The 70,674-nt window shown below is 45.3% G+C and overlaps 5 protein-coding genes across 7 annotated transcripts; 1 reads left to right on the forward strand and 4 right to left on the reverse strand.

The window, feature by feature from the left end:
- Positions 7,568-9,758, reverse strand: LOC8064871 (crocetin glucosyltransferase 2). The gene is made up of 2 exons (XM_002467139.2): positions 8,982-9,758; positions 7,568-8,549 (listed from the first exon to the last, which is right to left on the reverse strand). The coding sequence occupies exons 1-2, from the start codon at positions 9,648-9,650 to the stop codon at positions 7,818-7,820; spliced, it is 1,401 nt and encodes a 466-aa protein (XP_002467184.1). The 5' UTR covers positions 9,651-9,758; the 3' UTR covers positions 7,568-7,817.
- LOC110432020 (E3 ubiquitin-protein ligase RHA2A-like) lies at positions 16,192-17,199 on the reverse strand. The gene has a single exon (XM_021451952.1). The coding sequence runs from the start codon at positions 17,053-17,055 to the stop codon at positions 16,699-16,701; it is 357 nt and encodes a 118-aa protein (XP_021307627.1). The 5' UTR covers positions 17,056-17,199; the 3' UTR covers positions 16,192-16,698.
- LOC8059328 (UPF0434 protein ABO_2103) lies at positions 19,295-22,300 on the reverse strand. 3 transcript variants are annotated; one of them, XM_021458035.1, is made up of 4 exons: positions 22,140-22,300; positions 21,972-22,026; positions 21,122-21,267; positions 19,295-19,708 (listed from the first exon to the last, which is right to left on the reverse strand). In XM_021458035.1, the coding sequence occupies exons 1-3, from the start codon at positions 22,238-22,240 to the stop codon at positions 21,163-21,165; spliced, it is 261 nt and encodes an 86-aa protein (XP_021313710.1). In that variant the 5' UTR covers positions 22,241-22,300; the 3' UTR covers positions 19,295-19,708; positions 21,122-21,162. The 3 variants fall into 3 exon arrangements, with proteins under 3 accessions (XP_021313710.1, XP_021313705.1, XP_002467185.1); XM_021458030.1 differs by lacking the exon at positions 19,295-19,708 and adding an exon at positions 20,072-20,412 and having other exon boundaries at positions 22,140-22,299; XM_002467140.2 differs by lacking the exon at positions 19,295-19,708 and having other exon boundaries at positions 20,914-21,267; positions 22,140-22,299.
- Positions 23,889-25,969, forward strand: LOC8059329 (GDSL esterase/lipase EXL3). Its single transcript, XM_002464532.2, has 5 exons — positions 23,889-24,426; positions 24,544-24,674; positions 24,819-25,049; positions 25,130-25,391; positions 25,507-25,969. Exons 1-5 carry the CDS (start codon positions 23,955-23,957, stop codon positions 25,689-25,691), a joined length of 1,281 nt encoding a protein of 426 aa, XP_002464577.2. The 5' UTR covers positions 23,889-23,954; the 3' UTR covers positions 25,692-25,969.
- LOC8064872 (F-box protein At4g35930) lies at positions 26,254-30,033 on the reverse strand. The gene is made up of 5 exons (XM_002467141.2): positions 29,764-30,033; positions 27,634-28,050; positions 27,475-27,549; positions 26,864-26,973; positions 26,254-26,780 (listed from the first exon to the last, which is right to left on the reverse strand). Exons 2-5 carry the CDS (start codon positions 27,973-27,975, stop codon positions 26,510-26,512), a joined length of 798 nt encoding a protein of 265 aa, XP_002467186.1. The 5' UTR covers positions 27,976-28,050; positions 29,764-30,033; the 3' UTR covers positions 26,254-26,509.

Below are 70,674 nucleotides of genomic sequence, written 5' to 3' on the forward strand. Positions count from 1 at the left end.
ACCTCTTAGTTGATCAAACAAGTCATCAATCCTAGGCAATGGGTATTTGTTCTTGATAGTGACCTCATTAAGTGACCGATAATCGACACACATCCTCTGACTACCATCCTTCTTATCAACAAAGATAACTGGTGCACCCCATGGTGAGGAACTAGGACGAATGAACCCTTTATCTTGCAATTCCTTAATTTGTTTCTTAAGTTCTTCTAGTTCCTTAACCCCCATCCTATATGGTCTTTTAGCTATGGGTGCAGTACCAGGTAGTAATTCAATAATAAATTCAATGTCTCGGTCAGGTGGCATACCTGGCAATTCGTCTGGAAAGACATCCGGAAACTCATCCACTACCAAATTCTGAGGATCAACATCATCAGTCAGTTGGTTCACTTTAGCTGTGAGTGGTGCTTGCATTGTTACATCAACACTGATTCTTTCTCCCTTTGGTGTTGTCAGAACCACTACTCTCTCTTTGCAGTTAATATTTGTCGCATGTTGCTTCATCCAATCCAAACCCAAGATCACATCTATGCCTGAAGTCCTCATAACCATGGGACTGATAGGAAAATCTACCCCCCTTAAGGAAAGACTTGCTGAGGGGCAACGTAAAGAAACTGGTATAGTCCCACCCGGTGAATTAACTAACATAGGGATGTTCATTGCAACAAGAGGAAGGCTATGAACTCTAACAAATGCTTGCGATATGAAAGTATGTGAAGCTCCAGAATCAAATAAAACTGTAGCAGGGATAGAGTTGATGCTGAACGTACCCATCATGATTTCGGGTCCCTCCTGAACAGTTTCTGCTGCCACGTTGTTCACCTTTGCTGAATTAGGAGTGGATCTCCGGTCGTTGTACTGCGGATTAAACTTCTCTGGGCAATCATAGGACATATGTCCTTCCTTCCCACAACGGAAACACCTGGTTGGATTGTTAGAAGCACTCCTTTTTGTAGAGTTGGCATTTGAGTTCCCTGAGCGAGGTGTCTGCTGACCATGCTGCTGTTGATTATGGTTACGTTGTTGGAATGGAGGACGTGGGTTCCCACTCGGTGACTGATTCTGGAAACGCTGGGGTTGCTGGTTACGGTTCCACTGACTAACTGGTCCCTGGAACCTCTGCTGATGGCCTTGATGAGAGCTGAAACGCTGACGGTTGTTGCTCCCAGATCCTTGTGCTAGCATCCTTCTCTTCTTATCCTGACTCTTCCGCATATTATCAAGCACAATGGCACGATTCACAAGAGCTTGGAAGGTAGGATAAGTGTTTCCTGCCAACTGCAACCTGAGTTCATAGTACAAGCCCTTCATGAATAGACGCTGCTTATCAGCATCTTCCCTGACATCATTCGGAGCATAGCGAGCCAACTGTTCAAATGTGTCATGATATTCTGCCACAGTCATGGAGCCCATCCTGAGTGATCTGAATTCTTCTTGTTTGAGCTCCATCACTCCTTCATTTATATGTCGGGCTCTGAAGTCCCTACAGAATTCCAGCCATGTGACAGGAGGAGCAGTGTTGGGACGAGCAGCTTGATACGACTCCCACCATGTCTGAGCTGCACCTTGAAGCTGTCCAGAAGCGTACAACACCTTCTCCAAGTCATTGCACTGTGCTATGTTTAGCTGCCTCTCCACAGCACGTAACCAATCATCTGCCTCCATGGGATCAGCTGAGTGTGTAAATACCGGAGGTCTTCCCTTCATAAACTCCCCACGCTTGTCCCTCACATGAACAGGTGGTGGTGTTGGTGGAGGTTGTTGCTGCAGGTGCTGCATGAAAACGTGCATCATCTGATTTTGGGTTTGCATGAGTTCCTCCACGGTGATTGGAGCATTGCCACCATTGCCATTGTCATTGCCATTGCCACGGCCTCTGCCTCTGCCTCTTCCCCTTGCTGCCATCTGCATTCCAAGGTATATAAACACATCTTAGTAATGCCCAACATGACAATTACAAGAGTTAACCGAATCTGAAATTTTCTGGGTAACATCCATCATCAGCAGATCAGAAAATCAGTAATATCTCGAGTTCCAGAATTCAAAAGGATACATGCTGTACACCGTTGGAAAGATAAAGAAATTGTCTACAACTTTCATTTAGATCATATTACCAGATTCCAACGTGAGGTTAACCAAAAACTGGGTACAACCGAAACTGTTCCAGAATTCCAGACTGCGCAGAGATCTCAACTTTAAACAGTCATAACTCACAGCTCATAATAGATAATATGGTCATTCTTGCGGCATTGGAAAAATATGAAAGTCTACTTTTTCCCAGAAAAATTTGATGAACATTGCACGAGCAGAATTTGATTTATTCCAGAATCATTGCAGACTGCTCCAGAAAACAGCAAAAGACAAAACAGGATATGACCCCAAACTACTATTTATTCATGTTCTTACTTAAGGTTCTTAATTAGAGAACTTGTGGACATGCCCACAAATTCCCAGCACTCATTACAAAAATCCAAATCACACATATTCATAATAACAAATCAGCAAGCACACCAAGTTCACACCACACTAGCAAAAGACTCTAAATAACTCGCAACTACTAACGTTACTATTACATATGGGTTCTTTTCTATTCTTCGGGTGCAGCATCCTTCAAGATGGGTTCAACATGCAGCCTCTTATGAAGTTTGGGGCGGCCTAACTCCGCTCGAAGGTCATCTGCTTCCCGTCGCTCTTTCTCCATCAGTTTCCTCTCACGGTGCAGTTCATTCTCCAACTCTATCACCTTGAGTGTCAGCTCATAAGTCAACTCCACTTGTGCTTGAAGCTTTGGTTGTGAAGCATCTGCAACTTCTATGGTCCAAGTCATCTTCTCTGGTACAAAGCGAGGATAGTGGTATGTTGCATTGTACTGGACATCCTCAAAGCGTCTACCCCGGTAAAAGATCAAGGCCTGGTAAGCTGCATCTGCCATGCTCTCTCTCATCGTGTCCCGGCTGATTCGAGCGATGTGTTTTGATTCCACCTTTCGAATCCCCTTAGTGGCATCCAGTGTCTTGACTATCAGCTCTGCAATCCAAAGTGATCTCCTCAGAGGGTGTTTGTGCTCAGTGCAGTTATACTCCAGTGTGGCTTGCAAATCTGGGTAATGGTGTTTCAATGTCAGCACCAAGTTCTCATGGAAGAAATCCTTGGGATCTGCCTCTGGAATCCACAGCTCAGTAGTCCATCCCATCCTTGCATTAGCAGACTGTGGTGGAGGTGGATCTTGCATCTCCTCATCTTCAGGCACTTCCTCCTGAGCTTCCACCCTTGATTCCTCATCTTCCAGCTCAGGGACTCCATCCACATGCTGTCCTCCTAGGTTGAACATGGCACGGTACTCCTCAGCAGCCATGCGTGCAGCACTACGGGTGCGGGGCGGCATCTACAAAAAGTTTTTAGACATAGATCAGATGGATGCAATAATTTCACAATAGAGCAAGATAGAGAAGCATAAACTTTTGACAAATACAAGACCACAGTGGGAAGCATGAAGTAGTAAAATAAGGACCTAAATTCTCGACCATTTGCTAACTAGGTTTGCGTCCTACAGTCAACAAAGCTTTGATACCAATTTGTCACACCCATATTTTAAGAACAAAATAGGATGCATAAAAGACTCATATGTGCCCCAGAAATAGTCGCACACATAAGTAGACAAATCTCAAATGTACCATTGCAGTGTTTATTACATAGCGGAATATATATTGAATCACATAGTCTCATACAAAAATGATAGCATAAAGTAAACAACGCTCTCGACGGAAGCTCCACACAGGGACACTGTTGACTGGTTGACTCCAAGCCTAGTACTCATAACGGTAATCCTCATTCCAGTCATCTTCATTATCATATCCTGAGGTGTTGGGAAATTGCAAGAGTGAGCACATATCGTACTCAACAAGTATAACCAGGGGTTCATGAGGCTCAAATAGCTGACACTGGTTTGACTGCAATTAGCTTTTAATAGTGGATAGCATGTTCATAATTAATGAGCAATTGTCAAGGAAGCATAAATAATCCATTAATCCCATGATCAAATGTAAGCATAATTAACTCATAGCCTAAACAATAATCAAATGAACATAATAACATAACAAGCTCATCATCTTAATGTAGATGTCCCCAAGGCCGCTCCTGACCGTGAGCTCGGCTAGTATACCAGTTTTACACTCTGCAGAGGTTGTACATCTTTACCCATGAGTCATGATTTACCCTTTCGCCCGAGGTAGCTAATCTCTTAACCCCCTTCCCAGGGAGGTCGGCAGGGATCACTATGAAGCCTTTCAAAAGTTCGTCTAACAAGTTAGGGCCGCAAGGTTTCCTTTGCGAGCAGATATAGATACCCCCCTTCCGAATGGCACAATGACGCGCAGCCTATACACATAGGGACAGGGGCTCGCACTATACCCGTGTCGGTTCAGCCCCTCCGCCCTTTCGGGTAACCTCTAACAAGCTAGAAAAGGTCTCCATACTGAGCTAAAGCCAGAGCCATTATAGCCCTCATGGTTGCACTGTTATCCCGGGTGATCACGTACAGACAAGATCTCATACAGTTATTTGTCATTCTTTTATGTTCATTGCATAGCTATTAATCATCTTACAAGATCATGGATTATATCAAGCACTAGCACATCTACACCAAATGCATATCAAGTAGGTAGCAAGGAATACAGATAACAATCATCTATGATTTTGCTAAGGTCGACAAGGTGATAGCATGCATATGACATATATGTGTAGTTATAGTGAATAGGTAGCAAGGTTGATCCCAAGTTATACTTGCCTTGCTCAAAGCTCTCCTGAGCTTGCTGGTCCTCAAAAGCTTGGGCTTGGTCACCAACGTACGGCTCACCGTCTAATCCCAATCATCAATCAACAACACGCATCCCAATGTAGACAATCATACACGAAGCAACAAGATATAATTAGAACAATACACCAAACAGGGGTAAAACAAATATAAAAGTTTATGATAATATTCTACGCAGCGCTACGATCACACAAACGTAAAGTTCACGAAAATCGGAATTAAAACGAGTAAGATATGAATTTTCTAAGATTTCCTATAAAGAAATAATTAATTAAATGCTACTGCAGAATTAAAAAGTTTCAAAACAGTAAACTAATATTTCTAACATGTAGAGATCGTAAATACGAATCTAACGCAATTTGAATGGATAAAAACGGAGTTAAAACGAATATTTTATGAGCATTATAAAATCAGTGGCAATTCTGTAATTCCTGCAAAACGTATTTGAACACGGCCGACAGAAAAATACGCTTTCCAGTGGAGAAAACGTATTCAGTGGAATACGCCAGGGATCGCGGGTTGATAAGGGAAAACCCCAGGGGCTCTTAAACAAAAGTGACCCCGAAGGGGTATCTTCTAATCCAGGCGCTTGATTCCTCGATCTACGGCCGAGAACGCCCCCAGGGACACCGCGGCGGCGGCCGGCCGGTGCCCTGCTCTCCGATGCGGTGGTGCGCCATTTGCGCCGCCGCAGAGCTCTCCGGCCTCGCCCACTTCTCGTTTCCGAGCACCAAAAACCAAACCGAAAGCACCGAAACGTGGAGAAACCCCTTGCGAGCTCACCTAGGCGTTCGGTTAGCGTTGGGAAGGAGGATGGAGCGCTCGCCGCGGAGGAGGATGGATGCGGCCTCGGCAAGATTGAGTTCGTGGCGTCTAGGGTTTGATTCTTGCGTCTTAGATGCAAACGGAACTGTGGCTTTGGAGGGGGGGACTTTATAGGACTCGATTTCACAAAAAGGGCAAGAAATCCGCGGCTCGGGTTCGACATCGGGGAGGGAAACTTCCCTGCGCGCGTCCCGGCGGGGGGAAGAAGAAGGAAAGGTGAGAGAGGAGGCTGACGCGTGGGGCCAAGCTGTCGGCGGAAGGAAGAAAGGAGGGAGTGCGCGCGGGCCGGCCTGGCCGCCTGATGGGCCGCGCTAGCGGGCCAGGGTGGGGGAGTAAGCAGGCCAAGGAGACTGGGCCGAGGGGTGAGAGGGGGGGAAGTTCGGCTGGGGTTTCTTTTTTTTTTTTTTTTTTTCTCTTCTGTTTTCTTTTTCCAAGACAAATTCCAAAAAGGCTTTTTGAATAGAATTTGAGAGCAAATAAATTTCAACAAATATCAGCAGCACAAAATAAATGCTATTCTCAGCATGAATGCAAAAGCATGTTGTTGGTCTTATGATGAATTTTATTCTCCACAAAATATTTGATTTGCTAAATTCAATGCCCATAAAAAAAATATTTAAATAAATCCAATTAAATCCTATTAATTGAAATTCAAATTTCGGGTGTTACATCCTAGGAGCAAGCCTCGGGTTAGAAGACTTGATCCCGCAGGTACAGCCTCGGAGTAGACACCGACAGGCCGGGCTTCCTCCGATCTACACCTCCACTCTATCTCTCTCAATCTAGTAGAAACTAGAAGATCTATTTCTACTCACATTGGATGCTACGCCAAAAGAAATTTTATTTAGAGGAGAGGGATTTCTCTCAACTCTATGATGAACTTGTCTCCTCCAGGGGCCAGGGGGTCTGGTTTTATAGTCCCTCAAGTGAACGTGAGCCATCAGATCAAACCGACATTGATTGGACGGTTATCCTTGATCCTTTAGGTCGGTGGAGCGTCGTCCGCGAAAAGAGTTCTGATTCGAATCCAGGAGGGGGCGGGCGCCCTGGTCCTCAGGGCGGGCGCCCTGGGCCAGGCCCCTTTCGGCCTCCTCTTTGTTCCCGTGGCTTCTGGAGTCTTCGAGATGGTAGAAAATTGCGCGGTGCGTTGATATCTCTATGTAATCCCGACATGTGGGCCTTTCTTCCTTATTTCCTGATAAACCCCTGCAAAAACAGATAAACAACAAAACTCGTAGAATTCTGTCAGATCAAACCCTAATTCTGGTGTTGTTTGTATATTGGTCATTTCTCTTGTTTATTTGATAACTAAAATTGATACTTAAGAACCGTCAACAGTGGCTATATCTAGAGTTGCCTCTAAAGATAGAGACAATTATAAAGGTGGCTGAAAATACAAACCATTCCAACAAATGTATTTTTAGAGGCGGTTTCTTTCGGAAACTATTTTGAGAGGCAAGTCTAGATTGAGCCACCTTTATTCAAAAAAAGGAGATTTGTTTACAAATCAATTCTGTAGTGCTATATTAAATGCATTATCATGATATATTCATGGAAAATTTCATGAAAAACATCTGTTGTCATAGGTGTTTAAATATTTTTACAAACTTTGAGCAAATCTAGAGTAGTTGACGAGAGAGTATATATCACACTCGAGCAACCAACTATGACCTAAGCCTATTAAAAGGCAACCATACATGTTTCGCGAAGATCGATCTCCAGCATCATATCGTAGAGATATATAATGAACACACAATAACCAATGTATGTTTTATGAGATTGTTTGGTCTAATCGGTTCATTTGGTTTGTACGTTGCCAGGGAGCCATTTTCATAAATTTTGTACAAGAACGAGATGGACATATAAGAGAAAAAATAAATAATATGGATGCAAAAGAAAAACGAATAAGATGCAACAAATAAGTCGAAGAGCTGGAGGGTACATATCAGTCGTTCCTTAATCTTAAAAGAGAATATAACATACATCAAGGATCCTTTATTCCAAATTATACGCTTGTATATATTACTACTGAATTACTAACCTGCATGGACAGGAAAGACCAAAAAGAAATAGAATAACGAGGGAATGGACTAACGCCTTAAGCATGGTACGGTAGATATAAGTTAACACACAGCCAATGTGCGGTTTATTTCCTCGGGATGATAAGAGACCACCATATATATCAATTCCACCCAAATTTTCCAAGGAACTCTATAATGTTCCTGTCCGAACTGCCACCTTCACTCATGGCCCTTTTAGCTTTTTCCCTCCAGTTCATCGCATTTTCCATGTATTCCTTGCTCTTTTCTCCATCCATCACTTGTCTCACACACCTCTCCACCTCATCCTTCCTGATAACTCCCTCCATATCAGGTCGTGCTCTAACGCCAACTCTCCATACATCCTCAATGTATTTGGCATTCATTGGCTGGTCGGACCACTGTGGCATGGCCACCATTGGCACTCCAATGCCTAATCCTTCCATTGTTGAGTTCCAACCACAGTGCGTCACGAAGCAGCCAACCGCGGGGTGCGCTAGCACCTCCAGCTGTGGGCACCATGCCACAATGAGCCCCCTCTCCTCATTCTCCTTCACCTTACTGACGAAACTTTTCGGAAGCTTGGACGTTTCGGGGCCCCTGACGACCCACAGAAAGGCCTTGCCACTATTGTACAGGCCTTGAGCCATCTCGGCCAACTGGTCTGGACCCGGCGCCGCGATGCTGCCAAAGGAGACATAGACAACGGAGCGCGCTGGCCTTTTGGCGAGCCAGGCCTTGCACTCCGTCGCCATCGGAGCGTGCAGGCTGAAACTGTAGGATGAATCGTCCGGCATGCGGTTGTCAAGGTAGGCTGACGGCAAGGTTGGACCAATCGTCTTGGCAGCCCACCTTGAAGCCATGTACTCCGCTTCCTGTAAAGTTTCAGTATCATTTTTATTTATAACAATTCCGGCCGCCCGGCCAATGATCCATGTTTTGGGTCTCAACTCTCAACATACATATAGACCCATAATAAACCTCCATTTTACTCAAGTAGCTAGCTATAATGCTATATATATAGCTTGTATACTACATTACTGCTCTGATCGTACTCAATCCATCCCAAATTTTAAGTCGTTTGATCTTTTTTAATATCAAGTTTGATCACTCGTCTTATTTAAAGTTTTGTACAAAATATCACTTTTTTTGTTGTGTATTGGTTTATTAATAAAAGTTTTTCAAGAATGACTTAAATTTGACTATATTTGTACAAATTTTTTGAATAAGACGAGTGGTCAAACTTGGGGTAAAAAAAGTCAAACGACTTACCATTTGGAATGGAGGGAGTATATATGGAAACAAACCTCAGTCTGCAGTTCGTAAAAGGAGTTGATGAGGACATGATCTGCAACCTCGAGCCCCTGGCACTGCTGCAACAAGAGGTCAAGATAGGTGGAGGTGGAGGAGCTGTCGTCCTGCTGCGTGAGGAACGAGGAGCAATCGCGCGGTTCCAGCTGCAGTCCCTTGGGCAGGCCAGGCAGCTCCGCCAGGACCTTGTCCACCGGCAGCTTCACGTCGCCTCTCCACGCGTGGTCGTACACCACGTTCACCGAGCAGGCCTGCGTGAAGAAGGCCGCGCACGACGCGCCGTGCTGCCGCGCCACGCGGGGCACCCACAGCAGGAACGCGTCGTACACCACCACGCGCACGGGCCGGCCGTGGGACGACTCGGAGCCGAGGAGCTCGTCCAGCGTGCGCGACCCGGCGGACTGGAGCCGTGCCAGGTACTCATGCACGTCGCCGACCTCGTCGTAGCCGCCAAGGTCGCAGCCATCGGAGATGGCGACGACGGGGACCGCTCCGGGTCCCGGCGGCACGCTGGAACCAAGGGCGGAGCGGGCCACCGCTAGGGTGCACCGGACGCCGTGGTGGATGGCGAGCCGCTTGCCCAACTGGAAGAGCGGGTTGATGTGGCCTTGGGCTGGGTACGAGACCAGGAGCACGCGAACGCTCACGTTGTTGGATCCAGCCATGGCGCAGTCCGCTCTGTGTCTGCCTCTGTTAGCGGCAGCGCGCGGCTCAGTGTTAGTAGTGTGCGTGCCTACTTGAAGACTGAAACGCAAGATCCCAGAGGGCTTCGGGGGGATAGCAGCTGATGTGCACAAGGACAGAAAAGATCAGCTTCTCCTACGGGAAAATATATATATAGTCAAAAGGTGCGGCTACAGGTGGACAAGTTGATCACCAAAGTGGTCAGAGAACAAGTAGGGCCTTGTTTAGTTCCGAAAAGTGAAAAGTTTTCGGTACTGTAGCACTTTCGTTTGTTTGTGTTAAATATTATCCAATCATGGACTAACTAGGATCAAAAGATTCGTCTCGTGATTTATAGCTAAACTGTGTAATTAGTTTTTATTTTCGTCTATATTTAATGTTTCATGCATGTGCTACAAGATTCGATGTGACAGGGAATCTTGAATTTTTTTTTGTTTTCAGGGTGAAGTAAACAAGGCCTAAATAAAACTGAAGTGTCGATGGAGATATACTAGGAAAAGGTTAGGTGTCAAGAACGTGGAATGAAAACAAAATCAAAGATATATTATTATAGTAATATATGGTCTGACTTATGCGCATTATTTAAGGTAGCAGATGAAAAGTACTATATTGTTTCAAAATTGTTTACTGAGCCCTCAATCATGAAAATTGTCCGTTCAGTTTTGGCCCATCTGGAATGGCAGCCCAAGCGGAACTCAGGGTTGTGTTTTGGGGTGTGTCTGGTTGCTGCTGCATTGGGATTGCAAGACAAAGCCTGAGTGAAACCATATTTCTTTAAAGATATAGTGTTTGATAGAGCTGCTTGTTGAGAGGATGTAGAAAAAGAAAAACAAAGATGATGTTTGGTTGATAGTTGTATGCATGCATGCGCCGATGCAATCTGCATGACCTATGAGACTAACGCGTGTGCACGCACCTCATCCCTGCATCTACACCGATGTGGCTTATGTGTGAAGCTCAAATTAGACGTCTCCCGTTAGCCTACATCCACCCTAGCTAAATTGTACTCAATCCATCCCAAATTATAAGACGTTTGATGTTTTATATCAAATTTAACTACTTTTCTTATTCAAAATTTTACGTAAAATATTATTTTTTTGTCGTGACTTGGTTTATTAATAAAAGTTCTTCAAAAATAATTTAAATTTGACTATATTTACATAAATTTTTTGAATAAGATAAGTGATCAAACTTAAGGTCAAAAAATCAAACGTCTTATAATTTAGGATAGTGGGAGTATCTCCTCATGTAGACATGCAGCAAATTAAGTATGTTGCTCCATCAATTTTATATGGCACGTGTAGGACGAGGGGAGCACATCAACCGAACACATCCTTGATGGATGAGAGGAGACTTTGCACACCATAGTTAATGAATTTATTATCATATATCATGTGTAACGGACGGTGGCGAAGCCGGGAATTATGCATAAGAGGCTGGTGAAAGAATTTCAATATATGATAACTTAGTGTAGTTTAATTGATTAGATTTTTGTTTCAAGGTTAAGCTATATTTTTCTAAATTTATTCTGGTATTTGATGATCTTAATATGTTCGCTATTTTTCCTTTGATAGATGACTATGTCTATCAACATTGGGGCGCATATGATGATTAATGAATATTAAAATCTATCGGCTCAATATCTTGAAAATATTCATATCCGTGGTAGGTGACGGTTCTGTCGACAACGTGGTGCATGTGATAACTCGTGAATCCTAGAATCTATCATCTTAGTATTTCAAAAGTGCTCATAGTGGAATAGAATGTTTGTTTATTTATAGAAGTGAGTGTGCGTGCATATTGTGAGCATCTATATCTATAATGTGATTCACAATAAAATAAGATGATCACCGAATTGTTACTGCTAGTCAAATATGCATAAGTAAACTATAAGTATAATGAAACATAAGTGTTTTAGTAGAACCAAAAAATTCAATAGATGTATATCTCCTAATATGGTAGACGAACAAATTAAGATAAAATCTCAATATTTTATTATAATTGTATTGTATTCAATTGTGTTGTCTAGAAGATATTAGAAGACATATATAACAATAATTTATTTATTATACCTTTTAATATAAACATAGACTATTAAATCTATATATATTATAAAAATAAGTTTATATTGTTAGGGGGGCCATGGCCCCTGCCCGGCACCCCCTAGCTCTGCCAATGGCAGCGGACGCATCTCCTAAGATTGGATATTTCAATAGTAGGGCAGTGGATAAAACACACGTTCAAATAGTTTGCATCAATAATAATACAACTTAAAGTGGCCTTGATGTAATCATGTTTACTCCATAATGAACTATACTTATATAAAAAACACAATCAACACTTGAAGAACAATTAACCGCTAGGGATGCTAATTGTTCAAATAGAGTCCACCACCACCTCATTCTTCAGCACCTGGATGATTTCTAACCCTATCTTTGTATGTAAACAATGTGCTTAATCTCAATTCTAGTGATTGATGAAGATACTCCATGAGAGAGAACCTCCCATCGCCTATTTCACAGAGCTCTAGAAAGACCTATTTGGACCAGAATAGAATAAGTTCACTTGAAATGAGTCGACGAAAGACGACATATCTCGCTTGCAAACATATAATATCATTAAGACATGTGATTTATATTTTCTAAATTTTTCTCAGTTTAGTATGTAACAAAACAATTTGGTGAGAAAAATGATTTTCTAAAATTTATTTTAATTTGACATAGGCTTATGTTGAAGTCTTTCATTGATGGCAGCATATATAATGTGTTTGAATCATGAAAAAACATTCAAAGCATGTTTAGGTGTGGATTGGTGGTTTTCTAGAGATTTTCCAAATCTTTTTCTATATTTTTCCCTTTTCATCTTAGCAAAATCCTTTCATTATAAGTTAACATAATTTTTGTGAAGAGCTTCGAATATTATAGCTAGATTCCTTAGGGCCTAATCCAAATCTAGGGTTTGTCCACACTTTGGGGAATTTTTATAGTTTGAATATGATTTTTTATTTACCTAGAATTGTTTTGAACTAAGAATATATAAATCCTGAGAATAAAAAAATTACCTTAGTCAAAACCCATGTATAAATATATTTTCCAGTGCTCTCCTTAGCCTTCTTGTTGTAAATACGCAAATCTTTTCTGGAGAAGCCACCCATATATCCATATAGATGTATCTGCGTGAATGAAACGTGATCTAGTCAAATCCTCCTCCTCCGCCACCACCACCACCACTACCATGGTGTATGTCTTGTGATCTTGAGAAGTAGCCCACAAGTTAATAACCAGCATGGTTATTAGAAGAAAACAAGTAAATAAAATTAAAGTAAAATGAAAATATACTAACAAAGTTATGCATGATGAACGATGTAGAAATGATCTGGCTTATGCACACTATTTGAGATAGTAGATGAAATTGCATTATACATTGCTTCAAATTTATTTACTGGTCTCAACCATGAAATGATTTGGCCTTCTCGATTAACTTGATTGTATCATCATCAATGCCCGAGGTGAAGGTGGAGGTTTGATCATCATCATCATCATCATTAGATCATTGCCTTTCCTTGATGAAGAGGCTCTTCTTGATCCATCTTGCATGACATCTCAAATGCCACCAATTTGCCAATGACAATGACCAGGGACATGTTGCCCAAGTCTTCCATGTTGTGGAGAATGGTGATAATGTTTGCATGCATATTTGTGATGTGGTAGCATAGAGATGATCTTTCTCACAATGTTCGCATCACCTAGATTTTTCAATCCTATAGAACTTAGCTCATTGATAGTTAGATTCAAATGAGAATACATATCATGAATCAGCTCATTTTCATTCATTTTTAAGGAATCACAGCTTTGTTTTGCTAGGCAATGTTTTTGCTCACTGACATTGCTTGGTTCATCTTGGAGCTCATGCAATTTTAACCAAATTTCATTTGCACTTTTTAAGGTGAACACTTGATTACAAATTTCCATGCTTAAAGATTCAAACAAGCAATTTCTAGCTCTAGCATTTAGATGAATTTCCTTTTCATCACTCATGATTGGTTTCTCAAGATTCTTTAGGGATCTCATCCCGTTGCGAATGACTCTCCAAACACCCAAATCTACCGTCTTAAGGTAGCAGGCCATTCTAGCAATATAGTAGGGGAATTTAGTGCCACCAAAATGCAAAGGCCTAGAGGTATCCATCCTTCTCATTCTAAATGGCATCAACTCAACGACTTTGAAGCCACAGGTCCAAATATGAGCCGACCAGCTTTGATACCAATTGAAGGAACCATGACGCCTAAGAGGAGGGTGAATTAGGCAACCTAAAACTCTATTTCTAACCATGGCCTCTAATTCCAACCTTAGAAAAAACTATGCAATTAAGTAAACAATCAAAATATGCAACTATGGTTTTGCTAGGTCTGCTGATATCTCTACCACAAAAGAGTTATGTAACATAGGTTCCAATCCTATCAATTAGCCTATCAACTAAGCTAGAAAAGGTAAAGCACATGACCAAAGTAGTAATGTAAATATGGAAGCTTAATTGAGATATAGATGCAAACTCTCGTCGATGACTTTGATATTTTTACCAAGGTATCAAGAAGTGTGCAAACTCCCCCCTAGTTCTCATTAGAGCCCCTTGCAAGGGCCAAGCTCCTGGTTAGGTACTCCGTGGACAGCCTCAGGCCTTCCCCACGTGCAAGTGGATCTCCAATGGGCCTTCTAGCAAGCCTCTCCTAAACCGCTTCTTGTCGTCTTCATTATCAAGCTTCTAGCCAAAACGTCATGGGCCTTGTCCTCTGGTAAACAGTGTTGGCCATACCACAAATGCGGTTGGTGTGGTCTCGCAAGACTACAAGCCCCGTGGAGTACAAACACGGTACATGCAAGCACCTTCTTCTTCTTCTGAGGTATGCAAACCTCACTAAACACTAGGCCCAAACCTAGAGCAAGCGCATAAGTAGTAGCCTAACTAACCTAAGCACTTCACCCATCGAGTAAATCACTAAGCAATTTGGTGGCTAGAGCAAGTAAAGATGAGTCTCAACTCATGCAGCACTTCCTTGGGCTCTAACACCCTCCTCTTGACTGACCATGGGGTTATTTATAGCCCCAACAACAAATAGAGTTGTTGGCACCCTTGGCACACAAAACTGCACACTGTCAGTTCCCTACAGGCCAGACCATCAGAACATCTATGTCAGGGTCTGATGCCCTTCAACGATTGAGGCCTTGTTTAGTTCCAAAAAATTTTATAAAATAGACATTGTGGCATTTATATTTGTATTTGATAAATATTGTCCAATCATAGACTAACTAGGCTCAAAAGATTCATCTCGCAAATTATAGGCAAACCGTGCAATTAGTTATTATTTTTATCTATATTTAATACTCTATGCATACGCCGTAAGATTCGATACGACGGAGAATCTAGAATTTTTTGCAAAATGTTTTGGGAACTAAACAAGGCCTGAATTCTTAGTGACCGTTAGCCGATCATTGGCACCTCTCTATGGCTGACAGGTGGGCCTGTCGTCAGACTGGTCCGACACTACACCGGACTGAGTCTAACATTGTTTGCTCCACTCGAGAGCTCTGTGAACCCATTGGACCATGATTTGAATTGGTCCAATGCCCTCTATTCCTCAAGTTTTGATGCTTTTCTGTTGAAGCTGCTCTTGGTGAATAGTGTCTATATTATGTTAGATGCCTTGTCCTCCTCTAGTTCAACCCGCCTACCTGTGTGTTGCGCTAGGGCTTCACTAAGTGAGATTGGTTTGGCCCTATGGGTCTGACGCCTCTCCTTAGGGTCTGACGCCCTGTTGAACCTTCTCCTTCCTTTTTTTCTTCGTGAACTTTGCATCTAGCTTGGTTTCATTCTTCGTGTCTTAGACTATGCTTGTCTTTTAGGTCTTCAACAAATTTTCTAATGTCTTGCACTCCTGCTTGAGGTGTTGATCCTCTAGATCACCATGTCACCTTCGTCCAAGTCAAGTTTGCATCCTATTGAACTACAAAACAAACACTTGCAAACAGCATTAGTCCAACTTGGTCATGTTGATCATTAAACACCAAAATCCAAATTAAATGGGCCATGTGTCCATTTTCCTTACACACAAGATATCTCTGGATAGGACATGGATATCAATAGATGAGTAGCATTAGGTTTGCCAGCAACATGGACAGGGGTAACCATGAATAAAGTATATTCCCTAAAAATGTTGAATGAGTATGCCCCTAAAACCTACGGATGGGTTCACCCAATTTTCTAATCTTGGTCATTAATAAATAAATTAAGACCTATTAATATGTTATATTTATTTTTTAAAAATAATTATGAAGGTAAGCTTAGTTTTGATAAAAGTGCTAATATGTTGATTAGTGCATGATTTGTGTGCCAATTTGGGTATTAGTATCGCTAATTAATATATTTTATCTATAGTTAGTCATTGTCATGAAAAAAATATTATTAGTATATATTTATTAGTTGTTATTTTTAAAATAAAATATATAATTATCAACTATTCTCATTCCTTCCGCTCTTATCCATTCAGTCAAAACTAATAGTTCTTCTCATTCATCTAACCAAAGAGACAACATGGATCATCTTATCGTGAAATATATAGGTTATCATATCATATACTCCATATAACTTTGTCCTCCGCACATCCTTATTTTCTAGTATTTTCTTATTAAAATGAAAACTTGTTAAAGCCCCAGCCAAAACACTGTGCTCTCTACAGTACATGAACACCTTTTTTGTCCTACGGCCTAGAAAAAAAATAGTATACAAATATAAATATTGTACTAATGTGTTTGTAGGATGCTCCTGGGAGTGGTTGGTATAAGCATGACCGAAGAAGCTTTTGTCCTCCAAACTTGTTTTTTATCACAAGAAAAGCTAAGAACCGAAGAAGCAAGGGAAATCAAAGACGCAAATAACGAAGTCTCGGCTCATCCTACTCCGTGCACGTATCTTTATGCGCGTGCAGGCAGAGGCACATTGCTAGCTTATCCTACGGCGGCGAGCGGACTGTAGCTACAAGCCGGCGACAAAGAGCGACGAGAACCAGATGACGAGATCCTCGCTGAGCTGCTGCTGGTGGTGGTCGACCAAAGCGACGGCAGGTCCTCCGGCGATGTGCAGGCGGCAGAGCGGGCACGTCCGGCGGCAGCGCGCCAGCCAGCGGTCGACGCAGTCCCGGTGAAAGGCGTGTCCGCAGGGCAGCCTCCGGACGTCGTCCCCGTCGTCGCGGCACGCCGATATGCACACGCAGCAGTACCCCGCCGCCTTTGTCGTCGTCGTCCCAACCGCCACGCCGCCGCCGCCGTCCTCGGCGCCGGAGAGAGCCGAGGAGAGCAGCGCCACAACCTGGCTCACCGTCACGGCCAGCATCGCTTAATTAACTAGCTACACAGTACAGCAGCAGCGCAGGATTAGGCTATTTGCTTGCTTTCGCTCGCAGTGGCAGTGAGACGAGTGAGTGACTAGTGGGGGAATGAGTGAGATCGAGGAGAGTGGACCAGGATTTGAGACTCGAGATCGCGATGGCTTATATATAAAGATGATAAATGATAGCAGCGTAGTTAGTATATCATCTGGAATGATGATTTGGGCGAGTGGAAATGAAAAGGGGACCAGAAGGTGCACCTAATGCTCCAGTGCCTAACCTCCCTATATTATTATTATTATATGTATGTCACGTAAAAATAATGGGTCTTCCTTGGACACAAAGCGTCGTCTGCGATGTAAGGTCGCGCTGTCGTGGTCAGTTTTCAGGAGGTACAGAGACTGAAAGACCCATTCGTATCTGACTGAGATCCCACACACGGCCACACGAGTTGTCATTTTTCAAGAGGTAAAAGACCCAGGCCTTGTTTACTTCCACCTAAAATCCAAAAATTTTTCAAGATTCCCCGTCACATCAAATCTTTAGACACATGCATGAAGTATTAAATATAAACGAAATTAAAAACTAATTGCACAGTTTGATCGAAATTTACAAGACGAATCTTTTAAGTCTAGTTAGTCTATAATTGGACAATAATTACCACAAACAAACGAAAGTGCTACAGTGTCCCGAAAAAAATTCGACAAGGAAGTAAACAAGGCCCCACTGTTTGTCATGGCTTCTCAAAGACACATTAGGGTCTTGTTTAGTTCACCCAAAAATCAAAAACTTTTTAAAATTACTTGTCACATCGAATCTTGTGGTACATGCATGGAGTATTAAATATAAATGAAAACAAAAACTAATTACACAGTTTGTCTGTAAATCACAAGACGAATTGGATAATTTTTATCAAATAAAAATAAAAGTGCTGTAGTATTAAAATTCAAAAAAAATTTGGATCTAAATAAGGCCTAGTTGTTAACCATGGCTAAAATTTTTAGACTGAAAGACCCACTGTTTGTCCGTTGCCTAAAATTCTGAACGTCCCAGCTTTAACTCCACTAAAGAAGTGAAGGGTTTGAGGATCGGCGTATACAAAACATTGCTTCAAATTGCGTTGCCAATCGGACTGGGCGACGAAATCCGTTGACGCTTTGTACTGCACTGGGAAAGGCGCATTGTTTTTTGCGCTTGGAAGCATCGTTAACGACCACCAATACACAAACTGGGCTCTCAAGTGAATCTGCAAATTAATAAAGCCGGCCATGCCGGCTGCAAGTGAAGCGGGTGCCCGCGGATGTGTCGGCTGAGCTGACCTATCGGATCCAGGTTGCCTGTGACTCTGTGAGCAGTGAGTGAGGCTGTAGGTGGTTGTTGCTTCATCAGCACATAAGCCAGCAGGATGGGCCTTTCCCATGGCTACGCAACTTCAGTCACCTGCAAGCAAGGAATGAGTGAGAGCGCCACTGCGTGATTAGGTTAGGTACACTGACCGGCCGGCCGGACACCGGAGCTATAGCCATCCTCACTACTGTACAGTGTACAACACTCTGTTGTTGGACGACTTGTGGAGGAGGTGGAGCCGTCGCCGATCATAGCCTCATAGAGAGACCTGCCCGTGGCGTGTCAACGTCGCGGATCCATGTACCATGTCTCCATGAATGGAGGCTGCATGTCGTACAATGACTCGGATAAGATACTCCTATATATATACACTAGTTCTCCAGTCCTAATATAAATAAGTGTATCATATTATGTCACCAAAAATCAACTTTTAACTAGATTTATAGAAAACAATATCGATGTTTATATCTTTGTAAATAGATTTACTATCGAAATATATGGCATGTCTAATCTAATGATGTGTTTACTTAGTATTATATAAACATTAGTATGTTATATACACTTTAGATTGATTCACTTGTCGAAATACGAGATTTGTATGGACTCTATCAAAAAATAAGTGCATAATCTCACTTCTTAAGGAACCAAACGCTTAAAAGTTTGGTCAAGTATATACTCTCTTTGTCCTTGAATAAATAGATTTTTGACATAAGAATTTGTCCACAAATAAGTCAAAGAGGAGTGACGGCCCACCGACCCGTCTTAGGGTATTCACAATGCAGACTCTATCATAGAATCTAAAATTATTTATTACCTCGAACAATGTGAACTTAGAGTCTAAATAAGACTTGGAGTCTTATTTTTTCTATCTCTTTCTTCAATAAATATGTTGCCACATGAACAGAATACCATAAATAATATGTAATTAATTGTGTTAGACTTTGTGATAGAGACTTACAGTGTGAGTGACCTTAGACTAGTCTCAATGTATGTTTCATGAGAATGTCATGCACATTAAATATGGTGCAACATAAGCAAAATTGCTGACTTGACAGGGTCACTAAATGAAGGTGTTTCATCATATAAGAGAGGAGTTTCATCCCCGTAAAACTCATATGGCTCGATTATCTAGTTTATAGTCTTGATAACTATACAATAAAACTATACGTTAAGACTAGCCTTACAGCCCTTGTGGTCCCCATATTTACCACATCCCCCTCCAGTCTCACATTGACGGCACCTCCGTCCCGTCTTCCTTTTTCCCACCACCGCCGTCACCAATTCCCCAATCCACGAGTATAAAAAAATACCCTGCGTAATAAATATCTTTAAGTTTATACAAATACTGGTATTTTATATACTCGGTCAAACTTTTAAGAAAAATATTTACTCCTCAAGCAATGAAATTTAATACTTATTTTGGGATGAATAGAGCATTTTAATAGTAGCAGCGGCATGCTGCCACAGATATTCCTATATACTGCTCCCTCCTGTCTGATTTATAAAACAATTCGCTTATGTCAACAGTGAAACTTTCTAATCTTTTGTCAATAATTTAGCTAACAACTTTTAACTATTAAAATTTAAACTTAATACTATTAGATTTATAATTAAATGTATTATCCAATAATTATAAGTTTGTAATCATACATAATATAACATAAAATAAACAAATGGTCAAAGTGTAAGACACTTTATATTATTACAAATTGACCCGGAGAGAGAGTAATAGCAGCATCAGGCTGCCACATCAGTCATCCACATGACCTCCCATCTTCTTTTCTTTTTTTTTTTTGACAAATTGCATATGGGGTGGGGATATGGCATCAGCATGCAACGATGATTGGACAGGTTACAGGGCATGACATCCACGGCACCGTGCACATCAGCACATACTCCTATCCTACTACAATTCATGCTATACTCGCGGCCGCCACCATTCAGTCCATGGTTCCATTCTGGAAAGATCCGGACAGAGTATAGTATTTCTTTTGCGTTTTCTGGTTCCAGCAACTCTGCAAAATATAGATAGATGGTAATCCTATCTTTATCTCGTCTCTTTGCCTGACAAGGCACCTTTCTTGTCCACTTTATTTTTTACTTTTACCAATATAATATCATTGGCTGGTTTCCGGAAATCCTCCCAAATCAGGGCTAACAAAAACATATTTTGGCAGGTTCAGCTAATTGCTACTCTCTAAAAAAGCAAGCCAAGTGGTTGTTTTTTCCTAAAAAGAAAACACATAGAGCATGACAACTTTGAATCCTGAGTCCAACTTTTTTTATATATCAGATACAGTATATGAATAGTTATTCCAGTAAAAGAAAATGAAGCAGAAACTATGTTTGCCAAGTTCATTATTCTCATTCACGACAACCATATTAGCGTTTTCAACAGAAACGTTGTAATCATCTCATTATCTAGGACAATATGGTGAGTACACATCAACCCTGAGTCCAACTATTATTTTGTATATCAGGTTCAGTATATGAATAGTTATTCCAATAAAAGAAAATGAAGCAGAAATTATGTTTGCCAATTTCATTATTCTCATTGTTGTCATTCAAGACAAAACCATATAAGCGTTTTCAACAGAAACGGTATAAGCATCTCATTCTCTAGGGGAATATGGTGAGTACACATCAACGGGGTAGTGACGATTTGCAGCAAGAAGCAATAATTTGGAGAGAACTATAGCTCTGGTTTTATTACTGTCGACTTACTACAACATATTGCTTCAATTGGCTGTTGCATAGACAAGGATTCAACCAGACGAATCCCTAGTGCTGGACTCTTGTTCTGACTTCACTTCTTGGTCGTCGAGTAACTTTCCATCTTTTGGTACAAGTGAAGGGATCCCATCAAGTACCTGCAATCACATCACCACACAATAAGAGTTGGCGAAAAATGATAAATGAAATCGCCAGGTACAGGAGCAAATGCTCACAAAGAGGGTGTTGAGCTGAATAGCTAGTCGTCATTGCAACGACAAACAAATAAAATGTCCGAACAAGACGACATATTCTATTCCCTGCAGTTGCATAGGTTCAAGATTTTCCTTATGCAAATCATTAATTTATCAGTTCCCCCTTTTCCCAATCAAATCAGTTGGTTTGGTCGTAATAAGCCATTAGGTGTGCACTTTGCCACTTTGATCATTTCCTTCTCCCAGACTCCCACCCACCCTATCTAGTACCTAGTCAGTTCCAACCACAACACTCACATGTGGTTATGGCAGCGGTAACCGGTAAAATCTGGTTACAAAATGATTATCCATATAAGCGCTAAACTCCAATCTAAATTTGTTCTGAAACTGCCTTCAAACTAGGCAAGACCTGATCCTGTTGAGGCCTACATAAACATGCACGGCAGCACAAGCTACAGCTTACACTCATTTGTTCCAACGTTTGCGCTGCAGGAAATCTAAGTCAGCACTTGAAGATTTTGGCTCTATTACAGATTCCAAAACGCAGTTGAATGCCTTGTTACCCCCCAAATCAATCAATACAGCAAACAGGTGGCCGGCACACATGGGTATCACACGAGATGAGCAGGGGAGCGATCGGGACTCACCGGAAAGGACACCCCGGCGGCGTCGCTGACCAGAGACCCGGTGGCCTCGCAGTACCTGCGCGGCAAGATGCGGCACACGGCTTTGTAAGCGAGCAGGATCGGAACGAGAGCAATAGCTGGGGCGAAAGAGGAGGAGACGGAAGCTAGTTAGTCTCTCGGGTTCCCCACCTGAGAGGCTGCTTGGAGAGCGGGCAGACGAGCACGTCGGCGAGCGCCCGCGGGATGCTGCGGCCGCCGTGGGTCCATAGCAACGCCGCCGTCCGCCTCATGGTTGGACCAATGTGCTCGGTTTGGGCCAATGCTCAGAGTCAGAGCACGCATGCTCGTTGTTGGCTCGCTAGCTAAGAAAGACGGGCCTCGATCCGGCCCACTGGCGCTATGGGAGTTGAAATGGCCTGACGTCCAGGAAACCAACATCAGCACTTCGTTCAAAATCGATCTGAATCCACGAAGGGCGAAATGGATTCTGCTTGAAAAATGCATCCACAACCACAGTCTTAGGGAGCTGTTACTCTCTCCATTCTAAATTATAAAAATCTTGGAGAATCAAAACTTCTTAAATTTAATTAAAATTATAGAAAGAATTATAAAGATTTATAATATCAAATAGGTATACTACGAAAATATAATTAATAAAGAATCTAATGATACTTAGTTGGTAAAATAAATATTATTATCTTATCATATAATTTTAGTCAATCTTGAGATGTTTTGACTTTCTAAGATTCTTGGAATATCTTATAATTTGGAATGGAGAGAGTATTTTTCTACCTTGCCTAATACGTAAAAAAAAAACAATAATCTTAGGTGACACATTGCAACATCGAATGTCAATGTGCGAGGCATTTTTTTTTCTTTAGAAAAAGTGATGTGCTTTATATTCTAGCCTTAGCAGGAGTTATACACTCAGCCATTCATTCATTATTACAGGTTTCAAACATGTTTGGAGTCGCGGGAATGTTTTCTATTTCTTATGTTTATTTCTTGTGAAAATGATTTGATACATATGAAATTCCTATGTTACGAAAGGTGAACCTTTGCTGGGCTGAGGTGGCCGGAAATTTGGCATCCTAAGTATAGCATGTGTGATCTTGTAGATATATTTCTGATTGAAAATAGTGATCAAAATTATTGTACATAATGAGCCATAATAAAATAGAAACTTGTGGAATTGAACCTATGGTTAGACGGTTAGACCTGGTTTGGAGGCATGAATTGCTCCAGTAGAAAATCCTAAAGCAAAAGTCCAAGTCCGCACTAAATGGAAGCATATGGTGCACCCTGCTCCCTCTGACGAGAGTGGATTTTCTTGAAAATTTGGTGGTTGGTTTCGAATTTCGATTGAGGTTGAGGCGGAGTCCTCAGGATTTGACCGCGCTGCTTACAAACCACAAGCCGGTTGGCGGATGGGGTTGGCACGAAGACGTGGGTGCAGCGGGTCACCGGCACTCGGGCACGGCTCCGTACGTTGCTCACTCTGACAACTCTGTTCCACCGACAATTTTCATTACCTGAAGAAATTTGATTGGACATTGTTTATTCTAGGGTTCATGGCCACAATAAACCAAGGCCTTGTTTATAGTTCCGAAAACTTTTTAGTTTTCTAGATTGTAGCACTTTCATTTTTATTTGACAAACATTGTCCAATCATGGAGTAACTATGCTTAAAAGATTAATCTTACAATGTACAGTTAAACTGTGCAATTAGTTTTTATTTTCGTCTATATTTAGTACTCCATGCATATACCGGAAGATTCGACATGACAGAGAATCTTGAAAAGTTTTTGGTTTTTTGGGTGAACTAAACAAGGCCCAAGCTGTAGTGAGCAAGACAGTGCACGGCTGAGTCAGCTGCCACATGTGCCACCCCAACCATATAATACCATGGACGGTTATAACGGCCAGGGCAGACAGCTAGCCTCACTCTGTCCTCCAGGGTGAAAAAGGAGAGTGCAAATCGATCGTCAAAACTTGTGAACTGTTATGATCAAAATCATGTTGTGCAAGAAACGGAGAGGAGATCACACAAGCCACGACCACAAAAGTCTCTCCAACTTTGGTTTCCCCTTTTCATGCAATCTTATATTTGCAGCACCTCCTGCAACTGCAACGACAATGCAAGAACATCATCGGGCAGATCGAGCTCGAGCGCCGAAGATGGCGATGAGCAAGCGCACGGCATCACGCGCTCTCCTTGTCATGACGGCGACGGTACTCATTCTGCATCGGATCCTCTGCGCTGCTGCCTCGGCGGTCGTCGCAGCGCCGCCGGCGACGAAGCAGACGACGCGGACACCCGCGCTGTTCGTGTTCGGGGACTCCATCGTGGACCCGGGCAACAACAACGCCATCATGACGACGGTGCGCTGCAACTTCGCGCCCTACGGTCAGGACTTCCCCGGCCACAACGCCACCGGCAGGTTCAGCAACGGCAAGGTCCCCGGCGACATCCTCGGTACGTTCGTCCTTTTCCCTTTTTTTTTAAGATTAAGGATTAGAATTAGAAAAGGACAGAACTGAAGGAAAAAAAACTTTAAAAACTGTTATTACTGTCGTCGTTGAGTTGCTGCAGCCAGCCAGCTGGGCATCAAGGAGTACGTGCCGGCGTACCTCGGCACGGAGCTCAGCGATTTCGACCTCCTCACCGGCGTCAGCTTCGCGTCCGGCGGCTGCGGCTTCGACCCCCTCACCGCCGAGCTCGTGGTAACTAACCGATCGTCCTCCGTTCCAACGTCTCGATCCGAACGAACCTGCAGCAGCTCTGCATTCTGCAATGGCATCATTTTCTGATTTCCTGCTCACTCACACTCACACTCACACTGGCTGGCTGCCGTGTCATGTCATCAGTCGGTGCTCACCATGGACAACCAGCTGGACCTGTTCAAGGAGTACAAGGAGAAGCTGAAGCGCGTCGCCGGCGCCCACCGTGCCGCCGACATCGTGTCTAGTAGCCTGTACATGGTGGTCACCGGCACCGACGACCTCGCCAACACCTACTTCACCACGCCGTTCCGGCGAGACTACGACCTCGAGTCCTACATCGAGTTCGTCGTGCAGTGCGCCTCCGACTTCATCAAGGTGCGCTGACGGCGACCGATCGAACACGACGCACGCCACCAATCATATCGACCGCTCACTTCGATCGATCCATCTGGCAGAAGCTGTACGGTCAGGGCGCGCGGCGCATCAACATCGCCGGCGCGCCGCCCATCGGGTGCGTGCCGTCGCAGCGGACCAACGCCGGCGGGCTGGAGCGGGAGTGCGTGCCGCTCTACAACCAGGCTGCCGTCGTGTTCAACACGGCGCTGGAGAAGGAGATCAAGCGGCTCAACGGCAGCGAGGCGCTCCCGGGCTCCGTGCTCAAGTACATCGACCTCTACACGCCGCTGCTCGACATGATCCAGCGCCCTGACGCCTACGGTGACCTCCGATCCTCACGCACATACACACAAATCCCAGACCCAAATCGCGTGTTTTCGCCCGAAAACAACGCCTCTCTTAACCTCTCTGTCTGTCTGTCTCCATGGTGTTGTAGGATTCAACGTGACGAACCGGGGTTGCTGCGGCACGGGGGTGTTCGAGGTGACGCTGACGTGCAACCGGTACACGGCGGAACCCTGCAGGGACCCCAGCAAGTTCCTCTTCTGGGACACCTACCACCTCACGGAGAGAGGCTACAACCTCCTCATGGCGCAGATCATTAACCGATACGGGCTCTGAAATGGATGTCATGACAGCACAGCGCTGGACTATGGCAGCGCCGTCCATACTTCAGAGTCTTCTGCTGAATCTCTTGTGTCCTGACAACACTGAGTCATTGGGTGTATTTTGATCTTCAGAGGCTTCTGCTGAATCTCTTGTGTCTTGACAACATTTGAGTGTAGTTTGATCTTGTAGCTGAAGTACAGCTACAGCAATCAGTGGTCCAATATCATATCCATGTTTGTATTATGATAATATATATCACCAGTCTTGTAGCTGAAGTACAGCTACAGCAATCAGTGGTCCAATATTGTAGCTGAAGTTTGTATTACGAGTACAACTGTTATAATGATACTAACACTACTCCTAAACGTGACCCAATTCATCAAAAATATATAAATCAAAACAAGCAGCGATGGTAGTTGACAAACTATTTGGCTAACACAGTGACTCCATCCAGACCTCACCAGTCTTCTACTTTAGAAGGATCCAATCTGATTTCATCTCACACAAGGTGGAACACAGAAAAGCAATGCCTGCAGAATCCTGAATGGTGCAAAGAAAAAAAAGTAAAGTACACTTTTGCATGAAAAGGGATATAGGTATAAATAAATGCACAAAAAAGTCCATTTTATTATGTGCTATATACAAACTCATGGAATAAAACAAACTCCATACTTATTAAAGGTATAGCACAGTCTAACACTAGTCTAAAACCTAACCTGAACACAATAATCTAATATGCCAGCTTAAGAGCTGGCAGACAAAACTCATACTAGGGGCTTGACATAGATAAACTGTACACTATAGATGAAAGCAATGCACTTTTTGGATCTTCAGAGAAGCTTATTCTGTGCCACCGCTTCGCAAAGCTCCTCCTCGTATAGTAAAACTCTGGGTGAGGGTGCAGCTTTACACACAGGTCTTGGCAGCCCTGGTGGCACTGAGCGTCGGAGACGCTTTGAAGGAAAAGGAGTAGGAGACTCCTGGAAGAGAACAGCTGTGATTGGCTTCACATCAACCAGCTTGAGGCGTGAAAGGCGAGCAGCATGTTTTGGAGCCCTTGGTGTCCTTGGGGTGGAGACACGCACGTCCTTGCCATCGATCCTAATGAGCATGCAATGTTGTCGGAAGAGATTAGGGTGTTACTAAATCAGCACTATCTGATAAACAAATAAAATGCAGCTAACCTTAAGAAAGGCCAATGCTCCGTTGGAAGAGGAGTTTTGTTTAGGAGCAACTCCTGTCTGCTTCGATCTGGAGTGGTGTAATTGAAATGGTACTGCCTGGCCAGTTCAACCTAGTTTGCATTACCATTAAAAGTGAGCTTGGAAATAGAAATAAAAGGGAGTAAAGCATATGTTGACTGCTGAGAATGCAAAATAAACATGTAAAATGTCAAGGATGCAATTAACTTAATAAATAGATAGTTGGGCATACAAAAACAGTGACAGAATTGACAAGAATGTAATGGCATGCTAATACATAATCCCAAGATGAGAAACTACTAATGGAAGATGCAAGTAGGACATATAGCACTATGTCATTTCTTAATGGAAGGGAAAGCAACTTTTTTTGCATGTTGCAATATCAGATAACATCATTCATCCTTATTAATGAGAGAATGAAATGAGTGTACGTCAGCAATGTGCAAAAAGCAAGACATCAGTTACTTTGCTTCGAAAATATGTCATTATTTCAATGCAGACTGAAATTTGTAGGAGAACAAGGAAGCGAGGAAAAATGAGACTTTTATCCACTTTACAAATAAAGAATGCAACAGCTAAGAGTCGATACTTACTGCTTTTCGAATCCTTTTTGAAACATGGAAAACAGCCTTCAGTTGGTCATGGTGCAAGCAACACATGATCTTGATCTTTGCAGCAAAACAAAGGCAATCAGGTTTACCATAAATATAATCACTAAAGTTAACAAAAAGGTGGTTGTTTCAGTTCCATACCAGCAAATCAAGTGGAAGTGATTCAAGCCTTGAATCACCACCAAACACAGATGCATCAGGAGTCTTTGGAGTCTTTGGCAATACCTGCCCCTTGTTACTATCAAATGGCTCAAAATTGAGTCTTGCAGGGGACAAAATTGGTGTATTGCTTTCTAAGAGAACCTCAGGTTGTGGAGGCAACTCCAGCTCATCTTTCACATTCAACAGAATCCTTTTCTTCCCAATGTCCCTGCTTGTACTCCTACTATAACGAATCTGAGCCAGGGCACCAGGTTTCAAGTACTTGTTCTTTGCATGTTTCACTCGTTTCTTCTGCTTCATTGTCATTGATCCAGACCCCATGGTGATTGCTATTCACGCTAAAATTAGAAGTGGCAGGTGTTGTAGAACTTTGTTTCTTTTCCAGTTTCATGTCAGCTTCAACACAGGGGGAGAGAAATTAAGAGATTAGGATAAGAGTAAAAATGAGTGTCACAGCTTTTAAGAAATCAGTCACTTTGGATAAATTCAAGTTCCACGGTCCACCTGACAGTTAACTATACTGAAAAACACCCAGACAGAACAAATAATCTGTATAACTATAATGAAAATGAAAAGACAACAGAGCTTACGCATTCACATGTGTATCCATCATTTAACTAAACTATAAACCCCTTTTCTGAAAAGAAAATATTGCAAAGACTCAACATAGCTAAACATAATTTCCAATATCAGCTTGGCATAGACGAAATAATTGCTTGATATTGATATATTTATTGAACTAGAATTACCAATATCAAATTGACATAGCAACACAGAACATGCCAACCCAAAAAAGGTCATACTGGAAAACACATGGGCAAATCATAGACACGACATCACACAGCAAAGTTTCTAGAAATTAAGTCTTGCAAATTAAAGGACAATGAGGTGGTTGTTTATTTATGCTCTATAAGTGAAGTTTATCAAGGCAAAAAAAAATCCCTGGGGAAATCTGGACATCGATAAGGACTACATCAAGCACAACATTTTTATAACAAAGATCAAAACCTTCCATTTTACTCTGCGTCAAGCACATGCACTACACAAGCAAAGACAAATGTGTAAAACATGGTCTCGATGACTAAATAGTAGTAAAAGCTTTTGAAGATTCGATTCATCTAATCATCTTGTATCGTCGATTAAATGTTTAATCCTTAAATAGTAGTAGTATTAAGAAGTACTTAACAAACTTTTGCCAATTAGAACAACCATTATTGTAGTATAGATTAAATGCTTAAACCTCTGAGTAGTAGCAGTATTAATATTAATCCATTTTTGTCAATGGATTAATAATCATTGGCAAATAGTACTAGTATTAAGGGCCAGTTTGGATCCAAAGGGTAATTGTTTTTAACTGCTAAAAATGAGAACTAGCTGATCAAAACAGGCTACAATAATGGTTGTTAGGCTACGTGTTAGGTGTGCTAAAAATTATCCAAGCCCCTGGCTATTTGTTAGGCAATTAACTAGACACAGCCAGCTAAGAGCTAACAAGAGTCAATACTACTCAATAGACATTGATAGCGATGTAAGCACCTAGTAATAGCCAGGATCCAAATACGCTTAGCTGGCTTTTTTTTCCACTTTCTTAGCTGCCAATAGCCAATCCAAACATATGCACCTAATAGTACAATCTTTTCTGTAGCAGCAATTAAATGTTGGATCTATGGTTACTTGCATCCTAAGTAATATTGAACAGAGCACCCGAAAAGGATCTGTTGCAACGACTTATTACCATGCACAAAAAGTAGAACATTCAGCGGGGGAAAATTTGCGGGAGACGGAGACGATTTTGCCGCCCAAAAAATAGATCCCAAATCTACCAGAGATCTGGAGGGCCCAGCAACTACAGCTACAAATCCGCGACCCCAGAATCTCCATAGCACCACCGAAGCAGCAGATCTCGAAGGACAAGACTCTACAAGAGTCAAGAAGCAGCAAGGCGCGGCCGCATCCAATCCAGTCGCAAACGAACCGCGCTTGAAGAGAGCTAGCACGGGACGCGAGGCCGCACAACGATAGAGCTAAAAGACGCGGTATTTGGAGGAAGCAGGAGGAGTATGAGCGGAAGCATGGACGGAGGAGGGATTGAATGAATGAATGGTTTACCTGAAACAGGCCGCGCAGCTCAGGACCAGGAGGCGGCTCCCATCCTGCCGTGCCGTGCCGCCTGCGAAGGGAGAGCGAAACCGAGCGCGAGCTGGTGGTTGTTCGTTCCCTGACACCGCCGGCGGGCGCGAGCTGGTGGTTGTTCCCTGACACCGCCGGCGAGCGCGAGCTGGCAGCTCCCTGACACCGCCGGGGGGCGAATCAACGGGCGCCGCAACCGCAGGCAGGCCTATCGCAATAAATTTTCTCGCCTAGAGAGGGAGAGAGAGAAGGGAAAGGAAGAGGAACGGCGCTTTTGTACCAAGGCGGGTGGAATTGGAGGGAAAACCGAAAATTTTCGGCGGGGGTTGGCGCCAAAACCAGGTCCAGCAGGAGCAGAGGACGCGGAGCGGGACCCGCCGCCAGGGTCGTGGGGTAGGGGAGGATCGGATCTGAGCTGGAGCCCGTGCCGTCGTCATCTAGGGGCGCGGGTCAGCCGTACGTGCGCCGTGCGCGCGCCGACGCGGGGAATCCCGATGCCGAGACGACGACACCTTCCGAAACCGTGCTCGGTCGACAGTCGGCGCCCCCTCTGACGAGTGGGTCCCACGTCAACGGCGTCAGCTGCGTCGTGAGCATGGTGGTGGGGGTTTGGGCCCAGGTGGGGGACCGACGTGTGGTTCCGTTTCCTTTCATGGCGAGGCCGCGTGGGTTTGGGCCCAGGCCACGGCGGGGGCGGGGGGCGCAGCGCAGGTGTCTGCGACGCGGAAACCGTGGAGCTCAGCGTGGCGTTGGCGGGATTCCATCCCCAAGTCCCAACTTCTCGTTCGGTCGTTTCCGTCGGTGGGAGCGCATGCGTATCGGCTGTCGGCATCGTGCCGAGGTCCGAGGAGATCGGCCTCGGCGAGGCGTGTGCCTCTGCATTAGCGTGGGGCGTTGCGTGGCAAGATGAGTGTGGCTTGTGGGTACACACATTTTGAACTTCCAATAAATACGTATCGATGCGAGTTCTTTTCCAATTGATGGACACTAAAGCACTTACAACGTAGATTCTATCATAGAATCTAAAGTTATTTAGAGTAAGTTTAATAGTACAGTTTACTTGCTTTGCAGCCCACCCATACAATAGTTAGTTATTCACTATTAATACATGGCCCACTTATCTCTCTCACAAAGTTTCTTGGTTTTTGTGTCTAAGCTGGCTGTAAGCTTACAGCCTGCTTCTCCTCTCTCTCCTTCCTTCTCTCCTCCACATCAGCATTTAGCCAGCTTACAGCCCACCATAATACTTGCTCTTACTACCTCGAACAATATAGGCTTAGAGTTTAAATAAGACTTGGAGTCTTACTTTTTATACCTCTTTCTTCAATAAATATGTTGTCACATCAGCAAAATACCATAAATAATATGTAATTAATTGTCTTGTACTCTGTGATAGAGTCTTGCATTGTGAGTGTCCTAAGGGCACTCACAATGTAGACTCTATCATAGAGTCTAAAGTTATTTATTACCTCGAACAATGTGGACTTGGAGTCTAAATAAGACTTGGAGTCTTATTTTTTCTACCTCTTTCTTCAATAAATATGCTGCCACATCAGCAAAATATCATAAATAATATGTAATTAATTGTCTTGGACTCTGTTATAGAGTCTTGCATTGGGAGTGCCCTAATACTTCTTCCCTACCCTCAATGCACTCTTCATGTAGTATACTCCCTCGTATCCTAAAGAGAAGACGCACTGATATGATGCTTACGTTTGCGAGGCCTATTTGCTACCGGGATTCGAACCGTTGCCCTCTGGGCTCAGGCTGTAGAGTCTTGGCCAGCTAAGCTACAATTGATTGTTGTATAGATAGCACCCCGCTCTGTATTTAATAAGAGCAAGACAGGAAAACTAACCCCTAATTAATCACCCCTTGGTAATCATACTCATGTCATAAACGTCATCTAATTAGGATACAGATGGAGTATTTTTAACTTCCATTAACGTCTTGTTTAGTTTACTCCAAAACCCAAAAACATTTTAAGATTCCTCGTCACATCAAATCTTGCAGTACATGCATAGAACATTAAATATAATTAAAAAGAAATAATTAATTATACAGTTTGTCTATAATTTGAGAGACGAATCTTTTAAGTCTAGTTAGTCTATAGTCAAACAATAATTAATAAATAAAAACAAAAGGTGCTACAGTACCAAAAACTTTTCACTTCCTCAACTAAACAAGGCTGGAGTTGGCAGGCACATTTGCAAAAGTGCATTGATTGATATGAAAAGTGAATTGAGGCCTTGTTTAGTTCATCCCAAATCCAAAAACTTTTCAAGATTTCCCGCCACATCGAATCTTGCGGCATATGCATGAGCATAGTTAGTCTATAATTGGACAATAATTACCAAATACAAACGAGAGTGCTACAATAATGAAATCCAAAAAGTTTTCGGATCTAAACAAGGCCTGAGCGGTGTCGGTGTTTGGACTCGCAGTCCCAACACTAACGAGTGATTTTGTATCTGCATGTCCTAATCCGGATGGTTATGCAGAAAGAACACAAGAGGTTTATATTAGTTCAGGCCGAGAATGCTCTACGTCCAGTATGAGGAGAAGACTTCTACTATCCTGCGCCAAAGTGCTTGTAGTAGGGTTACAAGCGGGATGCTAGAGAGGGAATGGATCTCAGGTCTCGCCTCTATGTATGCAAGGTTGAAAGGTCCTTGTTTGGTTTTGGTAATTGAGTGACAACTTAGGTGGACTAATAGTGTTTATGTGAGATACACAGGAGATTAGTCCACATGTGATGATGTGATGATGGAGGAGCTCATTGCATATGAGACATGACATGGAGTCATGTGACCAAGGTGGAGAAGATCAAGATGAGGCTTGGCTTGATGGACCGGTTGCAAGAGTGAAGGGCAAGTCGGAGGCTTTGAAGCGAGGGACCGCGTGTGACGGTGAAGCTTGAGCAAGACTTGGCGCCGATGGACCGAGGCAACGGTGAAGAGCAAGTGAGGTCAAGATCAATGAACCAATACGGTCGCGTGATGATATGAAGTGGATCATATCATTTGGTGATTGGTTGGTGCATGTGTTGCATCAACATTGGAGGAGATGGAATGGAAAGCGCAAGGCAAAGGTATAACCTAGGGCTTTTCCATTTCATCGGTCATAGGTGTGTAGAGAAGTTTATGACCGGATTTAGGATAGATGGCCGTACTATCAAGAGGGGCAAACTTGTTTGCATATCGGTCATCTAGTGCCACTTGAGCGATCTAACTTTGCATACGTGTTAGGATCGAGTGGCGTGGCAAGTTGAGAGGCTAACTTCTTTGGGAAAATATTTGTGAAAATGCTAACACACTTGCACATGGTGGTGTACACTTGGTGGTGTTGGCACATTTGCAAAGGAGAAGGTGTTGAAGTTGATTTTGTTCAACTTGGAGAAGAGAGAGAAGTCTTTCGGTGTTCTCCGGATATTAGGATGGCTTTTAGATTGGAATACTGCTTTGATCCATTTTGATTTGGATTGCGTATTCATATATATTGGATAGTACTCTAAGTAAGCTTTCCAAAATGTCCAAGATCATCGAATTTGGAGTTCGGAGCTAGAAGTTAGCAACCTAACAAGTTGAACTGCAGGCACAGGACGCTGAGAGTCCGGTGCGCACAGGACGAGTCCGGTGGCACAGGACGCTGAGAGTTCGGTGCGCACAGGACGAGTCCGGTGGCACAGGACACTGAGAGTCCGGTGCTGCTGCAAGTTTGTGTTGCTCTCTGCGTGTGAGTCCGGTGCGCACAGGACGCGTCCGGTGTGAAGCAGCAGAGCGTCCGGTGCTACTGTTCCAGACGCGCGTGCGTGTGCTAGCCGTTGGCGGCAACGGTCAAGTTCAAACGGCTAGTGACACGTGGCTGTTTTTGGAGCACAGGACGCACTGTTCCAGCGTCCGGTGCTACCTATAGTGAGTCCGGTGCTCACAACTTTTGCCCAGTGAAGGGGCAACGGCTAGTTTAGCCCTTAGGGCTATAAATAGAAGTGGTGGCCGGCCTTGGCTGGTGCTGAGCACCCTTGGGACTTAGTGTCCATGCTTGGGGAGTGCTAGTAAAGCCTCTAACTCACATATACTTGATAGTGATCATCCGATTGTGTGAGTGAGCGATTCTAGTGCGTTGCATTGAGAGATTGCATCGAGTGGCACTAGGTGTTCGTGTTGCAAGCCGGTGGTGCTTGTTACTCTTGGAGGTTGCCACCTCCTAGACGGCTTGGTGGCTTGTGACTCCGTCGAAGCACGCAAGGAGATTGTGCGGTGCTCCAGAGAAGAGATTGTGAGGGGTAAGGTGCTCACCCCGCGGGGATCGCGAAGAGCAACTCTAGTTGAGCGAGACGTGAAGAGCGACAAGTGGTCCGGCCGGGTCAAGTGCTAGAGCTTGTGGTAAGCACTCCACGTGGGAGAGTGTGACTTGCGGGTCACCACTAGCAAGAGGACCGTCGGCAACCTTGGAGCTTGTCTCAACGGGGACGTAGCTTGGTGGCAACCAAGTGAACCTCGGGAGAAAATCATCGTGTCAACATTGTTCTTCCCGTTGGTTTGCATGTCCCTAACACAAGCTTGTGTTTACATTCATATACTTGTGCTTGTGTAGTTGCTCTTGTAATTAGTTAGCTTGTGTAGCTTGCTAGTTACCTTCTTGCTTGTGTAGCTAGAAGTAGTTCCCTTGTGTGACTAATTTGGTTTGTGTAACCTTGTTAGTCACATTGCTTAGTTTGTGTAGCTAAGTAAGTTGCGCTCTCTAATTTGGCATTAGTTGCCTTGTTATTGAGCTTGCTAGTGAGCTTAGGCTTTGTGCGCTTTGCCTCACTAGTTTGTGTAGGAGCTCCCTCGGTTTGTAAAGTACTAGTTGCATAGGTTTGTGTGACCTTGCTTCTAGATTTGGTTAGGTGAGCTTTTGCTAAGGTAGCACCTTGCTTGCTTGTTTAGGATTCTTTTCAAGGTGCTAGAGAACTTAGATAGAGGGGTGTAGTCTTGGCTAGACCGATAGTTTTAGTTCTGCATTTGTTTCGGTTAGCCGGTGCGATAAGTTTTAAAAAGGACTATTCACCCCCCCTCTAGTCCGCCATCTCGACCCTTCAAAGGTGAGCTTGCGCTGGTGTCTTGCTGTGGTGTGTGTGGCTTGGTGTGTCCCTTGAATGGGACCATGCCTCTCCTTTTATAGTCTCAAGGGAAGGTAGTGGATACATGTGTATGTGTTTGTGATGTTATGGTCTTGGTCTGAGGCGTGGGATGAAGCATGGCGTCGTATGGCGATGGTGAGGCTCTCTATTCCTTGCGTTGTAGTCGGCTGTGGTCGTCGTATGGGCGCGCTCGCTCCTATAGCATTCGTGTCGAGCCATACCGACATTGTGGACAGGATGTCCGTACCTGCTGTAGCCATGCTGACTCCTGTTCATCGTCCTATGTTGACCTTCAAGGCCTCCTTTCCGCGGTTCGTACTCTGCAACTCTGTCAGGCGCGTGGCTATGGAAACCAGGACTAACATTGCTTATCATCTCTAAGCTCGGCCATACGCATAGTGACAGGAGTAGATAGCACAGTATCCGTCATGCCCTGCTCTGCATGGTGTGGGCGTGTGGGGATGTGACATGTGTGCCCATCTTTCGTGTCATGGCCCCGAAGTAAGCAATGCCACGGAGGAGTCTTGAGTGCTCCATCGTGAACAAGGCGGCCAAGCCTAGACTCGGCCCAGGCGGAGATTGTCCGGTCTCGTCTGAGCTTGCTTGGGTCTCGGGCGAGACGGAACTAGTCTGGTCTCGTCCGAAGCCTGGTTGGGTCTCGGGCGAGACGGAGTTAGTAGGCCAGGTCATTTGCCTTGCCGAGGCTCGGAGATCGGGTCTCGGCTGAAGTGATGGGCGACTTTTTGATCTTTCTATCTTATTATTATTTTGTTTTGAAAAGGAAAATGGAGTTCTAAGCTATTTTCTTTGGGTACCCTGAGTTATGGTATCCGACAAGCGGTGTGTTGTTTTGCATAGTGCCATCAGTTAGTTTTGGCGTGTGAATGTATCTAGATCCTAACTTAGTTATTTATTTGGTTCAGGGCTGCTAGGGAGGCGGCTGAGGGGGAGCTCGCGAAGGAGTGCGAGATCTCTGCCGAGCTTCGGCAGAAGTGCTCGGCCCTCGCATCTGAGGCTCAGGAGGCCCGGGAAAAGGTCGCCCCCCTAGAGAAGAGGGTCGGGGACCTTACCCAGGAATCCGAGGAGCAGAAGGCGGCGGCTGAGAGGTATAAGTGTGAGGTTGCTCGACTTGAGGCTTTGCTCGCCGAAAAAGACCTTGCCCTGAACCAAACTCAGGCTGACCTTGCTGCTGCTCAGAGCCAGGTGGATAAAGAGAATCTTACTCAAGCACAAGAGAAATGTCTACATCTCGACTACCAAGCTACTAACATCTTATATTCATCCATGAAAGATAACATATTTGGTGAGATCATGGATATGAAGTCCGCTCATGAGATTTGGAGTTATCTCAATAAGAAATATGGGGCGATCACTGAAGAAGATGATGTGCCAAAGTTGGATGCACGTGAGGATGTTGAGCATGACCACAACATGGTGGTTGTGGAGGATTGCTCCTCCTCATGGTCAAGTGAGGATGAAGATGATGGCTATGAGAGTGATGCTTCTACAAGCTCATCCACTTCATCACATTCCTCCATGTCTCACGATGACGGCAAGGTATCTATTGGAGATGTGATTGTTGATTGTGATGATCCAAATTTTGAGCTTATATGTAGACTCACCAAAGCTTTAAGAAATGAGATGGCTAAAACAAGTAAATTGAAAAATGAAAACTCATTTCTAAAGACCACATGTGAACAACAAAAGCATCTACTTTATGTTACTACTTGTTCACATGAGGAGCTAAAATTGGTTCATGAGGAACTTTGTGTTACTCATGATAACTTGGTAAAAGATCATGCTTTTCTCACTAAGAAGATTTCTAATGAAGAAATTAAAACTAGTGAGAGCTCATCACTTGGGTCAAATGATCAATCACATATTGTTACTAACCCTTGTGATGTAGGCAAGAAGCATGTATCCACCTCTTGTGATGATTTATTATCTATGCCATGTTCTTCACAATTAGATGCTTGTTCTACTTCTATGTCTTGTGAGACTAACCTTTTGAAGGAGAACAATAAGCTCAAAAGTGAAGTGAATAATTTGAGCAACAAGTTGGAGAGGTGCTACAACTCAAAAGTCACCTTTGAGCATATATTGAAGACTCAAAGAAATTATGGTGACAAATGTGGCCTTGGCTTCAAGAAGAAGATGACAAAGGGCAAAAGAAAGCAAGAGAGAGAAAAGCTCTCTCATTTCATGTGCTATCGGTGCCATGAAGTGGGTCATCTTGCAAATGGTTGCCCAAACAAAGAGAAGCTCAAGAAGATGAAAGAAGAAGAGAGGCTAAAGCATGTTAAGTGCTTCAAGTGTCGCACTTGGGGTCATCTCACCTCAATGTGCCCAACCAAGCAGTTGGTGAAGCATCAAGCGAAGCCTCAACAAAATCCACAAGTTGAGCAAGAAAAGAATCCCCAAGCTCAAGTCAAGATCTACCATGAAGATGGTGGTGACATGGGGATGATGAGGAAGAAGACAAGAAGGAGAGGTAGACAATCAAGATCATCAAAAGACCTCTCACACATCAAATGCTTTGATTTCAAGAATGATGGACACTTTGCCTCGAAGTGTCCTACCAAGCTTGAGAAGAAGGCTCAAGCAACTTTCAAGAGGCAAGGCAATGAGAAGCAACACATGAGCAAGGAAGAAAAGGCTCAATCAAAGCGAAGTTGCTACTTATGCCGGGAAAGGGGACACATGGCTCATTCATGTCCCCTAGGTAATAGTTCTAAGCCTATTTCAATTGATAACCATAAAATGCTTAGAAAGGATGGTAATGGTACCTCTATGGTTTCCATTGCAAAACATCCCGCTATTCATACTAAGGCATCGCCTAAGTATGTTGCACCTAACTTGAGAGGACCCAAACTAGTTTGGGTACCATCAAAAAGTGGATGAATGTGTGTAGGTACCATCAGCATTGGAGGCTTGATTCAATTGATATTATATTGTTCATCATATGATTGAGTCAAGTATTGAAGCCTAGTGCACATCCAAACCCAATGTCATGATAAGATAGTGAAGTCCAAATGTGCTACAAGTGTCACATTCAAGTTGTGGTGATTTATTGGATTATTTGATGGCTTGTAAATCCATGAGTTGAAGCTTGTAAATTGGATGATCATGAGCTAACCAAGGTATATCTTTGTTGATCACATTCATTTGGGTGCATATGAGTTGATTGAATTGGATATATATGCAATGTTGCTTGCTATAAGATGATTGAATGGATAAAATGATTAGCAATCAAGTTTGGATTGATTTGAGTTGAATAAGTTCATGAGATGACTTTTAGTAAGTGGATTGAATTGATATATGTCTTGTGAATGCATTCAATCAAGTTGATTTCAAGTTTGATTCAATTTGAACAAGTATAGCTCAATTGCTTGAAATCTGTCCTATATTGAAAACCTGAGCTAGCTGAGATCAAGTCTGAGTTTGAGTGATCAAATCTATTTGGAATGACTTGAAATTTGGTATGCATGCTGTACAATTATCAGAGAAGATTCTATAGAAATTTCCTGAGAATTGGATAAGGGATACTTCGGTTTTGGAGTAGATCATCTTATCAGCTATAGTGCAGCAGTTTTCTACATGTAGCAGTGGTGGAAGAATTGAAATCTGGTAGCAATCTAGAAGTCAAATAAATCTCAAATTTTTACAGCTGCTAGATGACTTAGTGAATCACATCTCCACCAAATTTCGTGATATTTGGATCTGTACATTGTGAGATATGGATATTTCTTTAGAGTGTACAGAATCTGCCAGAAAAGTGACAATTATTGGATTGATCTAGAGTCACTTCAATTGAAAGGTGCTGAAGTTGGAAACATGATCATAAGTGTTTGAGGCACCTAAGTTTGGTTTTTGAATTGATCTAGAAGCATGACAAGTAATGAGTACAAGGTAATTTGATTATGGAATGTACTTGGTGTACACATTTAGTACTCAAATTGAAGATCAAGATCAAACTCAAGATGAAGATGAAGTTTAAGTTCTAGTGATTATTGGAGATTATTTAGAAATAAAAAGAACTTAAGCAAGTAGAAAGAAAAGGGCTTAAAGAAGGGTTCACAGATATTCATCATATTAAGTCCATCACTTGAATCAATCAATCAAAGCAATTCAAGTAAGTATCAAAAATAGTTCTTTGGAGAGAGGTCACTTCTCCCTATGAGAGGGGCGTGCCGCCCGAGGAGTGGGTAAACCAAGTGTGGTGCTTGGAAGGCTAACATGGAAGTGGTGATCTAAAGGACATTAGAGATACTTAGTTGAAGCAATCAAAAGGATTGATCAAGAAAGCAAGCAACACCCAAAGAGAGCTAGTCATGATGTTCAACTGGTATTCTTATTAGTTCTCTCATGCAAGCAATGATCAAGAAAAGATGAAGCAAGTCAACCACAACAAGACAGTGCACTTGATCATAAGTGGTTCTAAATTCATATGGGTGAAGATTTGATCTATCAATTGGAATTTATAATTGATCTTCACCAAGCTTATAGTTGGACTTCACATTGCTATTTGGAGCTAAATTGGAACCTTATTGACTATCCTCTACTCCAAGATAGCAAAGGTATCATTGTAATGTGCATGATCATTTCATCCTTTACTAGTATGCGGTTAGTGCATATAGTACATGCTTCATAGGATCATGCATGACAAATGAAAAGTTTTCAATTCATAGCCTACCACTATTGCTTGAATGATTAATTGATCTAGTGGTATGTATATGAGTTTGTTCATGAGCTAGTGAACCCAAGTACTTGATCTATTTTGGATTGTTAACAAGTGACAGGTACAACATTGGCAAGATAACCCTTAAATGTGAGGTGTGAAAAAGCTTGTCATTGGTTCAAACCAGACTTGTAAGCTTAGGCAAATCAATTTAGTTCAAGTCAACACTTAAAAGCTCATGATTATTAGAGTACAAGAACAACACACCAATGCAAATGGATATCTAAACTCAAATGTTTCCTCAATTGGTATCCTACAAATGGTACTCATGATGATGATAGCAAATGTTCAAGATAGCAAACAAGTGGTTCCATACTAGAAGACCTTAATTGATAGAAGAATCCCATATGATTTCGGACAAGATATTCCAAATATCACATTTATACATATGGTATCTATCATACAAGAAGGTGGTTCCACAAGTGATCCTCAACTTTAAGTGATCATCAAGCAAAGAAAGTTCCCTCACCAACAAGATTGACAAGTGAATGACCCATGCTATGACATAGGGGGAGTGCCCCACCAAATGGTATCAAGGTCAAAGATCCTATGTGGTATCTCAAGAGCAATTCAAGTAATGCCATTCCAACACATGGTGATGTCCATAAAAAATGCAAGATTCAAGCCTCAACCATCTATCCCAATGCAATCCTTTGTCACAATGAGATTCATATTTTTACAATTGGTATCAAGTGATTTAATTGGTATCACATACCTTTTATGGAAATTGATGACAAAGGGGGAGAAGTTGGAACAAAGATATGATCATGGGATAAGTTGGACAACAAAATATATGTTTCAAAGGGGAGAGATCAAAGATGGACATGGACAAGGGAGCAACATTAAAAGAAAAGATGATGGATCAAAATTCTTGGACAAAAGAGAAGCACACAAGTAGGGGGAGCAAGCTCATGAACATTGATTGTTTGCATTTGATATGTGTATACTCATGTGCTTGCTTGCATTGCATAAGTTTTAAATTCAATATGCATGCTTGTGTGGTGTATGCTAGTTGTCGGCGTCTGGACTCGTGGTCTAGGCACAAACAAGTATAAGTTTGCATGACTACCCAAACCTGGATGGTGATGCAAGTGAGACACAGAAGGTTTGTACTGGTTCGGGCCAGGAATGCCCTACGTCCAGTGAGATCGGGGGTCTGTATAGCCTTGCACCCAAAGGTGCTTGTAGTAGGGGGTTACAAGTAGGTTGCAAGAGAGGGCTAAGTCCCAGGTCTCGACTTTGTGGTGGACAGAGTGCTGGTCGCCGCTCTGTGAATGGGTAGGGTGGTTGTGCGTGTGTTGACCTGAGCTTAGTGGTGAGCCCTGGCTCCCCTTTTATAGCCTCAAGGGGAGATAGGGATCTACATGAGTAGATTTCACCCTACCGAGTGGAAGAGTTACAGTCCCGACCCTATTGAAGCCTGTCCATGTTGTCCTTGCGGGATGGCTGGCAGCATGGCTGCTTCTGTGGAGGGTTACCGAGCCCTGTAGGAGTCATGGGGGTCGGATCGGTGGTACTGCTGATCATCCTGTCAATAGTGGGAGAAGACAGCAAATAGTGATGTTGATTAACTTCCCCCATCCCCTTTTCACTGTGAGGCGGTACACCACAGTGGAAGTGGTAAGGTCGCACAGTGAAAGAGGTAAGGCTGCATTGCTCAGGGTGGTTGGAACAGTCGCCACCCTGCCCTGCTGCGGTATGGGAGTCACCGCGCCTGTCACGTCGTGAGTACGGGCGCCGTGCGTTGGAAGTCTTGCTGATCCGGTGGAGCGTCGTCCGGCGCCCGAGCCTTGAAGGGGTCGGGCGAGGCGGGGTTTTACGCCCGAGGCCGAGGGGATCGGGCGAGGCTGTGTCTGCGTCCGAGGCCCTGAGGGGTCGGGCGAGACGGAACTTGCGTCCGAGGCCCTGAGGGGTCGGGCGAGACCGAACTTTCGTCCGAGGCCCTGAGGGGTCGGGCGAGACGGAACTTTCGTCCGAGGCCCTGAGGGGTCGGGCGAGTTGTTGGTTGGACCTGAGGGCTAGGAGTCAGATGAGCTAAGCCCGCGCCCCGGTGATTGTGGATAATTTGCTTTGTCCTTTACGTTTTTTATAGCTCTGATTTGGGTATCCCTTTTTATGGTACCCAACACTAGTTATAGAACTTGATTGATGATATGATAACTAGCATGCATAGGTTGGTAGCTAGACTTGTGTTCTTCAAGTAAAGACTAGACCCTTGCTCTTAATGTTGATCTCACGGGGTTTCTAGTGTTTTTGTTGTCTAGCTACTCATGGTGCTAAGGATGGTGTACATTGAATGCTTCAAATGCTATCGAACTTGGTATCGAGCTACAAAGGTTTATCCTGTACACCTTAGCACTTAGCAGGGTTTTATGGTGCTTATCAAAATCTTGACATAGAGCTTAAATGTTGGATAAGTAGCATAAAATCCAAATCAAGTTAGCAATTTACACTTGTGTGAAGTGCTAGCTTGAAAAAGCTTAATTTCCATATCTTTGTACAGTTGTCATCAATTACCAAAAAGGGGGAGATTGAAAGGTCCTTGTTTGGTTTTGGTAATTGAGTGACAACTTAGGTGGACTAATAGTGTTTATGTGAGATACACAAGAGATTAGTCCACAGGTGATGATGTGATGATGGAGGAGCTCATTGCATATGAGACATGACATGGAGTCATGTGACCAAGGTGGAGAAGATCAAGATGAGGCTTGGCTTGATGGACCGGTTGCAAGAGTGAAGGGCAAGTCGGAGGCTTTGAAGCGAGGGACCGCGTGTGACGGTGAAGCTTGAGCAAGACTTGGCGGGTGTTAAAATCGGAGGAAGTTGGCGCTTCGAATTTTTCACCTGGTGGGAAACGGGCGACGGTTGTTCTCGGTCGTGGGCGTCGTGGCGCGTCCCTTCTATAAAAGTGGCCGCTGGGGACTTGGTTTCTTTCCTCTCGCTCCTGCGCAAAAAAGCCCTTGCCTCCTGCCTTTTCTTCTGCCCCCATCTTCTCCGTTTCCGCCGCGCAGACGCTCTTCTTCCTCCACAGCCATGGCCGGCTTTGAGGCGTGGCCACCTTGCAACGTGACCAAGTCTGTGTTGGAGGCTCGTGTGAAGGCCGGGATTCTTCGTCCGCTTAAAGACGTCGAGTTCCCGAAGTGGATCGTACCTTCGGCGAACGACAGGGAGCCAAACCCGCCCCCGGGCTATGTGGTTTGTTTCGTGTCGTTCTTAGACCGGGGGTTCGGAATTCCGGCCGGTCGACTGATTAGGGCGATCCTCCACTACTACGAGGTGGAGCTGCACAACCTGAACCCCAACTCGGTGATGCAGGCCGCCGTCTTCGCCACGGTCTGTGAGGGGTTCCTGGGGGTTCCCACCCATTGGAACCTCTGGCTTCACCTTTTCAAGGTGGAGATGTTGGCCCGCTACGTAGGGGGAGAGAAGTTCCCTCTACGTGTCGGTGGTTGCACGCTGCAGCTTCATCAGCAACGGGCCGGGCAGTACATCTGGAGCTCGATGCCCTCGTCGAACCGGCGGTGGCAGAACGGGTGGTTCTACCTCCGGAATGACGGCGGTCTGCTCCCGCCGTACACCGGGAAGATGGTGACGGAGGCCCCCCAGAAGTGGGTGTGGGGTGCTCCGACCGAGGAGCAGAAGAGGCTCGCCCCGCTTCTCGCGGGGCTACAGAAGCTGCGGGGTGCCGAGGTCACCGCGGCCACGGTGGCAATAGCTTTCCGTAAGAGGAGTATGCTTCCGTTGGCGCAGCGGCGATCGTTCATGTTTGAGATGACTCAGGATGTCCCCTGGGCTGGGACGAAGATGTTGGCCGAGCCGATATCAGCATCGGACATCGCCGCCCGGGTGGAGAAGACGACGCACCCGGACATGAAGAACTCCCGGGTGGTGCCGATGCGCCCTGAAAAGGGCTACATTTCTCTGGTAAAGTGTGGATTTTTGCGCCTTCCTCCTTTTTCCTTCCTGCCTTTTTCTTGACCCTTGGTTGTTTGCAGAGGATGGGGGTCGTCAGGGATTCCCTGCCCCCTATCCCAGAGGACAAGGAGATCCGGGCCAAGAATCGGGCCCGGAATGAGGAACAAAAGAAGGCCAAGGAGGACAAGAAGGCCAAAGCAGCGCGGAAAGCGCAATGGCGGGAGATCTCCACCAAGAATCACCGTGAAGCCGAGAAGGCGGGGGTCGCCCCGCCCCCCTCTCCCGAGACCTCGGTCTCGGAGATAGAGGGCGGGGGCGATAACGCCGACTAGCTTGACGAGCTGGCGGAGGAGGACGACATAATCCCCGCCGCTGGCGGGGGGATTGAAATCCCTGAGGGGTCGAAGGCCCGAGTGGGGTCGGAGGCCCCCGAGGGGACCCAGGCGCCGGGGGCCGGACAGATGTTGACGGTCCTTAAGTACTAAAATTAATAATCAAATAAACATGAAAAAGGATCAATATGAAACAAACATCTAGAATTAGGGTTTTATCTGACAGAATTCCACGAGCTTTGGTGTTTATCTATTTCTGCAGGGGTTTATCAAAGAATATGGAGAGAAGGCCCACATGTCATGTTTACAACGAGATAATTACGTGCCGCGCAATTTTCCTCAATCTAGAAGGATCCAGAAGCCACGGGAACGAACGGGACGCGATTCGGGCTCGGGGGCAGGGCGCCCGCCCACCCCCCTTGGGCGCCCGCCCAAGTCAGGAGGCCAATCAGGACTCTGCTTTGGGACTACGCTCCACCGACCTAAAGGATCAATCTAAACCATACAATCTATGTCGGTTTGATCCAATGGCTCACGTTCACTTGAGGGGACTATAAAACCAGACCCCCTGGCCCCTGGAGGAGAGAGGAGAAATCATTATTCAGAGGTAGCCATCAAAGTTAGGGTTTAGAGCTTCTCTCCCACAGAGAATTAGAATTAGCTACTCCCTAATCCTTCAAGTTTAGAGGTTGATTAGATAGCAATTAGAGAAGTAGAGCACTACGCTCTGGATTCGGATCTTCGGTAATAAAGATTGGTATTATTCATATCTTTCTCTAATTCTTTGTTCTAATTGCATTATGTCTTTAATTATTATGTTCTTAGTTTGCTCTAGTTCTATATTTGATATAGTTCTAATTGATAATGAGTTTATGTATGAGTTTGCAAAGCGCTTAGCTCTTGACGCGAGGGAGTTAGGTGATAGATCACATGTGAGCATGGTGCTTAGATGTTATTTATCTGCAAATGTATCCTATTGGCCGAGTCGTGTGGTAGTTCGCGATAGTGATAGCTTCGTTGATTCTTATATAGTCCACCCTCCGTTGATAGGACAGGCAGAACCGGTATTGTGGAGTAAGTCATGTGATGTTCTGATTTACTTTATCAATGTTCCTTATACATGAATGAAGAGTCTTTTATGCTATATATGATCTTGTAGATAACTAGAGTAGATTATGACTTAGTAGTTAGTAGATAACTCAGAATCCATTCTCTAGCTAATCCGACATCACCTACATATATGAGGAGTAGTCTATTTTCTAATCGCTGTGCTATCTACCCATGAACTTATACTTTATTATCATTATCTTTATGGTTTACCCCCTGCTAAAGTATGTGACTGTGTGACGAGTTTCTCATTAGTAATCATGTTCTTGCAAGTTTATCTCTAGTCTATGCCTTGATAGATTTTGTCCCTTGTTTTAATTCCATCTTCTTGAGATCCCTTGAGCAAAATTATAAATAACGATACCTGGAATACTTATCCTGGTGAAATGCTACAATGAGGTGTTTTATCTGTGCGCTTGCGGATAGAATAGATTATTTTCTAGAGAGCCCTTTACATTTATAAATACCTTTGTACACTCTGGCACCATGCTGGGGATGACAACCTAGTATCTAAGTGGTGTTAGCTATTGTCAACAACAGACCGTCCCCCACATCATTGTGGATGACGAGGACAGCGCACCTCGGGAGGGTTCAGCCCCTGTGGGTCCCCAGGTGGGGGAGAAGGCGTCGGGGGGCGAATCCGAGGTGCCCCCCAACCGGTGGCGCCAGAGGGTGTAGCCGAGCCCCGCCCAGTGCCTGGGGCCGGAGCCGGCGCCTTGGTGGGGGTGACGCAGGCCGAGACCACCGGCGTGGTCCCTGGCGCTTCGGGAGGCCCCCAAGGCGCTCTAAGCTCCCAGAAGAAGGCTGCTCCTCGAGCGAGGTGCGTATAGGATCTCTGACCTTTCCGTTGATTTTTTGTTTTTCTCTTTCTTCTGATCTGGTGTTGCTCCTTCAGCCGTAAGCAAAAGGCGGCACCGGCGGCGCTGGCCCCCCTGAAGGCCGTAAAGAGGGGGGCGCAGTCGACTCCTGGGTCGGCTAGACCCATGTCGCCACCCCCTCTGAGTCGCGAGGAGGGGGAGCGCCGTCATGGGCAAGACACGGAGGCGCCGAGGCCCCAAGGGCCGGAGGAGACGGCCCTTGCCCCCGGGGCTACGCCTCCTCCGAAGGATGCTGATTTGGGAGCCATCGTGGCGTCCAAGACGGCGCCCGAGGCTCCCGCGGCGGGAGGGGAGGGTGATGCCCGATGGGGCAAGAGCCCCGTATTCTAGCCCAACCTCGACGATGCAGAGGGAGGGGCCAGATTCGTTCTGGACGACCCGTCGGAGGATTACCTCTGGCAGGGTCTAGACGCATGCGGGCGTGCCAGCGTCGAGGCCATCAACCGAGCTTCCCAGCTCGTGAGCCGAGACATGTACAACTTGGCCCAGATAAGGCTTCCTCCCATGTTCTGAAGTATTTTTGCTCTATCTTGTAATGCTGACTCCCTGTGCGACTTCCGATTCTGTAGGCGCTCAAGGCTACATCCCTGGAGAAGTCCGTTTTTCTCCGCAAGGAAAGAGACGCCTAGGCAACCTGTGAAAACGAAAGGGCTGCTAGGGAGGCGGCTGAGGGGGAACTCACGAAGGAGTGCGAGATCTCTGCCGAGCTTCGGTAGAAGTGCTCGGCCCTCGCATCCGAGGCTCAGGAGGCCCGGGAAAAGGTCGCCCCCCTAGAGAAGAGGGTCGGGGACCTTACCCAGGAATCCGAGGAGCAGAAGGCGGCGGCTGAGAGGTATAAGGGTGAGGTTGCTCGGCTTGAGGCTTTGCTCGCCGAAAAAGACCTTGCCCTGAACCAAACTCAGGCTGACCTTGCTGCTGCTCAGAGCCAGGTGGCCCGCTGGCACCGGAGCTCGGCGGAGCACGAGAAGCGAGCCGAGGGTAAGACTTGCGTTTTTTACCTCGGCCCCTTTTGTTCTTTGGGTTAATTTTCCTGACTTCTCATTTTTTTTTGTTGTGCTTTTCAACAGAGTTAGAGAGGAAGGTGGTCGAGGCGACCTCTACTGCCGAGGCCCTGCAGAGGTCCCTTGACGCCGAGGTTTCAGACCGCTCGGCTCTTGAAGCCGTGGTCACCTCGGCGTGTGAGGGGCTCGGGTGCCGGCATCGGGATCGTCGCTGCGGAGCCGGGTCGAAGCCTTTTACTCCCGGGCCGGGGAGAGGATGAGGAAGGTGCTCCATGCCGGGGTGAAAAAAGCCCTGGCGGTGGTGAGCTCTCACTACGCCGGTATTGACTTGCCGGCGGTTTGTGAGGGCTACGTCCTCCCCGATGATGAGACGGAGGCCCAGGAGGAAGTGCAGAGGCTCGAGGACGCCGCGGCTGCCCCCGGAGATGCCTTGGCCGCCTTCTTTGATGACGAGGTGGAGCTTCCACCCCTCGGGGTTCGAAGACCTGCGCAGGTAGGGCAGCAAGACCCTTAGATTTCTTTTTTCTTTTTGTAGGTATTAAGGCCAATGGGCCTTGTATTATATATACATTGTTAATGTTCAGTATGGATATTTATATGACTGTTCCTTTTAAGCTATTCCCTAAGTGTCTTGTTTTCTTATGCCGATCCAACCTCGGCGGCGCGAGGTCGGGTGAGCTACTTAGTGTTTTACGCTAGCCAGGGTCCCCGAACCTAAGTCTTTTTCCTTTTTCCTTAGTAGCTTTTAGAAGTCCGGATTCACCCCCCGGACCTGAGGCGAGTAGAGGCCGTCTTTGCTCGTGAGCGCAGATCTTTCCTCGGGCTCATGCCTTAAGATTCAGGGGACGAATTTTCGGTTTCTTAAATCTTTTTAGGAGAGAGGAGGAAGTCCTTGGGTCGGGGTTCCTTTGACTTGTGCGAAAAAGGGAAAAATGGTTTGGAGTCATCACGGGGGTTCCCCCCATGTAGCCCCCGAGGGAGGCTCGGACTCTGCTAGGCAGGTCCGAGGCTCTCTGATAAGAAAAGGCCATATAATCTAAACTTTCATTTATTCTTTCAAGGTGATGAACAAACGAAAATTTTGTACAAAGTTCTAAGGGTAAAAGCGACGTAGCTGTTCTATGTTCTACGCGTTTTTGAAGACCTCCCCTGCTTCGTTGGCAAGCTTGTATGTGCCGGGTCGGAGGACTTCGGCGATGACGAAGGGTCCTTCCCAGGGGGGTGTGAACTTGTGACGACCCTTGTTGCTCTGTCTGAGCCTCAGCACTAAGTCGCCGACTTGAAAGGCTCGGCCTCGGATTCGCCGCGCATGGTATCGGCGTAGGGCCTGCTGGTACTTGGCGGAGTGTAGGAGGGCTACGTCTCTGGCTTCATCTAGCTAGTCCAGCACGTCTTCTTGGAAAGTTTTGCAGCTTTTTTCGTCATAGGCTTGTACCCTTGGGGACCCGTACTCCAGATCAGTGGGGAGGATGGCTTCCGACCCATAGACCATGAAGAACGGGGTGAAGCCTGTGGCTCGGCTTTGGGAGGTTCTCAGACTCCAGACCACGGCCGGTAGCTCTTTGAGCCACCTTTTTCCAAACTTGTTCAGACGGTTGAAAATCCTGGGCTTCAGACCCTGAAGGATCATGCCATTGGCATGCTCCACCTGACCGTTGGTCTTGGGGTGAGCCACTACTGCCCAGTCCACACGTATGAGGTGTCTGTCGCAGAATTGCAGGAACTTTCGTCCGATGAACTGTGTGCCGTTATCGGTGATTATGGAGTTCGACACTCCAAATCGATGGACGATATCTGTGAAGAACAACACTGCTTGTTCGGCCTTGATTCTTGTGATGGGTCGGACTTCGATCCACTTGGAGAACTTGTCGATTGCGACAAGCAAGTGGGTGAAGCCCCCGGGCGCTTTCTGCAAAGGCCCGACCAGGTCGAGGCCCCAGACAGCAAAAGGCCAGGTGATGGGGATCGTCTGCAGGGCCTGAGCGGGGAGATGAATCTACCGAGTGTAAAACTGGCATCCCTCGCAGGTCCGCACAATCTCCGTGGCGTCGGCCACGGCGGTGGGCCAGTAGAAACCTTGTCGGAAGGCATTTCCTACCAGCGTCTGAGGCGCGGCGTGGTGGCCACAAGCCCCCGAGTGTATGTTCTGCAAGAGCTTGATTCCCTCCTAACGTGGGATGCAACGCATTAGGATGCCCGAGGGGCTGCGCTTATACATTTCTCCACCAAGGAGGACAAAGGTCTTGGCGCGACGAGCCTCGCGCCTTGCCTCAGCCTGGTCTGGGGGCAGAGTGCCATCGACGAGGCGTTGAAGCAAGGGGTAGCGCCAATCAGGTGAGTCATCAGACGCAGGCGGCTCTGGCTCGATGTCCATGGCCTCCAGTTCTTGAGTGGCGGAGTCTTTGGGGTCGGAGCTCGGTTCGCTTGGGGGTTCGTCCGACCCCCCGTCATCCTTATAGTCGATGGAAGGTTTATAGAGGTCGCTGACAAAAACATCCGGGGGGATCGGGGCCCGCTCGGATGCCATCTTGGCAAGTGCGTCGGTGGCCTCATTGTATTTCCTTAACACGTGGTTAAGTTCGAGGTCGTCGAACGTTTCCTCCAGGCGTCGGACCGCTTTGCAGTACGCGTCCATCTTGGGATCGTGGCAGCTAGACTCTTTCATGACTTGGTCGATGATGAGTCTAGAATCACCTCGGACCTCGAGCCATTTGATCCCAAGCTCGATCGCGATGTGGAGACCATTAACAAGGGCCTCGTACTTCGCTGCATTATTTGAGGCGGGGAAATGGAGTCGGATTGCATATCGCATCCTTACCCCGAGGGGTGAGATGAAAACGAGGCCCGCGCCGGCCCCGATTTTCATCAAAGAAAACTCGTGTTGGATCTGCGGTGGGGGGAGCTGAGTCCCTGTCCACTCTGCCACAAAATCTGCTAGGACTTGGGATTTTATGGCTTTCCGAGGCTCATAGGTGATCCCATCACCCATGAGCTCTATAGCCCACTTAGCAATTCTACCATTGGCCTCTCGGTTCTGAATCACTTCCCCTAGAGGGAAAGATGACACTACTGAGACTGGATGAGACTCAAAGTAATGGCGGAGCTTGCGTCGGGCCAAAACTACAGCTTAGAGTAGTTTTTGGATCTGGGGGTATCGGGTCTTTATGTCGGACAGTACTTCACTGATGAAGTACACCGGTCTTTGGACCGGCAGGGTGTGCCCTTCTTCCTTTCTCTCGACCACGATAGCTGCGCTGGCCACCTGATCAGTGGCTGCGACGTAGAGGAGAAGTGGTTCCCCCTCGGCGGGGGGCACTAGAATGGGAGGGTTGGTGAGCAGAGCCTTGAGCTTGTCGAGGGCTTCCTGGGCCTCGGGGGTCCAGGAAAAATGCTCGGATTTCCTAAGTAACCTATACAGAGGTAGCCCTTTTTCCCCGAGATGAGAGATGAAACGGCTTAGGGAGGCTAGACATCCCATGACCCTCTGTACTCCCTTCAGGTTACGAATCGGGCCTATGTTCGCAATGGCCGAGACCTTTTCTAGGTTGGCCTCGATCCCTCGTTCAGACACAATAAACCCGAGGAGCATGCCTCGGGGGACCCCAAAAATGCATTTTTCGGGGTTGAGTTTGATCCCCTTTGCCCTAAGGCATTGGAACGTTTCTTCCAGGTCGGCAACTAGGCCGCTTGCTTTCCTGGTCTTGACGACAATGTCATCTACGTAAGCCTCCACTGTTTTGCCTATAAGGTCCCCAAAGACTTGGAGCATACATCGTTTATATGTAGCTCCCGCGTTCTTGAGGCCAAAAGGCATGGTTACGTAGCAATACATTCCAAAAGGGGTGATGAAATAAGTCACGAGCTGGTCGGACTCTTTCATCTTGATTTGGTGGTAACCGGAATAAGCGTCAAGAAAGGACAAGGTTTCACATCCCACGGTGGAGTCAACTATCTGATCAATACGAGGCAATGGAAAGGGATTTTTTGGACATGCTTTATTTAAACTAGTATAGTCTACACACATCCTCCACTTCCCATTTTTCTTTTTGACTAGCACGGGGTTAGCTAACCACTCGGGATGAAATACCTCCTTGATGAATCCGGCCGTCAGCAGCTTGTGGATCTCCTCCACGATGGCTCGACGCTTCTCCTCGTCGAATCGGCGCAGGCGTTGCTTCACGGGTTTGGAGCCGGCTTGGATGTCCAAGGAGTGCTCGGCGACTTCCCTCGGTATACCAGGCATGTCCGAGGGACTCCACGCAAATATATCGGCATTTGCACGGAGAAAGTCAACGAGCACTACTTCTTATTTGGGGTCGAGGATGGAGCTGATCCTCAACGCTCTGCCCTCAGAGGTCCAGGGGTCGAGTAAGACTAGCTTGGTCTCCTCCACCGGCTCGAAGCTCCCGGCATGACGCTTGGGGTCGGGGACGTCCTGGTCGCAATCGCCGAGGCCGGTGAGGATGGCCAGAGACTCAGCCGGAGCCTCGGCCTGCTCAATGCACTCGACGTCGCACTGATAGGCGTGCTGACTGGTCGTGCTGACGGTGATGATGCCTTTTGGCCCTGGCATCTTGAGCTTGAGGTAGGTATAGTTGGGGACGGCCATGAACTTGGCGTAGCACGGTCGTCCCAGAATCGCATGGTAGGTCCCTGGGAACCCGACCCCGTCGAAAGTGAGGACCTCCCGTCTAAAGTTGTCGGGGGTCCCAAAACAGACGGGCAGATCGATCTGCCCGAGGGGGTGGGCACGATGTCCCGGCACCACTCCATGGAATGGCACTGTGTCGTTCCTTAGCCGGGACTTGCTGATTCCCATGAGGGCCAGAGTCTCGGCGTAGAGGATGTTGAGGCCGCTGCCTCCGTCCATCAGCACCTTGGTGAGACGGGTCTCGGCGATGATGGGGTCGACGATCAAAGGATAGCTCCCGGGATTGGGGATCCGATCCGGGTGATCCTGTCTGTCGAACGTGATTGCGCTCTCAGACCATTTGAGGTACGAGGGTGTGGCCGTAGTGACTGCGCAAACCTCTCGGAGTTCTCGCTTCCTCTGACTCGCAGTGAGGCGAGCCGCACATCCCCCAAAGATCAAGAGGCAGTTCTTGATCTTGGGGAAGCCTTCCCCCTGAGGGTCATCGTCCTTGGGGGGCTCTTCAGCGCCCTCCTTGGCGATGATGTCGGTATAGTACCGACGCAGGACAGTGCACTCCTCAAGGGTGTGCTTGGTTGGTCCCCTGTGATAGGGGCACGGCTTCTTCAACATCTTGTCGAAGAGACCGGGGCCAGCAGGAGCCCGCTTGGGGTTCTTGCGGTCCGTCGCGGCGACCAAGTTGTCGTCCGGCTGACCCTGCTTCCCCTTGCGACCCTTCTTTTTCTTCTTGGGGTCACGAGAGCCCGAGGCTTCGGCGGCCTCGGCCTTCTGTTTCTCCTTGGCTACGCCATCAGAGAAAATGACGCCAACCGCCTCTTCGCCCGAGGCAAAGTTGGTGGCGATGTCGAGCAGTTGGCTAGTGCTCGTGGGGGTCCTGCGACCGAGCTCATGTACCAACTCCTTGCAGGTGGTACCAGAAATGAAGGCTCCGATGACGTCGGAGTCCGTGATGTTGGGGAGCTCGGTGCACTGTTTGGAGAATCGCCTGATGAAGTCTCGGAGGGACTCATCGGGCTTCTGCCGGCAGCTCCTGAGGTCCCAGGAGTTCCCAGGGCGCACATATGTGCCCTGGAAATTCCCGACGAATATCCTGACCAGGTCAGCCTAGTCGTGGATCATGCGCTCAGGGAGGTGCTCGAGCCATGCCCTGGCCGTATCGGCCAGGTGTAGTGGGAGGTTGCGGATGATGAGCAGGTTGTCGTCCACTCCACCTAGCTGGCATGCTAGGCGGTAATCCGCCAGCCAGAGCTCAGGGTTGGTTTCCCCTGAGTACTTGGTGAGGTTGGCGGGCTGTCGGAATCGCGCTGGGAACTTGGCCCTGCGTATGGCCTCGCTGAAGACGCGGGGACCCGGAGGCTCTGGTGACGTGCTGCGGTCGTGATCGGGGTCGTACCTTCCACCTCGGCGCGGTCGATAGCATCGAGACTCGGCCTCGTCCCTGTCACGCCGCCTGGCCTCGAGGGTGGCCCGAACGTCCGCGTCAGCCCCGACGCGTTCGTGGACTGATGGGGCCCTGTTGCCCCCTTGCGGATTAGGGGGCGGCGGACCCTGCACCGTTGGTGCCTTGTTAGGAGGGGGTCGGTCCTCTTGGCGTCTCGTGTCGTGGGATTATGATGCAGAACTTTCCGTGTTCTGCACCACAGCCTGTTCCAGGAGGCCACATAGCCAATGGCGCACTCTCCTTCCCTCTGGGGTCGCTGGCTCGGGCATCGCCTTGAAGAGGAGTGCAGCGGCCATCACGTTCTGGCTGGCCATGCTGAAGACTGGGGCGTCACCCCCTTGGTCCTCGACAATACGGCGGTTGACGTCACGGGCGCGGCGTCTAGCCTCACCTCCGTCTCCGCGACCGGACGGGTCACGGACCAGGGCTTTGCGGAGTTGGCGGAGGCGTGCGCGTTCTTCTTCGAGCCTGGCCTCCAGCTCACCGAGCTGCTCGAGGTCAGGGCGGTGTCCTCCTACGGGGCCTGATGCTACCCCACGGGCCCCAGGATCGGTCCCGGGAGTTGGGTTGGGAGGTGGGGTTGCATTCTCCTGCCTAGAGGGCCTTGCGCCCCCCTGGGCGTTATGCGGTGTCCCTTCGACTTCCAGGTTGAAGCATTCTCGCGACGGATCATAGCTCCCGTCGTCGGAGTCGGAGTAGCCGAGACAGTAGTTGCTGGCCTCCAAGAAGCGCATGAAGGTCTCCGGGTCACCACACCCAGAAAAGTCGGCGCCGGCCCACTCGTCATCGCCTGAGGTGGGATCCTCCGGGTACGAAGAAACGGGCGGTGTGGAGATGAGGTCCAGGGTAGATCTCAAGTGGTGCCCTGGAAGATCCGCGTACGCACTTAACGAAGTGCTCACGGAAGAGGCGTAGGTGGCGGCTGCGTTCCTGAGCCCAAAAGGGAACTCGAGAGGCGCCACTACTTCTCCCCCATCCACGGGTGGAGGAGGACGGGATGTTGAGGCCCCTTTGTCCCCCTTCTGGGGGACGGGCGCGGGCCGTGCCTTCCCCTTCGATCGGGGCGGGACAGGAGGTCGCGATGAACCTCTGTTGGTCCGAGGGGCGGAGCTTGAGGCCCCGCGAGCCCTTCCTCTAGCGCCTGTCGGGCCGGAGGGACGGGCGATCTGGTGAGGAATATGCGGGGGGAGGGCCGGACAGACCCTGGCCTCAGTGGTAGGGTCAGAGATGCGGGATCTCTGACGCCCCCGTCGTGTGCCCCCTGCATGGCGTCCCGAGCAGCTCCCACGTGCTGACCGTGGTGGGATCGGCTCGGGGCGAGGATCGACACCACCACGTGGCGGGAGGAGGACCATGTCATAGCCGGAGCCGAGGGACATGAACTCCAAACTCCCAAACGTCATGATGGTGCCGCGGCGGAGTGGGTGAAATCCGTCTGCCATCCAAGCCTTCCCCGTAGGGACAGGTGAATGTCACGCAGAAGATCCCCTACCTGGCGCGCCAACAATCGGCGTCTGGACTCGTGGTCTAGGCACAAACAAGTATAAGTTTACGTGACTACCCAAACCTGGATGGTGATGCAAGTGAGACACAGAAGGTTTATACTGGTTCGGGCCAGGAATGCCCTACGTCCAGTGAGATCGGGGGTCTGTATAGCCTTGCACCCAAAGGTGCTTGTAGTAGGGGGTTACAAGTAGGTTGCGAGAGAGGGCTAAGTCCCAGGTCTCGACTTTGTGGTGGACAGAGTGCTGGTCGCCGCTCTGTGAATGGGTAGGGTGGTTGTGCGTGTGTTGACCTAAGCCTAGTGGTGAGCCCTGGCTCCCCTTTTATAGCCTCAAGGGGAGATAGGGATCTACATGAGTAGATTTCACCCTGCCGAGTGGAAGAGTTACAGTCCCGACCCTGTTGAAGCTTGTCCATGTTGTCCTTGCGGGATGGCTGGCAGCATGGCTGCTTCTGTGGAGGGTTACCGAGCCCTGTAGGAGTCATGGGGGTCGGATCGGTGGTTCTGCTGATCATCCTGTCAATAGTGGGAGAAGACAGCAAATAGTGATGTTGATTAACTTCCCCCATCCCCTTTTCACTGTGAGGCGGTACACCACAGTGGAAGTGGTAAGGTCGCACAGTGAAAGAGGTAAGGCTGTAGTGCCCAGGGTGGTTGGAACAGTCGCCACCCTGCACTGCTGCGGTATGGGAGTCACCGCGCCTGTCACGTCGTGGGTACGGGCGCCGTGCGTTGGAAGTCTTGCTGATCCGGTGCAGCGTCGTCCGGCGCCCGAGCCTTGAAGGGGTCGGGCGAGGCGGGGTTTTACACCCGAGGCCGAGGGGATCGGGCGAGGCTGTGTCTGCGTCTGAGGCCCTGAGGGGTCGGGCGAGACGGAACTTGCGTCCGAGGCCCTGAGGGGTCGGGCGAGACAGAACTTTCGTCCGAGGCCCTGAGGGGTCGGGCGAGACGGAACTTTCGTCCGAGGCCCTGAGGGGTCGGGCGAGTTGTGGGTTGGACCTGAGGGCTAGGAGTCAGATGAGCTGAGCCCGCGCCCCGGTGATCGTGGATAATTTGCTTTGTCCTTTGCGTTTTTTATAGCTCTGATTTAGGTATCCCTTTTGATGGTACCCAACACTAGTTATAGAACTTGATTGATGATATGATAACTAGCATGCATAGGTTGGTAGCTAGACTTGTGTTCTTCAAGTAAAGACTAGACCCTTGCTCTTAATGTTGATCTCACGGGGTTTCTAGTGTTTTTGTTGTCTAGCTACTCATGGTGCTAAGGATGGTGTACATTGAATGCTTCAAATGCTATCGAACTTGGTATCGAGCTACAAAGGTTTATCCTATACACCTTAGTACTTAGCAGGGTTTTATGGTGCTTATCAAAATCTTGACATAGAGCTTAAATGTTGGATAAGTAGCATAAAATCCAAATCAAGTTAGCAATTTACACTTGTGTGAAGTGCTAGCTTGAAAAAGCTTAATTTCCATATCTTTGTAGAGTTGTCATCAATTACCAAAAAGGGGGAGATTGAAAGGTCCTTGTTTGGTTTTGGTAATTGAGTGACAACTTAGGTGGACTAATAGTGTTTATGTGAGATACACAAGAGATTAGTCCACAGGTGATGATGTGATGATGGAGGAGCTCATTGCATATTAGACATGACATGGAGTCATGTGACCAAGGTGGAGAAGATCAAGATGAGGCTTGGCTTGATGGACCGGTTGCAAGAGTGAAGGGCAAGTCGGAGGCTTTGAAGCGAGTGACCGCGTGTGACGGTGAAGCTTGAGCAAGACTTGGTGTCGATGGACCGAGGCAACGGTGAAGAGCAAGTGAGGTCAAGATCAATGAACCAATACGGTCGCGTGATGATATGAAGTGGATCATATCATTTGGTGATTGGTTGGTGCATGTGTTGCATCAACATTGGAGGAGATGGAATGGAAAGCGCAAGGCAAAGGTATAACCTAGGGCTTTTCCATTTCACCGGTCATAGGTGTGTAGAGAAGTTTATGACCGGATTTAGGATAGATAGTCGTACTATCAAGAGGGGCAAACTTGTTTGCATATCGGTCATCTAGTGCCACTTGAGCGATCTAACTTTGCATACGTGTTAGGATCGAGTGGCGTGGCAAGTTGAGAGGCTAACTCCTTTGGGAAAATATTTGTGAAAATGCTAACACACTTGCACATGGTGGTGTACACTTGGTGGTGTTGGCACATTTGCAAAGGAGAAGGTGTTGAAGTTGATTTTGTTCAACTTGGAGAAGAGAGAGAAGTCTTTCGGTGTTCCCGGGACATTAGGATGGCTTTTAGATTGGAATACTGCTTTGATCCATTTTGATTTGGATTGAGTATTCATATATATTGGATAGTACTCTAAGTAAGCTTTCGAAAATGTCCAAGATCATTGAATTTGGAGTTCGGAGCTAGAAGTTAGCAACCTAACAAGTTGAACTGCAGGCACAGGACGCTGAGAGTCCGGTGCGCACAGGACGAGTCCGGTGGCACAGGACGCTGAGAGTCCGGTGCGCACAGGACGAGTCCGGTGTCACAGGACGCTGAGAGTCTGGTGTTGCTGTAAGTTTGCGTTGCTCTCTGCGTGTGAGTCCGGTGCGCACAGGACGCGTCCGGTGTGAAGCAGCAGAGCGTCCGGTGGTACTGTTCCACACGCGCGTGCGTGTGCTAGCCGTTGGCGGCAACGGTCAAGTTCAAACGGCTAGTGACACGTGGCTGTTTTTGGAGCACAGGACGCACTGTTCCAGCGTCCGGTGCTACCTATAGTGAAGGGGCAACGGCTAGTTTAGCCCTTAGGGCTATAAATAGAAGTGGTGGCCGGCCTTGGCTGGTGCTGAGCACCCTTGGGACTTAGTGTCCATGCTTGGGGAGTGCTAGTAAAGCCTCTAACTCACATATACTTGATAGTGATCATCCGATTGTGTGAGTGAGCGATTCTAGTGCGTTGCATTGAGAGATTGCATCGAGTGGCACTAGGTGTTCGTGTTGCAAGCCGGTGGTGCTTGTTACTCTTGGAGGTTGCCACCTCCTAGACGGCTTGGTGGCTTGTGACTCCGTCGAAGCACGCAAGGAGATTGTGCGGTGCTCCAGAGAAGAGATTGTGAGGGGTAAGGTGCTCACCCCGCGGGGATCGCGAAGAGCAACTCTAGTTGAGCGAGACGTGAAGAGCGACAAGTGGTCCGGCCGGGTCAAGTGCTAGAGCTTGTGGTAAGCACTCCACGTGGGAGAGTGTGACTTGCGGGTCACCACTAGCAAGAGGACCGTCGGCAACCTTGGAGCTTGTCTCAACGGGGACGTAGCTTGGTGGCAACCAAGTGAACCTCGGGAGAAAATCATCGTGTCAACATTGTTCTTCCCGTTGGTTTGCATGTCCCTAACACAAGCTTGTGTTTACATTCATATACTTGTGCTTGTGTAGTTGCTCTTGTAATTAGTTAGCTTGTGTAGCTTGCTAGTTACCTTCTTGCTTGTGTAGCTAGAAGTAGTTCCCTTGTGTGACTAATTTGGTTTGTGTAACCTTGTTAGTCACATTGCTTAGTTTGTGTAGCTAAGTAAGTTGCGCTCTCTAATTTGGCATTAGTTGCCTTGTTATTGAGCTTGCTAGTGAGCTTAGGCTTTGTGCGCTTTGCCTCACTAGTTTGTGTAGGAGCTCCCTCGGTTTGTAAAGTACTAGTTGCATAGGTTTGTGTGACCTTGCTTCTAGATTTGGTTAGGTGAGCTTTTGCTAAGGTAGCACCTTGCTTGCTTGTTTAGGATTCTTTTCAAGGTGCTAGAGAACTTAGATAGAGGGGTGTAGTCTTGGCTAGACCGATAGTTTTAGTTCCGCATTTGTTTCGGTTAGCCGGTGCGATAAGTTTTAAAAAGGACTATTCACCCCCCCTCTAGTCCGCCATCTCGACCCTTCAAAGGTGAGCTTGCGCTGGTGTCTTGCTGTGGTGTGTGTGGCTTGGTGTGTCCCTTGAATGGGACCATGCCTCTCCTTTTATAGTCTCAAGGGAAGGTAGTGGATACATGTGTATGTGTTTGTGATGTTATGGTCTTGGTCTGAGGCGTGGGATGAAGCATGGCGTCGTATGGCGATGGTGAGGCTCTCTATTCCTTGCGTTGTAGTCGGTTGTGGTCGTCGTATGGGCGCGCTCGCTCCTATAGCATTCGTGTCGAGCCATACCGACACTGTGGACAGGATGTCCGTACCTGCTGTAGCCATGCTGACTCCTGTTCATCGTCCTATGTTGACCTTCAAGGCCTCCTTTCTGCGGTTCGTACTTTGGAGCTATGTCAGGCGCGTGGCTATGGAAACCAGGATTGACATTGCTTATCATCTCTAAGCTCGGCCATACGCATAGTGACAGGAGTAGATAGCACAGTATTTGTCATGCCCTGCTCTGCATGGTGTGGGCGTGTGGGGATGTGACATGTGTGCCCATCTTTCGTGTCATGGCCCCGAAGTAAGCAATGCCACGGAGGAGTCTTGAGTGCTCCATCGTGAACAAGGCGGCCAAGCCTAGGACTCGGGCCAGGCGGAGATTGTCCGGTCTCGTCTGAGCTTGCTTGGGTCTCGGGCGAGACGGAACTAGTCTGGTCTCGTCCGAAGCCTGGTTGGGTCTCGGGCGAGACGGAGTTAGTAGGCCAAGTCGTTTGCCTTGCCGAGGCTCGGAGATCGGGTCTCGGCTGAAGTGATGGGCGACTTTTTGGTCTTTCTATCTTATTATTATTTTGTTTTGAAAAGGAAAATGGAGTTCTAAGCTATTTGCTTTGGGTACCCTGAGTTATGGTATCCGACAAGCGGTGTGTTGTTTTGCATAGTGTCATCAGTTAGTTTTGGCATGTGAATGTATCTAGATCCTAACTTAGTTATTTATTTAGAGTTTTGGTGATTGAGGAACACAAGTGCTTATGGACTAATGTGTGTTTTGAAGTGGATGATCACATTGGTTAGTCACAAGAATGGACACCATGTCGTGTCCCTAAAGATTTGTGGAGAGTATTGATGCAGAGGATACTTGTGAGGACCAAGGACTCTATAGGGCTAATGTAAACTTGGTGATACAAGAAATTCATTGTAGGTGTGTTTGAGTTTTTTTTCGGGTCATACTACTCAATCGTTCAATACATCTTGAGGGCTCCATTTTTCAGGCATCCTTCGCCTATCTGAACCAGAAATTCCCCTCTTTCTCCGTTTCATCACGTACTAGAAAAGTACTATTTTATTTGCTCAGAGCAAGTATTATAGTGGGCTATAAGTTGACTAAATGCTGAGGTGGAAGAGAGAAGGGAGGAGAAAGAGGAAAAGCAGACTGTAAGCTTACAGCCAATTTAGGCACAGGAACCAAGAAACTTTGTGAGAGAGATATGTGGGCCATATATTAATAGTGGATAGCTAACTATTGTATGAGTGGGCTGAAAGAAGACTATAAATAATCTTACAGCCAGCAAGTGAGCTGTATTATTAAACTTGCTCACGGAGGGTTGGACATCGATGCCAGTTCAAGCCTCGATGAACTAAGCATCGGTAGCTGTGCAATGGCACATTCGATGGTCCATGAAGAGAGATGATCAAAGCATCATTTTTCTACCACACTACGTACGGGTGCTCTGAAGGAAGGAGACCTTTTATTCTCTTGATTGATGCCAGCTCAGTTTATACAAAGTACCACTTTGAGTGTTAAATGGACAGATATCAAATGTTACTGGTAAAAATTTGTAGCTAGATGTAAATATGTAGCACTACTATCCACAGAGTTTGTGACGTATAGAAGTGACATTATACGAGTGTGTTGATGCTCCAATTAGCTTCATGACATTGGAAATTACTGGTGGCTTATCTGTATCTGTAGGCATCAACAACTATGATGGTGTACTGATTTAATGATGATGCTCGCTCTAGTAGTATAGCTGCAACCAGTACACATCTGTACTAGCCTACTAGGTGCCAGTAGCAACTACAACAGTCAACCAGCTTTGCATCATGTAGGTCGGCTGGATCATACTGTGAAGTCCAGTAAATCGGCCAGCAAAAGACAGAGATCCACAGTCATTTGGTGTCGCTGCGGTCCGGACTCCGGAATTTGGCCCATGAGCACTTTCCGTCAGCCGATGGCACCACCACGTAGAGGCGTCGCGGTTCTCAAGTGCCCGATTAAACCAGGCACCACCTTTGGCACTAACTAGGACTACGAGTCTGCAGTCCATCGTTGTCGCTCGTGCTGTGGTGAACTGTATAAAGGCGTCTCCAATGATAATTAAATAGCAAGAATTTTATTGATTATGAGGACGTTTTTAATAACATTTTGCAAATATCTAACTACATGAGTTATAAAAATAACAAAAGAGTAACACTTTTGTTGGATATTGTAGATTAAACAGTGTTTCGGTACACCGTGGATCTGTTACAATACTGCTACAGTGATAGCGTCGACGCCAGCCTGAGCCTCTCCAAACATGATGTGCTTGGTCTTGATTAATCTACAAGAAGAACTGAACTGCGCCGCACTAACGAACGAACGTTCACCCAAACCGAAATCAGCGAATAATTTTCCAACATCATTAATTTTCTTTTTTTAAAAAGAAAAAATTTCACCTGGTACCTTATTTGGATAGTAGGAAAGAGCGGCATTTTCTAGTGCACTTCTAGGCTAAGAGCAACTTCAACAGTTTTGCAAATTTTGTTTGACAAATGTTGTTATTTGTCAACTCCCAAAACGATATGAGGAGAGAATAAAAAGGACGTCTCCAAGTGTTTGACAATTTTGACTTGGCAAAAACAAAATTCTACTGGTTCTGAAGATCAACGAAGAAGCATCAGGTTGTCAGCTTGCTATAAAAGCACGCGCATACAGAATGTCAAGCCTATTCTAGATGTGCATAAATGACAAGAAAGGAGGAAAATTTGCTAACTTGCTATAAATGTCAAACTCAATTGCCAAATTGTTGGATACGAGATTTTGAGAGTTTTTAGCAAAAAACAAGAATGCCAAACCTATTTGTAAAACTGTTGGAAGATGTAAGTGCTATGTCATTAAGAAAAGGAAACATTTATTTAAAAATGTTGTAACTTCTAAACGTTGTATCCGTTTTAAATTCTGTCTACACTAGTATATTCTACGCGATGAGTCAAACAAAACTAGATCTCACTTGCATATATTTTAATTTTTTCTAGTAGCGATTAACTTATACTATATGACTTATAACATATAACTTATAACATATAACTTACGCCAAAAGGTTAGAAACACAAAAGTTATTGAATACAACTTATGTGTAAAAGTTATTAAAGACAAAGGAATAATTAACTTATGACTTATGCTAAAACTTGAAAATACAAAAGTTATTAAGCACAAAGGAACAAATTAACTTATAACTTCTACACCTAAAAAGATGGGAGTGGAGACGTCAACAGTCATCAACGTGCCTCCTCCCCCTGCCACCCCACCCAACTCCCTCAGCAGTCAGCTTTTTGAAAAAAAAACAAAGGCTTCTGCTGCGGGGAAATGGATATGGAGTCCGATTGTTTGCGCTTTTCCAAAAACCCAAAATCTTGAGCAGCCCACCAAAATTCTAACAAATTTTTTTAGTTTTGGTGTTTACTTTCCAAAAATAATTGCAAATTTTTTTAGATTTTCTGTTACATTGAATCTTGCGGCACATGTATAGAGCATTAAATATATGTACAATTTATATGTAATTGCACAATTTATATATAATTTATGAGATGAATCTTTTAAGTCTAATTATTCTACTATTAGGAAATATTTGTCAAATACAAATGAAAGTGCTACAATGTCCATTTTATAAAAAAAATTGAAACTAAACAAGGCTATTTAATTTTGCAAAAAGTTTAGGACCAAAATATTTTGGACATGTTTACTTCTAAAATGCAAAATAGCAAAATTTTTTGCATTTGACCCAAAATATTTTGGAATTAAACAAGACCTAAACAAGGCCTGGTGAGACGACGTGATGGCGTAGTAGTGTACTTCCTCCATCCAAAGAGAGTGTCGTTTTAGGTTTTTGTGCTACAAGTTTGACTCAATTTATAAAAAATACGTGCAATATTTATTTCTCTAAATAAATTTGTTAAAAAACTAGACTTAAAGATCTTTCCAATGATACTAATTATGTACTATACATATTAATATTTTTTACTATATATTTAGTTAAAGTTATTTCTCGAAAAACATAAACGACACTTATTTTAGGATGGAGGGAGTATTCCATAAGCAACCTGGTCCCAGTCTCCTCGAGCATAGAATCGATATCGAGCTATATATATGGTCCTGGATGCATATTGACAACACCCTCCAAAACCAAAGGTTCCATAATGGAATCTTTAATTCAGCGCGCGGTCATGGCGCCCACCGATGTATTTGGTGGCGCTGCATTGCTTGTACTAAGATGTGTCTATATGCAGTTCGTAGGTGACATTCATGCATCATTTGATTTAGGATGTAGTTCTTAGCTGATATTCACACATCGGTGTATTTTCTATTTTTTGTAGAGCTAAAAGAATTAACAATTACCACAAGCGAGTTTAGTTCTTGATACTAATAGTTGTAGTATGAGGGTTGAATTTTTCTACTCACCTAGAGATATTTTTCTTCGCAACTACATTAAACATATATTTACGGTTTGCTTTCCTTATGATTTTGTCGTCTTTTTGCAGGTTTAGGTGGTGAGGAGAAATGGATGTGGAGAAACATGCTTCCAAGAGGCATGATTTCTTTGTGTCTTCGATTGGGAAAAAAATCTAATAAGAAATGCCTATTCATCGTGAGCACCAGCAGTTCTCTAAATCTAGGTAAAAAAATTTATAATAGGAGTTGAGTGGTTGCTGTGCACAGGGTGTATTTTTACAAGGGGTCCAAATATGAGGTTGTTGTTGATATTTGGTAACGCAATCAGGAAATGATCCGCAAGCGCACGGATATCGGTGAGCATTTCACCCGGGAGGTTTTCCAGAGTATCGTATTTATATTTTTACCACTGGGAGAAAGGGTGCATCTGACTAACCAAATCTATTGCTACTATCCCTTTAGGCTACAAAGAATGTTTCTCGATGTGAGCGATGTATAGAGAAGACTGCAACCGTAGTCTCGTTCTAACCTTGGTAAGGATGATCTACTGTTCTATTGGGAAGGCTAACGGAATCTAGACAACACAAAGGATGTTCGACCCGCACCTATAAACCTACCCGTCCTGCTAATAAGATATGGGATACAAAGGTAACTCGGAAATGTCACGTTCCTCGCTACTACCACGGTCCAGATAGTCAGGGGATATCTATGAGTACCCTAGCCTAAACACCACGTTTACGCTAGCAATGATTACTCTAATACTCAACCGGAAGAGGATTAAAGTAAACTCATAAACCAAAGAACAATAAAACAAGAACTTACTAGAATTAGAAGTCGAATTACTGAAAAATCCTAGAAGCAAGCCTCGGGTTAGGAGACTTGATCCCGTAGGTACAACTCGGAGTAGACACCGACAGGCCGGCCTTCCTCCGATCTACACCTCCACTCTATCTCTCTCAATCTAGTAGAAACTAGAAGATCTATTTCTACTTACATTGGTTTCTAAGCCTAAAAAGAAATATTAATTAGAGAAGAGGTTTTCCTTCGAGGGCACCGCTCAATCTCTATGATAATTTCTTCTCTTCTCCAGGGGCCAGGGGGGTCTCCTTATATAGTCCTCCTCCTCTATGCGTTTTTGGGTCGGTAGGCGAGGTGGTACTATGTTTTCCTTGATCCAATAGGTCGGTGGAACATCCCGAGCGAAGAGAGTCCCGAAAGGCTTCCAGAGGTGGGCGGGCGCCCAGGTCACCAGGGCGGGCGCCCTGGGCCTGGCCCCTTTCGGCCTCCGCTTCCTTCCCGTGGCTTCTGGAGTCTTCTAGATGGTAGAAAATTGCGCGGTGCGTTGATATCTCTATGTAATCCTGACATGTGGGCCTTTCTTCCTTATTTCCTGATAACCCCCTGCAGAAATAGACAAACACCAAAACTCGTGGAATTCTGTTAGATAAAACCCTAAGTCTAGATGTTGATTTCATTTGGATCCTTTTCCTTGTTTATTTCATAATTAAATTTGATACTTAAAGACCGTCAACAACTCCCCCAAGCTTACCTCTTGCTCGTCCCTGAGCAAGGATGAACTCAAAAGTTTCTGCAGTGGTTTCATGCCTTAAAAGTAAGATCTCATCTCTGAGTTAGGGTAAACTGTTAAGACTTAAAACTTACTCATTTTACCTTTCACCATGGGGCTTGTAACCGTCACTTGTGTCTTGAGCAGTTAAAAGATAGAACGGTCAAGTCAAGCGCCATGTCTCTTATTCTTGATCAGCTATAGCTCTGGAGTTTTTGTAGATTTTCAAATAAAACTCAGAGATTCCTTGTATGACTCTCTCTAGTCTCTCTTTTGTGGTATTTCTAGATCCTTACCAAGGCAGTAATGGTATATGCCTTCTCTCAAAGTATGTGGTATTTTTGGTATGAGGCATAGTGATATTACCTTCTCTCTCACCCTACTCTAATAAGGTTCTGATATCTGGAGCTCATAGGTGGAAGACAGCTAATACATCCTTACAAGACATTTATTGTATAGTCAAACCATGGATCCAGAGAAACAAGTCAATAAGTCAAATCAAGATGTGCATGTGTGGCGAATGAATGGTGTATGGTGATGATGATGATAATAATGGTGAAAGTTTAATTCTACTTTTGCTCTTTTGAGGGGATACATACCTTTCTTGCACTTTGAACTTTTTTGGGGAGAATGAGATGCTCTATATTTTCTTTTCCTCTCAGGTGGGTATCTTGTACCCCTAATTCTACTGTCGGACACTTGTCCATTTTTACCTCTCGTCTCACTTTTTTTCTTTTCTTTGAGGTTCCGGGCACTTGCCCCTTTATATTTCCTCGTATATATACATTTTTTCTTCTTTTTTTTAGAGCACTCATCTCCTTAAATAATATAGCAAGTGGCAGTAACCAAGATAACTCGAGCATTTATTTCACAGGGAATAACAGGGATAGGATAATGTTTTTTGGCTATTCTCTCCCAGATTAGGAGTAGAATAATTTTGGGTGAATCTGTAGATGGAAATGAGTGGATATATGTGGATGGTACTTTCGGAGTAGAAGTAGCATGTATGAGTGAACGTGTAAGTGAATCTTGATTTTAACCACATGACAAGCTCCTAAGGGTCTACACAGCTTGACCACACTCAATGCTCATAAGCAGTAAAAAGTAAATATGTGGCTCAAAGTCTAACAAGCAGGTATATATGGCTGTGGTAGGAATTTAAACTCTCATCATATAGGAACTCATCATGTGTTATTTTAAAGATTTTTTCAAAGATAAAATTCTCCAAAATTCTAGCATCTCTAGGAACAGATAAACAGCAGCTCAACCTTCCCATATCATATCTGTTAACGACTTAGACTTTAGATCAAGTACTCTTCCCACAAGTTCAGGTTTAGAGCAAATCTTACTTCATAACAGTCATGCCTAAACTTGAGAGAGATTTCAATTTTAAGAACTAGTCATGGCAGAGCAACTATTCATCATTTTCATGTGAGAGTTTATCATGAGGGTTCATAGCAAACTTTATTTATTTAGCAAACTAAGCAAAGATATATATAAAAGCACAAAATCTTTATTTGGGTTTTCATGATTATGCATCTTTTATTATTTGAGTAAAGTATAAACGCGAGTAGAAACACTTAGCTGGATAAATGGGGTGCTCTCCCCCAAGCTGGATTTTGACGTAATTTCTTCTGATGTAGCTAGCAGGTGATGGAGGTGTATTTGAATGTCGGTAGCACCCTGACAGTGATTAGGATGTCCTCCGTCTGCTAGTCTTCTTTGATCATTGAATTCTGTGGAGCTCAAATAGACAACAAAGCTTTGTGGAACTGGTTAAGTGTTAGCATAAATATCTAGCCTTTATCATGTTGAGCCTCCTCAATAAGTGTTACTTATTTAGCAGGATCATGCACTTATTATTTTTATATTTTTATTGTAAGATGAAAACTTATTTATTTTGTTTTTATGCCACCACAGTGAATGTACTTATGGGTTTTATGCCATGAGCATACTCACATGGGGCTTACTATTTTTTTTAACATTTTTATTTTCTTTTCAAGATAGCATGAACCTGATTAACTAAGCAAACTATAATTGAATAATTGAAAGAAAAATGATAACTACCAAGTTTACCTCTTGGCAAGGTGTTCGTTGTTTTTTAAGTTCTTCGAACGGGACTCCTTGTATTTTCAGTCGTCCTGGGATTCGCTAGGTGGCGTAGTCGGTGGTTCCGGCGGCACCTCCTCTTCGTGTGTAACTATCTTCTCTCTCCATACCTGACTCGGTGCTACGGTCTCCTCAGGACAGTTCTGTTCAAGCTATATGTCTTCAGACCTTATCACTTCTCCTTCGTAGTCTATCCATCCGTCCTTGATGATTCGCCTCCTCTGGTTGCGGTTGCGTTGTCTTCTTCTTGTCCTAACCTGCTTAGAGTCTTCAACTATATAGTTAAGGTTAGTAAAATAGCTGCGTACCTTCTCAGAGGGGAAGTATATGTGGACTTCTCCGGTTCTAATGTAGATGATTGCTTTGATAGTGTTGAGGAAAGGTCTTTCAAGGATGGTGGGTGGATCGTACTCGTCTTCTCCCATGTCAATGACCTGAAAATCATCTGGAGCTGAATGTATATTGGTTGTAGAGGCATGGTCCCATGCAGGAGCTGATAAGTGACTGCGGCCATTGTGTTGACGTCAGATCCGGTGTCGTAGAGTGTCTTCTAAAAAGAGTATCTGTTGATTGTGCACTCGATGCTTGGAACACCAGGGTCGTCCTTCTTGATCAGGAAGGGCGACTTGAGTCGACGATCTTGATCTCCTTGAGTTGCAGTGACCATCTTAGTTGACTCGGTCCACATTTGCTTGTTCCTGTTCCTCCTGTTGGTCCTCTTCCTTGGTTCATGTCGGGATTGCTCTGAAGTTTGTGTAGTATTGTTCTTGAAGGAAAGTCTCCTTCTTCCCCTTGATGTAGGAACTGATCTTGGCAGCATTAGCGTAGATGACAGCTCTGGTGTTTAGGAATGGCCTCCCTAAGATGATGGGTGCCCTCTCCTCAGTACCAGTCTCTATCACCACGAAGTTTGCTGGAGCGTACAAGGTACCAACTCGGACACAGAGGTTCTTCAATATTTCCTTTGGGAAACTAAGTGTCTGATTTCCATTGTGTTTGTGCTCGTAGATCCAGGTCCTTCACTTGATGGAATCTGGGAGTTGTAAAACTCCTCCATGTTTTGTTTGAAGTGTACCTATTCATAGAGACAAGGCAGAGATCAAGTGCATGGGCCCTGTTGGTGGAAAACACCAACAGAACCAAAAGTGTATTTGTTCTTCTCTAACCTTAAGCATAGTGAGCAAGACAAAGTTGATGGATAATAAGATCATGAGTGTAGTATTTGAAACATTTGTCAGTTCAGATTGCTCAACCCAATGAGAAGATAATCTATCTATATTTATGTTTTGTTTATATCTTCCAAAGATTGAATGTGCAACATTTTAGCTTATATGATTAGGAGTGTGGGATCACGAAGGTAGTACTAAGAACAAAGATTAAAGGACTAAACATGTTGAATTAATTGAGTTGGTTAATCTGGAGTTATAAATCATACATGTTTGTTTCTTTATTTATGTGAATGCTAGAACCAAGGAGAAGCTTATAAAAGCGATAGTCAAGTACCTTAAGGTGTTACCTTACTTGAAGAGTGACGGTACAGTATCACCTTGTGGAAGCTTTCCTTTCTTAGCGGTTGTGCATCGTGTTTGTGGCACCCTCCATAGATCATCTCTTTATGATGAATGAGCTATGTCCTTCTTGTGCAAATTGTTAAACTTCATGTGTCTCCTTTATCTCCAATGAGTTTGTATCTCAGGACTTCCCAGGTTGAAATTTTTCCTGGAGGGGTTAGTCCAACAAAATATCCCATATCTACTATAGCATACTATCGGCTCAAAAATCAACCTAGACACCACGTCTAATTTGATTTAGAAGGGCATTTTAACCTAAGCACCATGCTTAATTTAAAATCCCTTGGAAGTAAGATCATCATTCCTAAACTAAGCACCATGCTTAATTAAGAGATAAATGAAACTATTCCAAACCTAGACATATACTAAAGCAAATAAAGGTAGCATGAGAGCATTTATAGAGATCTACTTAAGTGGAGATGAAGTAGTGTAATTAGTATTTAACAAATTGAGCATGTCTCAAAGGTAAGGACAACCAACATAGCAACATGGTAAAGGATGTTTTTATGTAAAGTACTCCCCCAAGCTTGAATTTTTCAAGTTTGGATGAATTTAATTCAATGTTGCATGATGATTGGTTGGGCATACCTTGCGCTTGTCATTCCTCGGATCTTCTTGCTCCAATCCTAGAAAGGTTAGTGACACGAATACCCGAAGGAATATTTCTACAATTATCTTTATATGCTCAATACACAAGGCAATGTTGCAAATAATTAGAAGTTCATGTTACGATCTGATAAGTGCTTGTTTAAGGACACTAAGCTTATCCTTGGGAAACCATCAAGTTATGTTGGTGAAGTGGTTTCCCCTCCAACACCTACCTACATCAAGATCAACTCAACGAAATCTGCAATATTTATTATAGACATATGCATCGACAACCGCCCTTTTAAAGTTTTTATAAATAGAAAGGAAGAGGGGGTTGGAGATCTCAAATGCGGTGATGTTGGAGAGACCAATTGATTGGGGAGATGTTTTATATGAGCACGGACTTGGTGAGGTATTTATGAAATAACTTCCATGCTCACTGTTGTTTCTCTCATTCTTAAACTCCAAGGATGATTCTTCATGGATGCTTAAAATTCCTCTAGGATTGTCTCTTAAGTTTGTTTTATTTATCCATTCAATGGTGATAGCACATGGATTTTTTATGCCCTCTAGCCATTGATGTTGCTCTTCTCGATCCTCCTTCTTATGCATGGGATGTCTAGAGAGATTCATAGAATTATCGGGAGGTTCGAGAGAAAGAGCATAGTAGAAATTATTAAGCTCAAGGATGGGATGGATAGCCGAATCATGGGATTGAAATGTTTGGAAATTGGCTATTGAAACTTCCTTTCCTCGTCTGGGAGATGATTCCTTCTCTATCTCTAGGATATTTCTATGAAGACTAGTATAAGAAGGATGTCCACGAATGAAGACATACCTTCCTTTACTAATAGATAAGGAAAGAAGGACTCTACCAAAGGTTATATGATTAAGACCAATGTGAAAATATCTAGGAAAAACATGGTCTTGTAGGGCTAGGTCTAAACCAGAATTTATAGAAAGATTAACAGATTCCCTAGGTGTAGCTAAAAGTGCATTATCTTCTTGATTAAAAGATAGGACCTTAGCTATAGAAAAGGGTTGGTTTTGACCTATTGCAATCAACTCTGGACACATATCATAATTAGGGGCAGGACTTGTTGACTCCCATGGTCTATGGCTGGTCTCCGAAGGTGCAAGAAATTCAATAATAGGTATGGAATTTAAGTTATCCATAAAGATAGAAAAAATAAAAAGATAAAAGAATAAAAGTATAAAAGTATAATACAAGATAATAGCAAGATTCAAAGTTATCTCAGCAAACCGTCTTTCTCCCCGGCAACGGCGCTAGAAATGCTTGTTGATATTTGGTAACGCAATCAGGAAATGATCCGCAAGCGCACGGATATCGGTGAGCATTTCACCCGGGAGGTTTTCCAGAGTATCGTATTTATATTTTTACCACTGGGAGAAAGGGTGCATCTGACTAACCAAATCTATTGCTACTATCCCTTTAGGCTACAAAGAATGTTTCTCGATGTGAGCGATGTATAGAGAAGACTGCAACCGTAGTCTCGTTCTAACCTTGGTAAGGATGATCTACTGTTCTATTGGGGAGGCTAACAGAATCTAGACAACACAAATGATGTTCGACCCGCACCTATAAACCTACCCGTCCTGCTAACAAGATATGGGATACAAAGGTAACTCGGAAATGTCACGTTCCTCGCTACTACCACGGTCCAGCTAGTCAGGGGATATCTATGAGTACCCTAGCCTAAACACCACGTTTACGCTAGCAATGATTACTCTAATACTCAACCGGAAGAGGATTAAAGTAAAC

This window comes from Sorghum bicolor, chromosome 1, assembly GCF_000003195.3.
Source record: "Sorghum bicolor cultivar BTx623 chromosome 1, Sorghum_bicolor_NCBIv3, whole genome shotgun sequence".
NCBI lineage: Eukaryota > Viridiplantae > Streptophyta > Magnoliopsida > Poales > Poaceae > Sorghum > Sorghum bicolor.

Coding starts and splice junctions, on each gene's coding strand:
- LOC110432020 (XM_021451952.1), bottom strand. CDS start 17,055: ATGCTGGCCGTGACGGTGAGCCAGGTTGTGGCGCTGCTCTCCTCGGCT.
- LOC8064872 (XM_002467141.2), bottom strand. CDS start 27,975: ATGGGGTCTGGATCAATGACAATGAAGCAGAAGAAACGAGTGAAACAT. Junction 27,550..27,633: donor CACTTCCACTTGATTTGCTG/GTATGGAACTGA, acceptor TTTGCTGCAAAG/ATCAAGATCATGTGTTGCTT. Junction 26,781..26,863: donor GAGCATTGGCCTTTCTTAAG/GTTAGCTGCATT, acceptor CATGCTCATTAG/GATCGATGGCAAGGACGTGC.
- LOC8059329 (XM_002464532.2), top strand. CDS start 23,955: ATGATCAAAATCATGTTGTGCAAGAAACGGAGAGGAGATCACACAAGC. Junction 24,427..24,543: donor GGTCCCCGGCGACATCCTCG/GTACGTTCGTCC, acceptor GAGTTGCTGCAG/CCAGCCAGCTGGGCATCAAG. Junction 25,050..25,129: donor GCGCCTCCGACTTCATCAAG/GTGCGCTGACGG, acceptor TCCATCTGGCAG/AAGCTGTACGGTCAGGGCGC.
- LOC8059328 (XM_021458035.1), bottom strand. CDS start 22,240: ATGAGGCGGACGGCGGCGTTGCTATGGACCCACGGCGGCCGCAGCATC. Junction 22,027..22,139: donor CTCTCCAAGCAGCCTCTCAG/GTGGGGAACCCG, acceptor CTTGCCGCGCAG/GTACTGCGAGGCCACCGGGT. Junction 21,268..21,971: donor CCGCCGGGGTGTCCTTTCCG/GTGAGTCCCGAT, acceptor ATGTGATTGCAG/GTACTTGATGGGATCCCTTC.
- LOC8064871 (XM_002467139.2), bottom strand. CDS start 9,650: ATGGCTGGATCCAACAACGTGAGCGTTCGCGTGCTCCTGGTCTCGTAC. Junction 8,550..8,981: donor TTTACGAACTGCAGACTGAG/GTTTGTTTCCAT, acceptor GAAACTTTACAG/GAAGCGGAGTACATGGCTTC.